Genomic DNA, 60,810 nt, shown 5'->3' with positions numbered 1-60,810 from the left:
CAGGCCCAGACCCTTGGGAATTATTTCCAACAAGATAGTCATTAGCACATTCCATTCAAAAACCACAGAGCAATGGGCCTCATTCGCCAAGTTTTTTTAAAATTTATTTGAAAGAAAAAAGTTCCTAAGAAAACTCTTCTTCAGATTCATGATGTGTTCTTAAACTGCAAAACTGTTAGCACCAGTATTCTTACATTGATAATTCTTGTTATTTTAGTAAATTAATAAACATCTGCAATTTATTCCTAATTAGCATAGGTAAACACCCATAAAAGGTCATAAGATAGCAAGGCCTTGTGCACACACAGAAATCACAGAGATGGAGAAGAAAATTAAGAATGATAATCAAGACACTGGGGTACCACAATAAAACTTTAGTAGTTTTGAAGTTGAGGGGCTGCTGCAGGAGGTCCAGCAAAGTTGTATTTAGTAGTGTCAGCAGTGGATGTATATAACATTAAAAATAAAAAGGTACATGAGATGCAGTTACACGTTCAGTGAATGTCATATCAGGAGAAAGTTGCAAAGTTGATAAAGTAAAAATATAGGGGTTTTATCTCAAATCTGAAGCCAAAGGAAATATTGCCAAACATCAGAGAAAGAAGCAGACCACTGGAAGGGGAAAGGTTTGCCTAACTGGACCAAGACATAGGGACCATCGTTGGAAACAGCACTCTCAGGTGTACCCTCAGGTGAGTATCTGGACTCAGACCTGGGCACTGTGTCAGCCGTTGCATCTCCTGGGCACATCTTCCCTCTCAGAACCAGAAAGTAAGATCATTTTTCAGAATTAATAGGCTACAATTGGATTGAACATTCTATCTAAAATCTGTAGCTGTAAAACAAGGGAACATGTGAAACAGTTTATATGTAAACAGCAGTGTGTAAAACCTAAAGATGGGTGACTATTTTTGTGATTAAGTGTCCTCCTCTTCAACATGTGCACGCGCACAAAAAATGTTTTCATGATAAGTTTGCATGCAAAATGTTATTTGCTTTTGCAGTATGGACCAAACATTATATAATTTAAACAACCCAAAATAAAAAGGACCCTATCATGGTTTTATTATTGTCATTTATGTACAGATGAACTCATGTTGAGACAAACACACTTGGAACCTGGTGGAACCTGGCACTTGCCTGCCCATAACTTCCATCAGGAGTACCTCCACGCACACCCCCAGGTCCCGCTAAACCACCCCACGCCTCATCTAGGATGCTGTCCTCGACAACCAAGAGAGAATAGCCAAAACCATCACCATCAGAAATTATGTTTTGTGTGATTGTTTCACAGCTTTGTGTTCACTATCAGTGCTCACCCACTTAAAAAAAAAAAAACTATAAGCCTTTCTACCACTGCTCTCTCTCCTCCTTGAGCCAGGGAAGTCATAACAGCCAGTAAAACTGTAGAAACACTTTACATTAACATTGTCACACAAAACATGTGCAAAGTTGATTTCACATGACACAGCAACACAATATCACTACGGGATGGAACTTTAAACTGTTTACAATCCACCAGTAAACTAAGAGAAGAAGAAGAAGAATGGCTCCAACATGTTGTCTCATGTTCATACCACAGTGGTATGTTGCTGTTTCCATGAGAAATTAGCTTTGTGCATTTCGCAGCTAATGATCTTTCTAGAAGGCTTTAATTTAAAGTGTCCCCACACTTTTGACGACTTCTCTCCGCTGTATCATTTGCGGTGTTTGCCAACATTTACTCCAGAGAGGAGACGCCATTGTCACGTAAGCTATACAAGGCACTGTATTGCCTGGGTGACTACCCTCACCTCAGGAGACATTACAGAGTGAACTTTATATTATAACAAATCCAACTGATCAATTATGAATTTAAAAGCCAACTTTTTTATAATCCATTTTTTATCAATAACCATAACTCTATGAAATAAGTTGTTGCAGCCTTCAATAGAAGGTTGAACATCATACCCTACAGTATACAACTGTTTCAAGCAGCAAGGAAACATGCTGTAGATGAATTTACTGAAATCTCATATATCTTCTTTATGGTTTGTGCCTAAGCTCTGCAGAGAAAAAGCTGTTGGCTTAAGTTAGGCTTGGTTCAGGTTTGTCAGCATTCCCAGGGGCTTTTTGACTTCTGATTTTATTTGAACATTAACACAGAGTTCCAGTGTCAACACTAACATATCAAAAAAAAAGTCTAGAGAAAATATTATTGAATCTGTTGAAACATATAACACTTCTGGGGAAGATTTCACACACAAAACATTTGATTAGCATACAAATGGGATTTATTGTTATAGATTAATTGAACAAATACGTTAAACTAACGTGACACAGAATTATTTTTCTGCACAAGTAGTACTGAGGCTTTTACTAATAATACTTTAAATTCCGTCTTGCCTGTAATTATTATGTAGTTTAAGATTTTTTTGTAGGACCTTAACTTCAAATATATACATACACTGGTATTTCTACCTTCACGAGTAAATTGCCCACCACTGTCACAAACTACTACTCATACTACTGTCATACTACTCATACTACTGTTAATCTTAACATGTGTAGTGTGTGTATGTATATGTATATATATATACGTATATATGTATGAATGTATGTACAAGAATTCTTGCACAAACTGTTACGTCAAGTTAAAAGTAGTTACCTGTCCACATGAGCACACTTCGGCTGCGGAACTTCGTCCATACTTCCAAACTGGGGAAGTTATTTGCTTTCCTCTGCACGAGGGTTGTGATGGTTGGATGTAAAACTCAGCCGTGGCAACAGACTAAACCCGGAAGAAGACATCAAGCAGGAAGTAATTCCTCCGTCTTTTTTTTTTTTAACTCCAAACTTTTTAAAACAGCTTTATTAACATCACTAAGATGTTACTGCTACACCGGACGTTGTAGTTTCAGGAGCGCATTTCTCGGACCCTGGGTTTTTGTGACACTGCCACCTAATGTTACCACTGGGGAACACGTACCCCTGACGGCCAGGGGTCCAGACAGCAGCTGTTCGTGTCTCCTCGGTCAAACTAATGAAACACCCACTAACCTGAAAAGTTCATCAGATTAGAGACATTTGCACTTAGATTTCCCACCGCTGTAACTGTAATCTACTCGGATCCCTTTCTTACATAAGTAGTTTATGAGCCTTATATTTTTGATATTCATACATCTTAAACTACTTATGTTATGAAGTTTTTTGATTGTGCTGTTTTTGAGAAATCAACTGCCAAAGTCACTCCTATCGAACAAAATTCTGCCTATTATTTTAATTAATTATTTTATGAGCCTTATATATATTTTTACATGAGTACATCTGAAGCTACTTTTCCAAATAGTATAAAGAACCTTTACTGTGTAGTTTTGAAGTAACCCACTGCCATAATCCCTTCTACCTAACACAATTCAGTTTGTTTACATTTTTCAGTGTGTACAGTCACCTAATGTCTGTAAATGTCACCTACTACTACTACTGCTTTGAGCTGCAGTTCTTTGAGTTAAATGTCTCCTCTCCCATGCTGTGTGCGGTGGTATACCGTCCACCCAAATTCAATATGGATTTTATGCAAGAGTTTGCTGACTTCATAGCGGGTATTATGATGGAATAAAGTCCGTTTTTTAGGCGCTGTTTTCATGTAAAATCAATATACTGTGCGGGTTTGTGTACATGTGGATATTTTTGATGTGTAATTGTTTTTGAGTGTTTTCTTTGCCTGTGTATTTCAGAGCAGGCTCCTGTCTCTGTACAGAGTATATCATATAGCAACTACAGACATGTTCCACAATAGCGGACCCTCTACAAACCATCTAAGTGGGTACACAGGCTGCCACATCTGCAATGATGTTATCACGGCACACAGCTGTCCTGGGGTACAAGCATGTGAGAAGCAAAGGTACTATGCACAGACATATTATGTGTATTTAAATTCGACATACAGTACTGTAGATATTCTACAGCACCAGCACTCATCTGTGTACTATATATACCAAATAATGCATTTGACATTTTCGTAAAAACAGCTCACACTATGAATGTGTGATGAAATAAAAGCCTGTAAAATCGTCTCTGTATCTATAAAAGTAAAAATGTATAGAATTTTGTAACAGCTTTGTTGTGTGCTGCTCAAAAGTTAAATTATTGACAAACAAGAGGCCAAGGTTCTTTGCAGCAGGTTTGATGTGATCCAATAACAGACCAGCAGATGGCAGTATTTGTCATGTGCTCAGGTCCAATTAAATGATCTCAGTTTTGTCTGAGTTCAGCTACAGAAAGTTTCTGGACATCCAGCTCTTAATCTCAGACAGACAGTTGTTTAAAGAACTCAGCATACCAGGGTCTGTGGGTCTAACAGGCAGGTACAATTGGGTTTCATCAGCATGAAAATGAAATGAAACACCATGCTTGTTATTGATGTGACCGAGGGGCAGAATGTATAAGGAAAACCAAATTTGACCCAAAACCGACCCCTAGAGCACACCATACTTTACATCAGAAAAAGCAGAGACATCATTATTTACAGAGACGAGGTACCTTCTGTTTGTCAGTTAAGATTTAAACCAATCTAAAACCATACTAGAAACCCCTACCCAGTGCCTCAGTCTGTCCAATAACATGTTGTGGTCAATGGTGTCAAAGGCTACACTCAGGTCCAGCAGTACAAGGACTGAGCACATGTCTTGATCAGCAGCCATTAAAAGGTCACTGGGTACTTTAAGCAACGTTGTCTCTGTGCTGTGAAATTTCCTGAAACCAGATTGGAATTGTTAAAAAATATGAAGATTTTCCAGCACAGCAAGAAATCCATTGGACACACATTTTCTTAATTTGGAAATAAACGGTAACTTTGAAATTGGCCAAACATTCTGAGGGAGGGAGGGATCTACTCCAGGCTCGAAAATATGCAGTTTTAAAATAGTCAGGGACACAACCATTGGACAGAGTAAAAAAAGGAAAGCAACCAGGGCCCAGCAGATTCCAGTACTTTAAGTAACAACATTGTAGGTATCACATCAAAAGTGCTGGAAGACACTTGTATGTGATACTGTATCTAAAAGTTCAACTAAAGTATTTGGATAAAACTGGTAAATAATAATAGATAATGATATATTTGTAAGCGCTTTTCACAGCACTCAAGGTCAACTTAAAAGGCAGAGATAAAAACAGAAGAAAAATAAGGCAGAGGTGTTTTATGTTACGTAGATCGTTCCAAGCAATGTACCCCTTTAGTATGCATTATACATGTATATAATCCTAGACACTGAATAAGTCACCACAAAGTTTATTATTTATCTCATTCAATTATTTTTCTCTCATAAGCCCATTTAATTTTTGTGGAGCCAAGTGTAAAATTATAATTAGGGCTGTCAAACGATTAAAATTTTTAATCAGATTAATCACAGGGTGGCTGTGATTAATCTGATTAATCACCATTTCTAAATGCCCGAAAAATCCCCATTTTCTATGTATATTGTTGTGGGAACGGAAACATAAATGACGGAAGGCAGATATATACATTTACCATTTGTATTTTTATTGACGACAAGTCCAAATGATAGTTATTAAGATTGGAAAATCATTAAAACTAAAACATACCACATCATAATTAAATGTGGCTGTCTCTTTGCTATGCCTCTGAGCAAACACAGGATGCGGTTATTTAGAACTTTTTTTTATCAAACTCAAAGAACCTTTATCCTAAACAATTGGGGGTTCTTAGCCTTTGCTCTTTTTTTTTTGTGACTACAAAGTCACTGACCGGCTGCTTCACGTGAACCAGCTCTGATCTCACTGCGTGTGTCACTCTGAGCGAGTATGTACATCTGTAATATATTAAAATAAAAATAATAAAACAGATGTATTTCCTAACTCATGCTGTATGTGTCCACAAGTAGTTCTTAACCCTCTTTTGAACAGGAAAATACTGTTTCCCCCACACCTCTTCCTTATCCCATCACAACAACCTCTTGCCTTTGGTATCTGTACATTCTTTTCTAGTTTCTGTTGAGTTTGTTTTTTTCCTTAATCAAGTCTAATAGCACACATATAAGTAGAGACTCACTAGCCGTAATACCATAAAGGTTTTACAATAATAGAGACAGTTAATGCCACAAATGAATTTACATGCACTTTCTGACAGTCAAAACCAAAAAGGATTGCCATGTACTTTCTAAGTGTTATGGAAGTTTTCTGGAAGCTGGTGAAAGGAGAACTCAGGCAGCAGCTGTTGTCTTATGCAGAAGATTTTAATGTAGACTTGATGCATCAAGGAGACCAGAAGGTGGAACAATAAACAAACGCCAACAGAGTAATATGAACAATTGTCACCCCCAAGTCTGAAGATATCTACCCCAGTATATCTTCCTCTACTTGCGTCACCCATTCCAACAGCACATCCATGAATGGCTAGAATTGCTAAATCACATTGTGTCCTTACGTCTTGCCACTGGTGAAATACGCAAAAAAGTTGAAGTTGGTGCGTCTCTGTCTGGAGCATCTGAGTTAGATATGAAAGTCCATAAGCGTATACACTACAATGTAGTGTTGTTTGGCCCTTTATCTATAACCTGACCTTGGGTACTGCTTGGAGAGAGAAGGGAGAATGTGTGGAATTTAGACAGGCACTATTCTCCTGTACACATATAATATAACATACAATAAACAGAATATATATTGACATATTCAGTAATGTGTGAGGATGGTCAAAAATTCCTTAACACCAAGTAGGTTTCAAACATTCTAGAGCAAATAATTCTGAACACCGTAGTCCTACCACCTGCACCTGACCTCAGGCGGGATCCTGTCCTCCATTTGTCCAGAGTTAACCTTTCTAGACACAAGCATCAGTCAATGGAGCTTTTATCCCATCCTCGTTACCAAATATGTAGGAAAAAAAAAAATCTTGAATGTTGAGTTGCTAATTCTCTGAATACATATATCTGGTTGTATTTCAACTGTTTTGTCCATCACCTTGTAGTGCAACTTAGCATGAAAGGCACTATATACATTATTATCATTATCATCATTAAATAAGAATATTTACAAGTGTTTAAAAGTTAAATCTAACCCTCCCTGAAAGACTACTGAAGGAAAAGAAGAAATATGACACAGTTTTAAGGATTTATCATTTTATTGTGGAGTAATAGTGTACAAATCGTCTACTTAAATCTTATCAGCTGAGGCCTACATCCCTGAATACATTTTTATGGTGACAGCATCTTTCTTTAAATAACATTACATACAGGACTTTCTCATCTTGTCTAAAAAGTCCAGGTAGCTTTTTAAAAAAGCAACAAAGCAAGCTGTGTGTGTGTGTGTGTGTGTGTGTGTGTGTGTGTGTGTGTGTGTGTGTGTGTGTGTGTGTGTGTGTGTGTGTGTGTGTGTGTGTGTGTGTGTGTGTGTGCATCATTTATCATTTATTAGCAAGATGTTGTGAAGGGTTCAGTGTTCTTCAACAAATTGGAGGTGGTCTTTAGCCTTCAGATTTCAGTCGAGAGAGAGAGAGAGAGAGAGAGAGAGAGACAGACAGATATGACTGGATGTAGCAATAACATCGATAAATAAAACTGCCTTATTGAAAAGGGATAAGTACTAGTATCTGCAGTTTTGTTTAGACTTGGAACAGACAACAAGTTTAGCAAGATTTTGTGCCTGAATTGAAATAGAGAAAGCTAAGAAACAAATCAGAATCAGGGAGCACACCTATCTCATGATCTTGATGTGGTAAATAGTGAGCTGTTGGCAGAGGAAGAAGTTTTGTTTTGTGTTGAAAAATAAAAAACTTACATGTTGGTGATGCTCTCTAGCCTGTCTGTGAGGACCTCCTGGACAAAGAGACAGGAGAGACAAGAAATTATGTTTCTACTATTAGGCAGTTTGATTTCTACTGCACCATTCAGTGGCCTGACAGTATAAGATATGCTTTCAGATCAGTGCTTTCCAATTACTAGGCAGCACAGAACAGACAAGCTATTTGTAGCTCAAAGTGCTTCACACAATTCCCCCCACCGCCCCTTGTCCCTGTCCCACCCCACCATCTACCCACCCACACCCAGAGCCAAAACTCTTCGATAAAATGAAGAAACTAAAAAAGAACATCGCAGGAACTGTACTGAGGAAACGCTATCAGAATTGAGGAAACACCAGGGGCAGGATAATAACTTAAAACTAAGAAGATAGGATAATCACAGAGAAATAACTAACCTCAAACTATCCCCTGAACAATACATTGAATAATGCTATGAACATTTATAATCTCATAAAAGCACAAACTCATAAGATGTATCGATTTGAGCAGGAAATGCAAGCCAAGCACAAATGCTTCTTGTTATACATAGAAATCAAATGGCTATGCAGGGCAAGATCACTGGTTTTCTTTCAGCATAAAATTCACCACTAGCAGCATATTTCATTGACAAGGTTAGTGTCTGTGTTTATCTTTTAAGTGTAAACTGAGCGCAGGTCAGCGGGAGAGTAGAGAGAGGACACTCACACAGGAGACTCTGACACGGTAAAAGGCGACCAGACCTATAATGTGCATCTTTCCTGATATCATTAAACCACTTTAAAATAAAATGCAATGAAGTGACAGCGGCTACAATAAACTTATAGGCTTAAACAATACGTCTATGTGTCAAGTGCATTGTGCAACCCCTCCCAGTCAGTGAAAATGATCTATATGGGACCTGTCCGTTAGTAGAGTGCTTGTGCTTATATAGCGCTTTTCTAGTCTTGATAACTTGATAGTACAGTTTTGCCATTCACCCATTCGCACACACATTGCTCAAGGACAATTTGACACTCTGGATAGGATGACCCGCCGTACCTCCTGATCCACAGCCGCCCAACTGGTTTTGATGACTAGGTCTTGTAGATGTGCTATAGTAAGACACCTCACTCCAGTTCAGAAAGATATACTAGGGAAGCACGATATATCGGCCCAATACATTATCGGCTCGATAATGGGAATTTTATATTATTAATTATTGATCGGTTAATTAAATAATAGCCAATAAAACATCCGATAAACACAGCGCGTGGTCGCTCTCATGATGTCTTAAATTCGCGCCTGTGAAGTGGAAATTTTAACACTACCAATCTCATAAGTCACCTTTGAGTCTGTCATTGCGACGACAATGTATGGCGAGAATACGAGGCGCTTGCAGCCAGCGTTAGTGAGGAAAAAGGGAAAAACGCCAAAGCAAGTATCAGTGCAGCAGTGCCTATCAGCAGGCATTTGTGAACTGCAGGAAGTTTGCTAGATACAGTCCACAGGCTCAAGCATTTAATGACAGAATCACAGAATTTAACGCTCTTGATGACCAGCCGTTTTCCGTGGTACAAGACAAAGGATTTCGCCAGCTAATGGCACATTTCGAGCCCCACTACACTCTGCCAAGTCGCCGCTTCTTTTCAGATGTGTCCCTGCCCTATATGATGTGGTCGCCGCACACATTCATAGTCTGATAGATGCCAACGTACTTTAAGTTTTACCACAGACATATGGACCTCAGACGTCAGTCCAGTTAGTTTGCTTGGTTTGACAGCTCAGTGGCTGGATGATAATTTTCAATATGAAACGGACATTGTTGCATGCGCTGGAGTGTTCCAGATCGTATACAGCAGCCTGTCAGTTCTATAAGAGCCTTACATTTTTAATGAAAGATACACTTTATATTTTGTTTCAACTAAATTTGTTTAACAATTGACATTTATGTTCAGAGATATGTCAGTGCATTTAATTTATTTCGAATTTTTATGCAAAACATTTGATAAGCTTTATGATACATGGAGTCCTAAGTATAGAGAAACCTATCTTCCTCTCATGCACTAAAAGTACATAAGCTATGCTCAACCTTTTTCCTTTTCTTTATTGAGCATAATATTCCATTTGCTTTTGTCAGTTTTTAATCAGGCTTTCAGTTCTATAACAGCCTTATTTTTTAATCCACATAATTTTATCTGAATTACTATTTTAATAGATTGACATGTCTTATTTGAGATGTCAAAATATTTTATTTAAATTCTTTTGAAGGAGAAATTTTCCTCCTCCACCCTAAAGTTTCTGATTTACTTCACTAAAAAACTAAACGAACTCTCAGAACTGAGTCAGAACTGTTTTTGCTGTGTTAACAATGGAATATGAAATCATCCATATTTGCTAACAATATCTTTGCCATTTTACCCACAGTTGTGCATAAACTACAGGCTATGAACCTCTTTTTAAGAAACGTGAAGTTATTATCGGTGTCGGCCATGCGAAACAGGTAATTATCGGCCGTAAAAATCCATATTGTGCATCCCAAAAAAATACATAAATCATATTTGTCAACAAGGGTAATGTTTTCTACCATGAAAAATCTGCTGTTGGTGGAAGATTAACTCCCCCCAACACCTAACTTACAAAGTTATGTTGAACTTAGAGGCAACCTATATTGGGTGGACAAAATTAGGTGTTTTCAAAACTAAAAGTCCAAACAGTCCTTTGGTCTGTCTCACCTTTGAAGAATCAGGCGTGGAGTTGGAGGTGCTGGAGGATGGACATGGTTGGGCAGCATTTAACTAAAGAAGAGAGGTGAAATAGCAAAGGGAAATGCATAATGGGCAGTATAAATAAAATGCATTCATTTTATGTGCAAATATGCTTGTTGAGGATTCATTTAAAAACTGGCGTAGTGTTAGTTTCCATCAAGTGACATTTTACCACCTATCAATAAGCTGTGCTTATTTTTTCACGATAGTGTATCGATAGTCTCCACTTCCTTGTACTGGAAACAATTGGCGGTGCCGCTGTAGTAAATGCACACCAGAAGGAGGAGGTGATTCCTGCTATACCAGAGGCTGCAGTTTAAGGATTGCATATCTAGAACCCAAGGTGAATGAAGTGAGTGAATTTCGTTTTAAAGTTTGTTGGCATTAAAAACAGGATCACAATTTTGAGCCAACTATCAGTCATCATCGTCCATCAGCCCAACACTAATCACGCACATTCAAATTAAACAACATCAAAATGTCACTGCACTTGTCCTACCTGTGGATTGCTCAGTTCCAGTTTAGTTTCCAATAATAGGACTCTGCTCATCAGATTTTCCCAGCTTGTGCTACTTATGGTGAGGAATTCTTCTCCCGTCTGGAATAGAGAATGGTAAATAAAAAAAGTGGCGTTCATCAAAGTTATTTTTTTAGATGCAATATCATGTTTAATTAAATTGTCTTAGCTTTCTGTATAATAAAAGATAAAAGAAATAAAATGGGGAAGAAATTAAAGATTGAAAGAAAAAGAGATTGTCTTATCAACCTTTTCTGTCTTTCTCCCTCTCTCAAGTTCCTCCAGGCGTTTCTCCAGGACATTGAGCCTGTCTAGTCCAGACAGAGTATTTTTTAGCTGAGTTTCCATTGCTAAGAGCCGTCTATCCACTTCAGACAACTAAAAGACAGAAAAGACCAGTGTTTTCTCTTGACATTTTTGAAGGCTAGGTAGTAATAACCAAAAACAAAAACCCAAATTAGGAGAATGGAAAAAAATGCAGTGTTCAGAAATGAAAAGCAGCAAGCAAAAAGCTTAACTCTTAGTAAAAACAATTATAGAAATATTGTATTGTCGAATAATACTGTGTTACCAAAAACAGCGTATCGTGGACAAAGTAGGCGAAATTCATGACACACACACACACACACACACACACACACACACACACACACACACACACACACACACACACACACACACACACACACACACACACACACACACACACACACACACACACACACACACACACACACAGTATATACTTTCATTTAGTTTGAATAATTATAATATAATATAATATATAAAAGTATGCCTTTACGTGCAACATGATATCCTTGTCATCTTTCCCTTCTGTCAGCTCTGGGATTCCATTTTCAGGAGAAGTGGTGGAGTAGACTTCATTATGATTAGAGGTGGAGGTTACTTTATGGGAGGAGTTTGTGGGAAAAGTGGAAGGATTTTCTATGAGAGTCATACCAAATGACCTGGACACCTGAAACACATACAAACACAATGGCATATTATTGTTTTTATATATTATTGGATTACTTTTATTTTATCAATTAATGTTTCCAATTGTTCACCTGTCTGAATCAACAGCCCCTTGCTGTAAGTTAAGGCAGTTTTGTTTCTGTGAATACCCAAGAGTTCACTAAGGTACGCATGAGGTAAATACTTTTGCCTTGTTCTCTCAAGGACTCTTTGGGGTCCCCAGACTCCACTTTGAGATATCCTGCTGGGACTGTCTATGTGTCTCCATCCACCAGCATGGCAGAAAGGAGGATAGCACAGACCACTGCCTTCAACCTCAGAAGACCCTGATGCAAACAAAGCAGCCAGATACAACCTTCGCAACTCCATCAGGGATACCAAGAGAGACTAGAGGGACAAATTGAAGTCTAACTACCACAGCTCTGACTCAAGTCGCATATGCTCTGGATTACGCTGCTTCACGGAATACAAAGGGAAGACCATGGACATAGTTCAGCCCACTGCATTACTCCCAGACAAACTCAACACCTTCTACGCCCGGTTAAACATAAACAACTGAGCGGACGGACAGGCTGCCAGATTGACCCAAAAAACTGCTTAAAATGGTCCTATACAAGGGTCAACCCCCGCAAAGCTCCCAGACCAGATGTTAACCCAGGCCGCGCTCTTAGGGAGTGTGCTGAATAACTGGCAGAGGTGTTCACCGACATATTCAACCCCTTCCTTAGTCAGTCCGTGGTCCCCGCCTCTTTAAGACATCCATCATAGTGCCAGTCCCCAAGAAACCAGTGGCCTCCTGTTTAAATGTCTACTGCAGTCGTCAGGAAACGCTTTGAATGACAAGTCAAAACACACATCTTCCCTGCCCTCTTCCGACACCTTGGACCCTCTATAGCAATGGTCACCAACCCTTTTAAGCCCAAGGTCACTTTTTAATTCCAAACGTAAGCCGAGATCTACCACCTTGATATCTTGCAAAAAACCTACATGGGTCACACGGTCAAATTTATTATTTTTGCAATTTCTTTTAAAGGATCAATTTACAAGCTTAAATATACAAAAAGAAAGGCAGTTATGCAACTTTATCTATTCAATGCACAATTTTCACATTAATATCAATTCATATTTACAGGATCTGTTCAATGCACAACATTGAGCGTCTCAGTTTAACAATATGTTCTGCAGAGGAGCTGCTACTGCAGCACAATGTTTTCTGCATAGGCATCGAGGTGTTTGTTAGAGAGGTGGAGGTGAATTGCGATTCTATGGGACAGTGATATCATCATTAAAGGAATTACACTGATACACTGCTGCTGCGGATAATACAGTGAGTGAGAGTGAATATGAAAGAAAGAACGGAGCCTGAAATTAAAAAACAGAAATCTAATTCAAAGGTGGAGGCAAAAAAAATAATCGTCAGAATTTGAGGGTACGTATTTTAATCATCCAAAACTGCAGGATTATTAAATTCAGAGACAGCTGTGATGTCCCCAATCTATACAATTTAAAAGAATTGTATTTTTTTGATGATGAAGTAGATCTTTTAAATGATAAGAGGCTCTACACAGAAAGGTCAATATTGTACAGTGTTAATCATACCACACACAGACCTGTTGGTCCGTCTCTGTAATACTGGACTCAATTCATCAGAAAGATCAGAGATCTGTAGAATCTTTATCAGTGTGATTGTGATCTTTGTGAAACACTCGTTTCCTCCTCAGCCTTCCGTCCATCATGCAGCATTACGCGTGTCACAGCAGTATTTATATATTAAAAGCAATGGAACCGATTACTTCACATATTAGTGGATCCTAACCTCCACTCTGGGATATTATTTGGAAATAGAAGGTTGAAAGTGAATAGTTTCTCTTTATTTTTTGTGAGTGATCTCCAGTGCGTCCTGTGTGCCTGATGGCACACACTGCAGCGATATTACACACACTCATGCTTGATGATACACGCACAGTGTTAGAGGATATTATTAAAAAACTATTACTGACTGGGCTCTGTAACTCTGCTGTTTAATATTATTGTTTGTTCGTATGCATGGGTTAGAGTTAGTGTGGAAGTGTGCACATTCTCCTGTCAAGTTTGTTTTTATAAATCCCCACGTGAGAAGTGGCGTACGCATATTTCAGGCCCCATTTTGTGCTTACGCAACGGTTATAAATGAAGCCCCTGGTCTGCGGAACAACCGCAGCCAGTGAGTCCAGAGTGGGGTCTGACAGTGAAGAATGGTGAGAACGACCACTCAATCGCGATCGACAGGTCGGCAACCACTGCCCTATAGTTTGTCTACAGACCTAACAGGTCCAAAAACGATGCCGTTCCTTTGGTGACCCACACAGCGCTAACCCACTTAGACAAAGGACATTACGGCTACTTTGGAAGTAGAGCGGGTTGTCCTCTCACCAGAAGGTTGGGGGTTTGATCCCCAATCTCACCCTGAAACATTTGCAATAGCATATACATACATAGTCCTATACAGTTTACAATTGTCACTACATTTGCATCCTCTAATGTTACACTTCATCTTTGAATGTATGTAGTTTATGTATATTTTTTACTCTTCTTTTTTCCGTATGTGGGCATGGAGGTGGCTCAGAGAGAACTTCCAGTTGAACCAGGGGGAGGTGATTGGCACAGCTGAGACTAGGTGGCCAATCAACTCTCCCTGGATTCAAAAGGCCAGAGGAGACGCAGCAGAGACTGGAGAGAGCTGAGCTGAGCAAGCAACCTGAAAAGGTGATGTGTGGGACAATTTATGTTTGTTTTGAATTTATGTAGCTCCAGTCAAGAAATAAAGCAAGATAAAATGTTGAGGAGTGAGTGGTTCGTCTCTGAGTGCCTTGGGGAGACCACGGTGGCAACGTCTATTGCCCCATCGAACAATAGGCTGATTCACATATTCTACCATTATTGGCAATAACTCCTCCAGTTCAATTGTCATTGCTGCTCCCTTTATTTCATTTGTGCAAATACTTTAAACATTAACACACCTTTCCATTATGTTAAAAACTGTTTCTTCCAATCAATGTTGTAAATATTGTAATTTTGTTGATGTGTTTAGCTACATGTAGTATCTATTGCACTTTCTGAGGTTTCTTTTCCCTGTTAATAGAGTTTTTTTTGGTAGTTTTTCCTTACTCTTGTTGAGGGTTGAGGACAGCGGATGTTGCACCTTATTAAGCCCTATGAGACAAATTGTGATTTGTGAATATGGGCTATACAGATACAATTTGAATGATTGGATATATAGTGCTCTTTCTACTTAGCTTTTTTTAAGTTTGATTTAATTATTGCTGTACTACTTAGCTGATCTGTTGCTTCTCATCCAACACTTTCCTTTGTACTGTTGGCCCTGGCTATCCTTTGTGTGAGGAGCCACAGAGTGAAGATATTTTTCCATATTACTATGTGACCTTGAGACATCTTCAGCAGAGGTGTGAAAATTTCTGGATTCTTAGCTGCATTGCAATGCAGACGTAGACAACTCTGCATCGATGCAGTGACAGAACAAATTCAATTCATGTTTTCCGCTACGTTCATTGTTTTAGTGGTTTTCTACTGCTGCAGTATTATAACCACCGCCGCTTCAGGATCAGGACAGATGCACATTAAAGGTCCGGTCGTCCTGAACTGTGTCGGAGTCTGCTTCCTCCTCACTCCCCCGCTGACCTGCGCTCACTTTACACTTTAACAATAAACACCTTGTACTTGATGTAACGTGACACGCACAGCAAGGGCATCAAGGTTAAAGTGACCGCAACAATCCCAATAGTATAGTACTTAATACTTACACTGCCTACATCAGTCAGCGTTGGATGAGCCTCTCCTCTACCATCCTTGTGTGAGCCTGGACATCTGCCTCTGGCCTTGAACATACAAACACATAGAATTAGTAACAATCTATTCCTTGCTTGTTGGTCAACAAGACAAGGGTGCAGCCCCTACCTGAAAATTCGGCTCGCCTGGATCCCTGCAGTGTCGTCCACTTGTATGTTTGGCTGGGCCAGCCTCGCTCTGGTCCTGTTTTAACAACCATGCACTGAGCTTGTGTTGGTTTCAGTTTATTTAGATTAATTGATAAATGAAGACAGAAACATCTTTTTTTCCCTTTCTAACTTCATCTTTCTCAAATGTTTTTGTTCTGCTGACATCTTTGACCTATAAACACCAAGTACTTCATGCTTGCTGCGTTCTTTCTGCTGTTTATTACACTTTCAACCATGACGGGAGATCCTGTGTGGGGCCATAGCCCTATTGTTTACAGTAGGGATCAGCTGTTGGCACTCTACAACACGGCGGTGCTGCCTGAGGAGAGACCCGATGTCCCCCACAAGCTGAGGAGGAGGCCGGGGAACTGTGCAGGGGCCACGCGTCGTGCGAGGAGGAGATGCTACAGACCTGTCCTCCCGTTCATCTTCATAAGGAATGGAAGATCTCTACTCAATATGATGGACGGATTCCAGATGATCCGTCGGACAGGACAGTGGAGAGCAGTAAGAGGAAAGGAGGACAGCTGGCAGTGTTTGTGAATGATAGATGGTGAAACTCTGGGCACATCACTATTAAAGAACAGCCCTGCTGTAGGGACAGATACCACACTGCCTAACTCAGGAAGTTTCCATGTTATCGCAATAGCTGCAAATGTTCCTCCCTCTGCTAACGCTGATGCAGCCTGTGATGTCCTCCACTCTGTGGTGAGCAGGCTGCAGAAACAGCTCTCACCTCTGAGGACTTCAATCATGCCTCTCGATCCTCCACTCTGCCCACTTTCTTTTTTTAATTCAACTGTGTGGGATGAACCCTGCGAAGGCCATGGGGAGGACATTGACAGCCTCACACACTGTATCATGGACTACATCAACTTCTGTGTGGATTAGCCTCCGGTTTCTAGCTCTGACCAGCTCTTTGTTGTAGTAGCAGGGGTGAAAGTAAGGCGATACCGACCAGGACTAGTCTGTACCACTAAATGCTTTAGTGCCGGTACGCAGTACAGGGAAGAGCTCCTCTTCTGCTCCTTGCACATTGGAACAATGCATGTAAGAACCACTGCTACTAAAAAGGTTTGACAAGGAGATGTTTGACAGACCCCTTGTTTGTCACCAAACACGAGGTGATTGTCATATTGTTCTACAATAAAATGGTAGGTTGGTAGAAATGGTAGAACTTGTACAGGTTATGCAATCAAGAGACACAACATATACAGATATTAATGTAAAGGAAAATGAACCACTTAAAGATACTGTACCTTTTTCAGTTGGTTATGTTTCTGTAGGACCAAGTTAATGACGTCACAGATGACAGAGATTTTCCTTTGAGAGAAACCCCACTGGAGGAACTGCTGCTTGGTTAGTATGGGCTTATAGTGGAATATATCTCTTAGTACCTAAACACACAAAACACACAATCTCAAATGAACAGACCACTAAAGGCTAGCAGATTAGTCAATGTTAATGCAAACAAACATTTTGCACATTTCTATGTTAATAGTAATATATAATAGTAATATAATAAAAGATTCATTGAGGAAGATTGTGAATGTGGAATAAGAAAATGGACAGTATATTGCAACGTGGCAGAGACCAGTCTTAAAGCAAAATAATGTAGTTTTTTTTAACATGAAGAAATAATGGTTTTAAAATAATTTTGATGGTGAACAAATATTATGGGAGAATGACATATCTGCGACTGTCACAACCAGAACTCCTGGAATTGCAATATGTAATAGTGAAACTAAATGCAACTAAATTCTGGTGTGTTGTATTTGCAACATGCTTTACAGCATACATCACACACCAACAACCAAACCCACATCTATGAGCAAAAGCTATCAGATAACTAAAAGAAAAACAAGCTCTGTATTTAAGGTAATCATGGCAGAACCAATCAGAAAGTGAGGATGGCCTTGTTGAAGGAATCGAAGAAGTGAAAAACAGAAAGCTCAAAGAGGCAAAGGGATGCGGGCTAGATGCCGACCTGGTTTATCATGTCATGGCTCAGTGCAGAGGTAGAGAGAGAGAGAGAGAAAAAAAACAGTTGTGCTAACTGTTGGGTTTCTCTACAATGTTGTGAGGACTAATTTTTCTGCATCTTTTTGAGACAGGACATAACTGAGTCCACATCAAAGATAACCCCCAGTTTCCGGGTGGTTTCACTAGAGGATAGGGCAATGCCATCCAGAGTTGCTATGTCAATATATAATGCATCACTGAGGTGTTTAGGGCCAAGTATTAGAACTTTTGTTTAGTCTGAGTTTAATTAGAAAAAATTGCAGGTCATCCAGGTTTTTATGTCCTTAAAATATGCTTGGAATTTAGTTAGCCGATTACTTTCTTCTGATTTTATACACATTGTATTACTGTTATTGTCTGCATAGCATGAAATTAATTAAGTACATTGAGCGGGGGCCGACACAGTCTCCATGGGGTTTGGGCTGTGTGATGTGTGTAGGACTACCTTGCCTCCTAGTTCCAAATCTGGTTGTCATTTTGGTTATATTTTTGGGATAAGACCAGGTTTCCTCCAGAGATTTTTCTAATGTCCCTTAGAATATCATCTTTGACAGTCTTTAACGTCATGGGTAACTTGTACGAAGCTCAGCTAGGGCTTTTGGAACTTTAGTCAGCTCTAGTTCCAGTTCAATAATACTTGTTGTTATTAACAGGAGATTTTTTTGACAAAAAAATAAAAAATAATCCAAGAATGACTTCCTCAAACCATTATTTGATAAAACACCATACATACTAAATTAAACCATTTCCCAAATTTCCTTAAAGTGTTGTTACTCAGATAACACTTCCTTGGTCTAGAGCACCTTGCAAAGAGGATGAATTGCTTGCGTTATGCACGTTGTAACAAATGTTCTTCTGAACTTGATACAACTCAGTCTATAGTTGTCCTATAGGAGTCCCAATTCCTTCTGGCAACTTATCACAGCTAAACACACCTCACAACAAATAAAACGATGCAGTCATATCTCTGTAAAATCCTGTAACATTACTTTAAAGGGGACATAGCATGCAAATTCCACTTTGTTAGTGCTTCTACAGGTTAATGTGGGTATCTGGCATGTCTACCAACCCAAAAACTCTGGGGAAAAAACACTTGCGCGTTTTGTTATAGTTCCTCTAAGTCAGAAACGTCATGCTTGAGCGACTCGATTGCGCTTCCTGGGTATTGTGTCGTAACAAGGAACTGGAAGTCTCCCTACATGGTCTTGGCCCACCCCCCGTCCCCCCACACTCGTTACTTCCGGGTTTACACCGGAGGCTGCGAGGCAGCGCAGCGCCGTTCCCAAGCACGCAGCCGGGCTGTTCACACGGGGCGAGCATTTCTCCGCTGGTCAGCTCGCGATTCACTCACATGTGGCATTTGTCTGGATCGTTGGGACCGGGAGGCTGCAGCAGCTGCTCGGGAGCGACCGCTCGCTCTCCCGTGCGTGAGCTGGAATTTGTCCAGCGCCACACAGCCAGCAGTGTGGAGGACTTCCGCAGTGTTCAGCGCTACTGTAACCCCGACCCGACATTCAACGGGTACAACAACAAGCGGAGAAAGCAGAATCGCGGGCTGACCTTATATATACAGTCTATGATGGGGCTGACCAGCGCGGAGAAATGCTCGTCCCGTGTGAACAGCCAGGCGGCTGGCGGCAGGCTGAGCTGCGCTGCTTCGCACGGTCTTCCACACTGCCAGCTGTGTGGAAGACTTCCGCAGTGTTCAGCTCTACTGTACGCCGGGTTACAGTAGTTACGCCGGGTTACAGTAGTTACGCCGGGGTACAGTAGTTACGCCAGGTTACAGTAGTTCCACCGGGTTACAGTAGTTACGCCGGGGTACACCGGACGCGGAAGCGCAGCTGCGAGGCAGCGCAGCGCCGTTCTCCAGCACGCAGCCGCCTGGCTGTTCACCGGGGCGAGCATTTCTCCGCTGGTCAGCCCCATAGACTGTATATATAAGGTCAGCCCGCGATTCTGCTTTCTCCGCTTGTTGTTGTACCCGTTGAATGTCGGGGTTCGGGGTAAATGATAGTCTTCATAGCCCCCACCTCTCTTTCTCTCTCTGTCTGTCTGCTTGTGTGCTTGTAGTGGATGGGCAGAGGGGGACATTTAATTATGTGATTGGGAAAATTAAAACTCCAGTACAACAGAAGGGGAATACAAAGTATGGGATGCATATTTGATGATTTATATCATATAAAATATGTAATTTATATCGTTTAAAATCATGGGGGAGGGGAGCTGGCTCATTAGCATTTAAAGGAACAGGCACTCAAAACAGGTCACTCTGTGGAGGGCTGTTTTATACAGGGTAAAAAGGGTGCTGTTTTAAATGATCCTTGTGGTATTTTGACCAAAGTATGTTACAGACATTTCATTAAGACCCCAAGGAACCATATCAACTTGTGGTAAAATGGGCATGCTATGTCCCCTTTAACTTGTCAGACAACATGGTTCTTTGGCTTCTAAGATTGCCGTTTCCTTTCCAGCCTTGTAAATAAATGCATGTGTGTAACACTTTGTCTGGTGGAGCTCAAACCTCAACTCGCCTTTACTACACGGATAATTGCACCGAACTATAATAAGTTTCAGCCACATTTTATAGATTAAAAGAATTGCACTTAGACTTACAAAAAAGTATTATATTTAATATTCCAGTAAATGACTGAAGCATGTTGTTTATTATTCTCCCCTAATCTATTGTTGTTTACACGGAAGGAGCATATATCAGTTTAGAGTGATGTGTGATGTCATCAGTATGCGCGCATATATACGACAGAGTAATGTTGCTGTTGATATGTGTGTATGGATGTTGTGAGTAGCAGCTGCTTCCATAGAAAACTTTCAAAAAAAGATATGCTGCATCGGGGATAATTTAGTTCTCAAACAGAAGACAGAGTCTTGTCTGCTTTATGAGTGCAACAATAACAATGTGAAGTACACATCCCACCTGTAGGGGGACCCAGAGTGTACCCGGGTGCAAATTCTACATTGTTTTGCTTTAATCCACTTGTGAAAACACAGTGCTCAAAACGTGTGTATATGTTGTTGTACCTTGTAAAGCTTGTCCGTGAATCGGAGGTCCGTTTTGCCAGTGAGCTCCAGTCCAGCTGACATTAGTTGCTCAGCAAGAGGTGGAGAGAAGGATGTCAGGGTAAAGCTCACTATTGGAAGAAAAGCTGAGGGATCTCCTTTTGACAGACTGGTGGAGAAACAAATAATGTTATTGATTAGATTAATAATAATTAAATGAAAGCCTGCAAAGAAGACTGTTAGCTGCAAAAGGTGCAAAGCTGATCTCGCATCACCACAAGTTTACTGTGGTATGCTCCTTAAAGTTGTTTACGATCCGCTATTAATGAAGTAGTCGTCCCCTTTGCTCAAAGCTCCAACATGCTTTTTCTTCAGGTGCATATTACAGTGATGTTTTCTTTGAAGGCTTAAATGTTATCTATCCCCACTTTTGTAATTATTGTTGCTGCAACGAGGAGAGAAAGTAATGAAACAAAGACACAACATTTTCTGATGGTTTTTTAGTTTCACCGCAGTTACATTCTAAAGCACAAAAACAACCTGCAGGAAGATGTAGAATTGCCAGGTTACACAGACATGAATGCAGCCCAGTGCAGCTTTTCTGCTGTGGCCATAATTTAATGGAAACAAGCAGGATCAGCTTCCTGCTTAGGGCAACCTATGACGTCCTTCCCTCACCCAAAAACCTACAACAGTGGCTGAACGTAGATCCATCCTGCCCACTATGCTCAACTCCAGCTACCCTCAGGCACATCCTCACTGGTTGTAAAATAAGTCTCTCCCAAGGTAGGCATACGCGGATACACAACTAGGTACTCGAATGCCTTGCAGCAAGAATAGATACAAAATGAACTGCTACCAATGCCTTGACATCAAAAACATCAAACGCAGTCCAAAAGGACAACTTTTGTCTGTGAGGGGGAACAGGGACAGAAAGGGCCTCCTCCACTGACCAGGAATGGTCAGGTGGAGAAAGCCTGAGACTTGGAGATGTTGGTGGACGTGGGCCAGCGGCTGCCGCCAATGGCTCTGAATCAGGAGGAAAGATCCCAAATGGGCCCCAAGATGCTAGGGACATGCACCCAGGTCTGATCAACCTGCGGTGGGCCTGCCTTAGAAGAGGTTGTCTTGTGATAAAAAGCTGAAACACCTGATGACACTAAGGTACACAACTGAAGACATGTCCCTAACATCCACTGGTGGTCACTAACATCAGATTACATCAACTGGCGGTAGGCAATAATTAGTGCAGCAGAACGTACATTACGTATTCTCCATCTTGTCCCATGTTCAAAAAGGGAAAGTGTTTAGTTTAAAAAGGCATATAGGTAATGATGTCTGATCTACTGAGCGGGCCACATGGCTTTCATAGTAGTGCCATACAAGGCAGTCAGATTTACCTTTAGCCTCAGCGTACCCTCAAGTTCAGCCTGTAGGGGCAACGCATCATCGTAATCGATGATACGTCGACTCGCGGAACGTGCATTGACGCGTCGTAAGGAAGGTGGCTGCGCACAGTCAAAGCACGGACTCAGCCAGAAGCTGCTCTATACGGACTCAGACACTGTTATTAGATTGTGAAGGAGCATTTCTATTTTAACCTGCGCATTTACGGTCGTCTTATTTTAACCTGCGCAGCTTTTTCCGTCTTTACGGTACTAAAGCCTGCAGGCACACAGTGGTGTTTCCTTCTCTCACTGAACCAGAGAAAGTGGGAACAAAGAGGAAAGTTAAAGCTGTTTACTTGTTACTGTTTGTTGAGATTGTTTATGTGTAATGTAGTTATATATTAAGAAAAAAGAAGAAAAGGGGAAACTCAAATGATATTATTTTTTCAAAAATAGAGAATTTTATTTTAAGATGACTTTTTCAAAAGCTCTTTATTTTGTTATTAAATGCAAACCTTATTTAAGTTGAACCGAGAAAAGAACGTTTATTTTATTATTTGAGTACCCTCCAGTTCATTGTGAAAATTATTATTAAACATTGTTGAAATACTAACTTACTTTATTTTATTTGTTAGTTTGTCTGACTTAATACAGACATTAATACAACTACTAGGCTACTTCAAGATTATTTTTTTGATAGACTGCTGAACTTGAATTTACACAGTGTTTTGATATTCCTCCTGAAAGTTACTTGAATTTTACTTTGGTTATCATTTATTTTGTTGTTGGACAGCTTAATGTAGATTGATATATTCCTTTTACTTGAATGGAACAAGCTCTTGCACAAATTTTATTTTGGAGAGATATGGGAGTGTAAAAGGCAGATTAGCAGTTCAGACTGGGCTTTTTTTGTTTTTTGTTGGAAAAATGCCCTTGCAATCCATACTTTGTTTGTTGTCAGATTTGTTTGTATGTAAGAGAAGATTATTAGTTAAATATAAATGACACAAGTTTGATCCCAGTCTTCCTCATCTGCTTGCCGAAGTGTCCTTGGGCAAGATGCTGAACCCTGAATGGCCCCTCATAGAAAACACAAGTGCTGCTAATAGATGCACTGTATGAATGTGGTTGTGAATGGATGAATGGCAAACTGTAATGTAAAGCGTTTTGGGTGGTCATCAAGACTAGAAAAGCTCTATATTAAAACCCATTTACCATTTAATCAATTATCAAAGTAGTTATTTGTTGCCGCCCTTATTTATAACATTACTTTTCTGGTCTTAATGACCATTCGAAATTGCTTTACAGTACAGTTTTGCCATTCATGCATTTCACACACACATTCATACAGTGCATCTTTGGCTCATGCATCATTGCTGAGGTATCATTACTTGCCTGAAGTGGCGTCAAATTGCTTACAAATTTGTTGACCAGCAGTTAGTGATGAGTGGATGGTCACGCACATGCAATGTAATAATGCTTTTTTTTTTTTTGCAAAACTACATTATTTCTTGGTGGTTATGAATTTCTAAGAGGCAGTGGTCATTCTTTATGTCTACTCATTCTGAGCCCTTGATGCTCTAATTGTGTCTGCTGCAATAGTGGCTTTGCTAGACATTGTCTATGTCTGTCCTGTCACAGGTTCAGCTACTACGAGCATATCCTGCTGGTCCATCACAAGTGATCGGTGATGACTTGACATAGAATTACAGAGACGGAAAATATAATGTTTATTGTTTTTGGTGTAAAAAAAAAAAAAATGAACCCTCTAAACGTACACTGACATGTCTACAGAGGTCACATTACTTCTGCTTATTCATCTAACTTCTTTATTAACATTATGCTAGGCTAGTTCAGCTGACTCAGTGAACTCTTTTAAGTCCCTTCTTAAAAACACAATTTTATCGGTGAGCCTTTCCTGATTTTACCTGAGTCTTAACTTTCTTTATAACTGACTTCTTTATAACTTTTACTGAGCATCTTACACGGCACTTGTATTTATACACTAATGTATTTTACCTGTTTCTTCTAAACCTGATGCTTTATGACCTGTCTTTTTATGCTGTCTTTGTAAAGCACTTTGTAACATATGTTTTGAAAAGTGCTCTATAAATAAAGATTATTATATTATTATAGTTGAAAATAAATTCGTGGTGTTAGAGCCTCTAGCACTGTCGATCGTTATTGGTAGATGTAAATGGGACTTTTAACAAGATACAGCTGAGTAGAGAAGTGGCATTACAGTTAGTTTAATGGCTTACCCATTGTAGTCCACATATCCTGGATACCTTATCACCCGCAGGAGACTTTCCAGTTTACGAAGACAACCTTGGACATCTCCAGTAGACAGCATCTTTAACTCGGATCTGAGATAGAGGCAGCAGCCTCATTAACCGCTTGTTTCACAGTAATATTAACACACAGTACGCGTCGGTTGCCTCTGACACGGATACTTTTCGTGGCTCCTTTTCTTTCTGCCGGGGGATCAACGACAACGAGTGGGATTGGCTGGTGAGTTCTTCTTCTGCTGTTGCTACTTCTTCGTCTTTGTAGTTGAGAGCGTTTAGACTGCCCCCTAAAGGATGAAAAATGTACCTATCAGTATATACTGTTGAGTGCGTGTGTGTGCGTGTGTGTGTGTGTGTGTGTGTGTGTGTGTGTGTGTGTGTGTGTGTGTGTGTGTGTGTGTGTGTGTGTGTGTGTGTGTGTGTGTGTGTGTGTATGTGTGTCTGTGTGTGTGTGTGTGTGTGTGTGTGTGCGCGCGCGTGAGAATCTTTATCAGAGAAGACAAACGTATTTGAGGGGTTTGAAGACCCTTGCCCTCCTCAGAGACCCTCTAACAATCCGCACAGAGCTCCACGGGATCCTCCAAGAACAGTGATGTCACGTTTCAAAGGAATCGATTGTTCAGTGGGCCGTGCTTTTATACTGCTTGATTTCTTATCTCCAACTTGGCCTGCTCTGGAGCAGGTTAGCATTACTAACCATGGTGATAAGACGTGAACAAGCTTCATCGGATCGGAATACCCGTTCGTACAATGAAGTTACCCCAATAAGCACAAATCTGGTTTCATAGTACAGGGCCCTGGAATCTAAGCCCTGCCTAGCCTCATGCTCCTCTCCGCCTTCCTCATAATGGAGCTTGGTCATGAGTGATGGAAAAATCATCTAGAAATACGAAGAACAATCCAATTATATACAACACGGTCACAGTGTGGCAGGTAAACATCAATCTCTGTAAACATCAGGGTAGAGGAGGTTACGCCTCATTTCTGACCCCTATCACAAGGAGCCAGGAGTGCCCTCCAGGTCTCCTTCACAATATTTTTGATGTGTGGCAAGACAATGGGGCACGAGTGATTGGAGAATGGTAGCTTGATAACACACTAATGACCATCCAACAGCTATACCGTATCCCTAAAGAACACTTTTTTGGTTTCACTTTTAGTTTATTCGCTATTTTGTTAAATCTAAGAATCCTAGCTCCCCCAGTTACAGATATGTATAATGTTGTAGAGAGGTTCCTTATTGATCGAAAAGGTATTACCCATTAAATTTCCGCTTTTTATGCAATGCTCTACTCTGTCAGCCCAGGTGATGTCACAAGCATTGCACAGAAGTGGAAGAGAGACCTTGACACTGTGTTTCTTGAGGATGATTGGCAGGAAGCTGTTAAAGTGTTTAGATCCACCTTTGCATGTAATAGGCGAGACACTGTACAAAATACAACACCGCCTGCATTTAACCCCTTACATCAGGGGTCTTCAATGTTTTTCAGGCCAAGGACCCCCAAACTGATGGAGAGATGGAGCAGGGACCCTCTACTATATACAGTATATTGTATAAAATTGTGTTTTATATTAAACTGGGCCTAGTGCCATGTATAAACATAGCTACCCTGTTATTGTGCATTCAATACTAAGCTATTCAAATAATACACAGGTTCATATGTTCATGTTTTTGTGCAAGGTATAGGAGCTGCAGTGTGTGCATTGCTGACTGAAAGATTTTCTGCCTCCATTTATCCGTTCGCTACAATATGTTGGATTCATGTTAATGTGTATTTAAAGACATTTAAATTTGTGGGAAAAAAATTGGTTGGAAAAAAATTGTCTAATCAACCAAAAATGTTGCGAACCCCCCCTGCAGTACCTCCGCGGACCCCCTAGGGATCGCGGACCCCCTGTTGAAGACCTCTGCCTTACATAATAAACAAGATGGACCATAAGGTTGTGTTATAAGTGTCAAAGAGAGATCGGATCCTATTATCATTACTTTTGGCAATGTAAATTGACTAAAAGATTCTATAGTACATTCCCTCAAGAACTGAAATAAGGGTTAAAAAAGACCCAGGCCTTTTCATTCTTGGCCTTCCCTCAGAGGAGGTGGCTCTGACCCATTTACGATTCAATCTATGCGACAAATTACTATTTTTGACAAGAAAATGTAATTTTATTAATTGGACCAAGGATAAGCCACCTAGTGCCACATTGTGGCACAGGGAGATATTCAGGGTCCTCCCTCATGAAAGAATCAGTGCAGTTCTGAAGGGTAATGAGAGTCTTTTAGTGAATGGTCTCACCAATTTGACTACCTACCTTGGGAATTGACATGTTTGTGTTGGAAGGCCAACACCCCCTGCGATTGCCACACTCATCTGGAATAGATTCATGAGTGTTTTTCTCCTCTATTTCAATGGTTAAAATGACCTTGTTGCAATGTTTTAACTCAACTTAATTTGATTCTCTGTATCATTCTATACTATTGTGAAATGTCAAATGTGATGTGACTGCCATTCATGGCTATGAAATAGACAATATGAAGGGGAGCTTTTGTTTGTAATATCACGGTGAGGAAGGGGGACGGACAGCTGGATTTTTCTTTGTTGTGAAAAAATGGATGGCATTGTTTTTCTTTTTTAAATGTATTTGCCTATTTTTTTACTTGCTTTTTTCCTCATCTGCCTGTGTATTGTATTGTTATGATGGCATAATGTAAAACCTTTGTTTAAAATTATATAATTTGATCTAGATATGTGTTAAGAAAGTGAAATTAGAAAAGCACAGATATTAAAAATATATAATAAAGAAGGTATAACAGCTTTGTTCTTTGATGTTGAGAAGGTATATGACATGATTGAATGAACTAACGAAATTTATTCAGTGTATAGTGTAGACTTAAAAACGTACTGATCCACACTCCAGTTCACAAGGTGGCGGTAATGCACCTAAAAGTTGTTTGCCAACCGCCATAAAAAAAAAAAAGCAGCAGCAGCAGAAGAAGAAGAAGTGGTGATACAGGTCTGACACAGGCACATGTGACAATTGTTATCAGCAGGAAACAGTGGCGCATGTATTTTTAGTCTGTCCACAATACCATCGACAAAGACAAAACACTTTAAAAGTCACTCCAAAGAAACCGTTTAACATAAAGTCTAAGAGAAATCCCACAGAGGGACTCAGGTGATGCAGGGTATACAGGTCGATATTCAGGTTTCTAAAAAACACAGGACTCTATAACAGAATTTAGGTAAATATCCATTTTGACTCACACTCCTTTCCAGATGGTGGCGGTAATGCACCGATAAGTTGTTTGCCAACCTCCAATAAACATCAGAAAAAGAGGAAGAAGAAGAAGAGAAAACAACAACAACATGTGATAACCTAGCAGCACTGTAGTACAGTATGGAGAAAAGTAATAACTTCTCTATCTTTATTTGGACTAGGCTCAGTGAAATGACACCTGGGTACGCCTGGTAGCAGGGAATCATATTTCCTGCCGTCCTTGTGTGCAGGTCGGGGTGTCACAGGAACCACTGTACTCAGGTAGGTGGCTGTATCGTCCTACCATGCATGCAAACATGCTAGTAACAGAAACATACATTGTGTCGTTTAAAGCGCAGCACAGCAACAGAGCGTGGGTCGCCTGACTTCGTCAAGTTAAACTAGCGCAGACAGCTAACTAAGCGACTTGTGAAAACATGGTGAGTGAAAACCAATTCAACCAGCGAAGTGCCATTTTGAACGCTGTCGTGTTGTGTGCGACCAACAGTATTTCAGGGAAGGCGGGACTACAGGTCGCACTACCTTGCTGGCTGGAAGTTCCAACAGTGTAATGTGACAGTGTGATGAACTTGTTTATGAAACACACTTGACGATAGTCGGCCTGAGAGAAACAGCCAGAGAGTTACCGCAGGTTTCTGTTGGTTCTATTGCGTTGACTGGACACACACACACGTGGATTTAACCTGCGAAGATGATTTAAAGCCCTGACCATGCTGTAAGAAGATGCTGTCACTTTTGTATCAGCAGGGGTAGGTTGTGTGCAAGTACTTCAGTTGTCTGTATTAAATGTCGAACAAAGTCCCATTTTAGTGCTGTCTGTCATATAACCGCAAACACCGGGATAGGAAACTAGACTTCAGAATACTGAATCAATAAGTGTAAGCATTTAAAGCCAGCCTGTCTTCTCATTCTAAATCAAGTCCACTTGATCCCACTGACTTCTTGACTACTGAAAATCGTTCAGGTAAATGTAAGAGGACCGTGGTGGACATTAGTGGGCCAAATGTAATCCGAGTTTTATAACGTCTTCATTTCATTAATGTCTTAGTGAGTCTCATCTCTAGCACAAGAACCCAATTAGTAGGCAAAGTTTGTATAAAACCTGTGGTGAATTGGTGAGTTCACAATTGCAGTGTGAACAATATGATGCAAAACAATTCCTTTATTTTCATCCCGGTGGTTAGTCTGTGTTGTTTAAAGCACAGTGGGCATATAATATGATTACGCACATGTCAATATACAAGACTTATTTGTGATTGTTTTCAGATACAGTGGTACTTCTTTTATGAACTGACGTTTCACTCTGTGTTATAGATTTGCATTCTTTATCAGGTTGCTTGTAATGAAAGATCATAGCTACTAGTATCCTGTGCATTCTTGTATAATGTGATCGTATTACTTGTTTTCCTGTCCTATTACTAACTCACAGATACACTGAGGAGATGTTTTCTTATGGGAAATCTTTAATAGTTTATTCAGGGTAGTAAAGTATTTTACATGTACAAGCATGTAAATATCATAGACGGCTGCTTATAAACCATGACTACTACAGTACTGCTGTACCAGCATTTGCCTCATAGCATACCCTTTCATCACGAGCAGTACATTGCTGTGAGATATAAAGGAGAACAAGTTAAAGCACTAATTACTACCACTAATTACCATGATGGTCAGACTTGGTAGTAATAAGGCATTTTATATTATTATTATTATATAGTGTATCTCATCATCTAAGTTCATTGTGTGCACTGTGTTGCTGTTCTGCCATTAAGATGGGTCAGGCATTGTGGAGGCTGCCTCCCAGACAACAGCAGCAGCTTCAAGAAGAGCTAGCTGACCGACTGGCTGAACAAGGAGGAGGAAGACGAGAGCAAGGTAATCCTTACAATTTTTCAACATCAGATTTAGTTTAGGATTCTATAGTTTTTAGGTGACCGCTGTTATCAGAAATATTTGATTTTAATGCTTTTAGTTTCAGACAAAATATGATTCTTGTTAGAGAGAAGGAAAAAGCAGGTTTGGAATTTCAGTCCTTAATAAACATTCAACTTATTGTCATTATAGGAAGTGATGCCTTAAATCAGATGGCAAATTTGCGATTGACTTATAAATGCCAAAGATCATTTTACTCAGTTATGACAGATCTAAGGATGTTCAAATTCATACATTTGAGAAGTGTAATTTTTTTATAAGGTTCATTATAAAACTGTGGCATGACAAATAAGAATATGTCGGGCCACCACAATCTAGATATTTTATTGGAAACACTGCAAAGGTCAAAAGCTAAATTTACTGCCAATATTAAGAGTAATCAGATTAGCAATGTAGATGGAAACACATTTTTATTTATCAATGTTGTGTTGATAAGAAGAAGTTTACACCCACTTCTATTACAAGTTATGCTGATGATCTCTATGTGATTTCAATGCATGGATAACATGTAGCTATATTTCATCAGAACTTTATTTCTTACTTATAAAGTATGAGTTATTAATAGGGTTAGGGTTTCAGATTTTTCCTGAGAAGTCTACAAATTAACTTTTAAATTCATAATATATATATATATACACACAATACTGTAGCCATAAATAAGAACCAAAGAATAAGTGAATGAACTGCATTAACAGGATATAGCACTTTTATAGTCCAAACAACTAATCAAATACATAATATTCTCTGCTACCGGATTCTGGAAAAAAATGAGAATCACAATTTTCCTTCTTAGAATTGAGACCACAATTATTACCCAATATTTTTTTAATAGAAATGTTAGAGGTTGACCGAATAATCATAGTTTTGAGCAGGAAAAAGCAGAAAGCCATTTAATCAGCTGATACCCCCACCAACCTATAAGCTAAGTTTGGAGAAAATTCTATCAATCCTAAAAACTGATACAATCCCTCATAATACTGTTATTTTCTATATCGGGGATAGCATATTTATATACTTATGGAATTGGAAAACAGCTTTAAAATGATATGAGAAATATTTCTCTGTGACCTATATTAGAGGAGATATGACCCCAAAAGTTAAAAGATATTACTATATATATTACAAGGAGTTCCATAACATAATAATAGCTATGTAAATCATGGTTTGGAGAATCTAGTAGGACAACAAAATACTGTTTCTAGAGCAGGAGACACGAGTCAGTATCTCCTCTCTGCTGCTGTGACACTGTCTGAAGGAACCACTGGTAGAGAGGGAAAGGGGAGGGGTTGATTTGCCTCAGACAGTAGATAACCTTATGGAGTTTAACCAGATTCATGACAAACTAAGACAATCATTGAGACTACATACAGACAGCTTTCCTTTTAGTGTCTTATAATAATTCGCTATTAGCTGAACCGCCAAGGCGGTGCTTGTGAAAAACATTTCTCCTGCAGACTGTGTACCAAACAGATGAAACTACCACATTGCCACAATTGGTTTGATCAAGCTCTTAATTGGCCTTTTACTTTTTATTGCAGAAAAACAAGCAAGCATATTTTTTAAAGGAAGTTAATGCATCTCCTGTTCGCTCCACGTGTGAGTGCACAAGCGTGAGTCAAGTCGCGTGTCAGCTTGTGCACACGCGTGTACATATGCAGGCTCGTCACAATCGTACAGAGAGTCAGAGCAAACAAAAATCTGTCAGGAAATAATAAATAATAAACGTAATATAACAGATATGTGTTACTTTTCTATTGTAGTTTTGTTATATTGTTAACATGTCATCTTGATGAATGTCACTTTTATCTTTTGCTGTAATTGAAATTTCTAGCAGTTATTGGAGTTTCTTCTCACATCATATTAAATACTTTACTCATGGTTCTGATGATGTTGCTTTTTTATGACTCTGCCTCGACATGAATGATTGTGGCTGGACTTGTGAACTGAGCCAGTCTTTTTTTAATACCCAGGTTAATAACCAGGTTATGAGGATGGCCAATGTTAGGCTTTGTGAAGCCAGATAACTAAAAGATATCCTGGGTGTGTTGAACTTGCTTCATGCTACAGGCCCCTAGTCAGTAGCCACAATGTCAGCTGGGATAACAAGAAAATGATTATTCTTATTTTCTTTTAAGGAGAGGATGGAGGTCCCCAGAGGAGAGCTCCTCCACACTGTTACGGCCCTGACATCTACCATCTGCTGAGGACATGCAGGGGAGGTATGAGCACACAAATGCACGCTAAGGGCATAGCTACTGTCTGTATCTGCACTCCACTCTCTTTAATTATCAAGTTTGTCTAAATGTACATTAATCTGACATCATTATTATTATTATTTTTATTAGCCAATCCCAGCTGACATTGGGCACCCAGACAGGTCGCCAGTCCATCATAGGGCTAACATACAGAGACACACAATCACTCACTCTCGCATTCACACTGACAGTCAATTTAGAGTCTCCAATAAACCTAACCTCAATCTGAGTGTTTTTGGACTGTGGGAAGAAGCCAGATTACCTGGCAAACAGGAGAAGAACATAAAGACTCCACACAGAAAGACGAACTGGGAACCTTCTTGCTGTGAGGTTTTAGTGCTACTGCTAAATACCACAATTCAATTCTTTGTGTTTCTGGAAACACAAAAATTCTAGAACGAATCAAACAAACACAAAATAATCCATTCAGAACTGGTTGGGTCCTAATAACACCTGAAAAGTGTTGGAGTGTATTGTTAGAGTGCAGGCCAGCGGGGGAGTAGGGAGGGAGGATAACCAAGGCAAACAAGAGTAATGTGCACCTGTCCTTATCCACCGCTGTGAAATTGTTGAACACTCAGTTGGGAGAATGTAACAAAATGCTTATATTAAGGCATATTCCAATTAACAATATTTAAAGGGTTAGTTCACCGAAAAATGAAAATTCACTCATCTACTCACCACTATGCCGATGGAGGGGTGGGTGAAGTGTTTGAGTCCACAAAACACTTTAGGAGTCTAAGGGGTAAACAGTGTTGTAGCCAAATTAAATTACAATATACATTATGGGAAAAAAAATCTAAATGTATGTTTTTGTCTCCTCTTTTTTGGGGTTCCGCAGCTCATGAGCAGCGTGGTTTTATAGATTTGGAGATGCTGCCACCTGAATTAGGCATCACCATACTGTCATATTTGAATGCTACTGATCTGTGCCTGGCTGGCTGTGTGTGGCAGGGCCTGGGAAAAGACGAGTATCTATGGCAGGGGTAAGGAGCATCATCTCTAGTTTCTGTCATCTCTTTTGGTGATTAAAGTTATGATGTAGTGATTTCAGTCCAATTCTCAGCAGTGACAACAGTTGTTTGTGTGATTGTCTATGATCTGTCATACTAAATGAATGCTGAAAGATACTTAGACTTAGAAGTGACAAAGTTCAAGGCATTGAAAACAAATGACATGTTTTAGCCATGTGCTTACTATACAATTGTTTCTGACAGCTACTGTCCTTGTCAGTTTTCTCAGAACTTTCCAGACAAACCATATTTCCCCAAATGTGTAAAATAAAGCTCTACTGTTTACTTTCATCTGTTCCATAATGCATGTCTTGATCCATTAGACTTTGTAAGTCCACATGGGGACACTGCTCCATATACAACAGAAGACTACCTGCTGGTTACTCTTACAGAAGACTATACCTACAACTAGATGAAGGCAGCCTAACATTCAATGCCAACCCACAGGAGGTAACGCATGCTTGAGTGTTTGTGTGTGTAACAACAATCATGATAGTGTTTAATCATATTATAAGTTATTTATCTGTTGTGTCACTAACCTGTTAGTTTAAGATAAATATCTACACTAAGAAGGTGTGTGTGTGTGTGTGTGTGTGTGTGTGTGTGTGTGTGTGTGTGTGTGTGTGTGTGTGTGTGTGTGGTGGTGTGGTGTGGCGTGTGGCGTGGTGTGGTGTGTAGGGTATCAGTTATTTTATGTCTAAAGGTATACTACGTGACCATCCAACCGAGCTGGCTAAGTTCATCTTCTACACCAGACGGCTCAACTGGAAGATGCTAAGAAATTATCTGGATGAGAGGTTAAAACATGCACACACAGACCAGGGGCCTCACCATTAGACCCCAACTGTTATAATAAGTAGTTTTGTTAGTGTATCTGCCATGACATTAAAGATACATTTATTGGTGCCCTTTTCTAGACAAAATTGAAAATGGTTGCCTCTATTTTTCCATTGGGAATTAATTTGTGTTTATGTGCAGGCGGGATGTCCTGGACGAGTTGGTGACCCTCCATAATTTCAGTAACCAGTTCCTCCCCAATGCTCTGCGGGATTTCTTCAGACACATCCATGCACCAGAGGAAAGAGGAGAATATCTGGAAACTCTCATCACGAAGTTCAGCCACAGATTTTGTACCTGTAATCCAGTTCTTGTCCGAGAACTGGGCCTCAGCCCTGGTTAGTACTTCAACACAGTACATACAGTACTGAAAACACATTGAATATTATTACACATTTTTGTAGTTGTTGTGAGCATAATGAAACACTTATCCAGTAGGTCTAACTATCTACCTTTTGATGAAACATCGAGAAAGTTCTGACGTTTTCCTTAGATGGTTGACTTGGCTAAGAAAGAACTCAAACATGCATATTCTCCTGTATAAAAATAACTGAGGAAAAAAAATTACAGAATGGGAAATCAGGATGACAAGATTTTAGGTGGATTGGAAACATAATTGAAGAATATGATCCAGCTTGTTGCGAGCAACTTTGAGGTGTCAACTAAATAATTCGGCCATAACAACCTCCCCATCATGATGACACGCACAGAGAATATTTGAAACTGAAGCACATCATTTACATAGAAAATAGGAAGAGACCAAAACCCTACACATAAACGGACAGATACAGGAACATAATCCACATTCACACAAAAACAAAATGCGTTATTTTAAGAACGCCAGTAGAGAATCTCGTCAAAGTTGGCACAAATGTATACTTAGACTCACAGACAAACTGATTAGATTTGGGTAGTCAAAGGTCAAGGTCACAGTGATCTCACAGGCATATTTGATAACACAGAAATCTCTGGAGCACTCCAGTTGAGAGGCAGGACTTAACTTATTAATTCCACTGCTGAGATCATGTATTTTTGTTAACAGCACATCGACAACAGTCTTGGTCCTTATTACCAAAAGCTCTATTGACATCTTCTTCGATGACTCAACTTTTTCATCCTGAGATGTTTTTGTTTTTTTTCCGAAGGATCTCCGGAGTTCAGTGCATGTCTGAATGCAGCTTTGGACTCAAAGATTAGATTTCAGTGGTCACCTCATATGAGTCCGGGAACAAATGTATGCATCTCAGACCTGCAATAAAACTGCAGGGCGATAATTTTAGTTTGAAAATTATTTGCATGCCCATTATTGCTTCTAGGTTGGTATTGTAGAGGCCTTTGTCCGCAGTGAAACGCCTGAACAAGCAAACATGTACCTTTTTCTTTCCTTCCCCTAATATGTAAACAGCAAAATTGCAAATTTTAGACAACATCTGGGAGACAGTCCATCTTATTTCACTGTGGGGATGTTATGTGACAAAACCAGCAAGTTAATGAACAGCTCCATGATAGGCTGTATCAACACCTACAATGCATGATTATAGGAAAAGCGACACAGTGTGTAACTTTCACATTCCTATCCTACAATTTCTTGCTTCTCATCTGCCAAAATACATGAAGAAACAAGATATATATGCAATAAGCTAAAATCATCCTATAGTTTACAACTCTGGGCACAATTTGTATAAAGTGACAGTTTGCCCTGAAGGTGGTGCTAGAGGAATACTGTTGATGTTTTGTCTAAAATAAAAGAGTCTTTATCTTCTGGACAACAAACACATTCAGTCAGTTTAAGACAGTTTGGTTGGATTTTAATAAATCTGGTGTAATCTTTGAAAGTTTGGCTGGAGGGTGATGCTTCTTTTAGGGGATCATGTCCTCTTTGGAAAATATATATGCAATTCATCCTGACCTTAACCAGTAATCACCATTCTTAAACCCTGCAGCTTGAAGACCAGTAGGTGATGTGACAGTAGAAGGGTTTTAAAGTTACCACACTTCAAATCCATTTTCCCAACCACAGAATGAGGGAAACCATCAAGGTTTTATTTCCCAAGTAATCCTGGGCTTCAGTATTGTCAATGGACCATCCATTTATCAACTGAGGGCTTTGCCAGTGTCAGCAGACCATAAAGAAACAATCTCTAACTCTGTTGCTCTTCAGTCCTAGAACCTACTTCTACGATTAGTAGCACTAGTAGGATTAGAGTAATTGTTCCAGGCCCATGGCTACAGATGTATGGATAGCTGCTTTCCAAAGGCAGATAATTTACTGTTACTCTGCCTCTCCATAGTAGCACTATACACATTTGTCTGTTTAATTTATCATATTTTAGGTTTACTTTACACATAAGATTTACAAGTCGTATTGAGAGAGTGCTAATGTTTTCTTTACTGACCTTTTTCTCTCTTTACAGTGGTTCCTTTTCAGTAATATTTTGGTTAAAAGAGGATTAGAGGTTAGAGATTCCAAGCATTGTCCTGTAGTGTTAACATCCCCGCTCACATTAGACTCTTTACTTGTTCTCCTTAGTGCCACATATAGCTTCGGTTTTTTAAAAGCTTTTGGGAAACAATGACAGCTCCATTTAATCACCATATCCTGTCATCTCTCTGCAGATGCTGTCTATGTACTGTGCTACAGTCTGATCCTGCTGTCCATCGACCTGACCAGCCCCCATGTCAAAAACAAAATGTCGAAGAGGGAGTTTATCAGGAACACTCGCCGAGCAGCACATAATGTCTCAGATGACTTTGTTGGCCACCTCTATGACAATATATATCTGATTGGCCATGTGGCTGCATAGCTGCACCAACCAGCGGCCCAGTATACATCCTCATACTGCACTGAATCACAGGAAGTGGTGATTGGGACCCTATACATGTCTGGAAAGTATGGAACACTGTGGAACTGGAATTTTCATGTCCTTTGAAGAATGTAACAATAAATAAATCTTATTTAAATATTAGTAAAACAAAGAAAATTCTCTGCTACACTGTGAGACTATGACTGTGCTACCAAATATTAGTGATGTTATTAGCGTAAAATTACAGGTCTAACATCATCTAAATGTCTTTAAAAGTGAAGAATGAGGCCGTATCAAGAGGACGAACTCTGCTACTGCACTGACACATGGGGACTAATGATTGGTGAAGGGTCTAGGAGGAAGGGGAGAACTTCCCTTCGGCTGGTCACAGATGCTGGAGGAGTTGTGCTGATTTCCAATTGGACAGGAGTAGTTTCTCATTCACTGGTAGGATAAAGACTGGTCCACCTATTCTTGTGGGAAGTGAAACAAAGGACCCAGGCTAGCATAAGATCAGTCACTAGTAAAGTATTTACCAGTGTAACCTCTGACAAAGTGTGACTGTGGTCATAACCAGAATGTCCATGTATCAAGATTCAACTAGAACATTTTTTCATTTTCATCCTACATCTCATACTTTTTCCTTGTGTTTTAAATTGCTTGTCTAATGAGTGTCACAAATTCATAAGGGGGTGTATGCATAGGAAATCTGATCACTTGTGGACAGGCTGCATTCATAAAAATGTTTTGAAAAAGAATGAAAAGAAGACTTTCTAGTTCTGCTGTTGAACTAGAACATCTTCTAGAAATGAACAAACCAGAAATCAGCAGAGGCAGTAGTGGTGTTTGCAGACTCCAAAGCATTACAAATTAGATGTTATCAAAGCAGAGATCTACTGTGAGACAAAAGCAGAGGAACTAATTTGACATGAAGTGAGTTAATGAATTAGAAAGCAGACCATGCCTATTATGAGAGGCCGAACTGTACAAGTTCCCTTGACAGAAATACAAAATCTATGACTCCATTTACACCTGGCATTAAAATGTTCATGATATGGTTTTAACCTGATTACATTTACAAGTCAAATCCTTTGGTTTGTGCTGGTCAAAAAAACAATTTCAAAAATGAAGAATAGAAGAAGATGATTGCACTCAATTTAGGTGTCATTGTATTTTCCTGCTTTTCGATTGGTCTTGGCTACACTCCATTCATGGGTGTCTTGAATAATGTGATTTGGAACAGTCTCATATGGTCATTATTTTAACCCATGTTGTTAGACTGATAACACATTTACACTCATGTTTAATGTGGTCACAATACAACCCTAAGCACCTCCTCAGGTGGTTTGACTGATCACGGTCAAGATCTATCTGACGGCAATCTGATCACCCAAAACACATTTTAACACCAGGTGTCAATTGGACATTAAACACCTCAGTGGCAAGCCATGATGGTAAAATGGTAAATGGAGAAACTAACTTTGCATCACATGTTTTAGTTGTTTATTTTATAATATTTAAGTTTATATATAATATATATGGGTATAATATTAATGCTTCAAATTTATTCAGATTGTGTTTCAGTTCAGTTAATTTTTTTTTCAGCAAGCCATTCCATGAGATTGGCTCTAGAGTTGGATAAAAATGTTGGCTGAAGTCAAATGTGCAGTATTTGTGATTCATTAATTTACTGTGTCAAAAAAAAAGAAGCTATAATTTCATATTTTTGCCAAATGTTCAAGTGCCAAAGTCAAAAGCTTCATTTCATAAAAACCCAGTCACTGCTTCCCTGACATAATAGAATAATCCATCATTTTGACTTAGACAATCAGTTTTATAATGACTTCACAACACCACTTCAGATGTGATAGGGACATTCTTCAAGGAATGATGAGGACTGCATGTTTAATTTAGCAATTATAACTAACAGTCCTTGATAAAATAGTTAAATTTAACACCAAACTGAAATGAAAAGTAATAGAACAAAAGGGTGTTATTTAAATGCTGATTATATTTGTTATTGGATGTTGAAATTGTGCAGGACAACACTACAGTTGAGAAGATGTGGTGTAAATCAGCCTAATAATGATTTCCATAAGATCCCGATATAGTATTGTCCCTCTGCCAGCAGCTAGCATGTCACAATGGCAACTAAATGTATATAGCAGAGACAGGATGGCATTGAGGCGGTTTTATAATTAAACCTAATTACCAGGGTATATATCATCACCTAGATTGCAAGTTGCAAGACCAAAATGTACAACTTTTTTATTTGTCCTTTTGTAAGTAAATAGATTCTAAACTTTTCCCAGTTTGGGATTAATGACATTTTTCTTATCTTAGTTTATCTTACCATGGCTTAACTTCTAATTCATTAAAATGTATTTCATTGAAGATTAATCATTGCTGACACTGATTTCAAATTGAAACTTTAGTGTTCGCTTTCAATTTTGAAGGAAGCCCACATCCTGTAAATATTTGACGTATTAAATCTGGGCTTGACAGTATTGACAAATTGTAATCAGTCACCTTTTCTATTGATTAATTAATTGATGATGGTAGAGCTATAGCTTATCACTAATGCTAAAATAACATTATTTAATGATATTAATTTGTACACTTTTTATATAGTAATTAAAATAATAATATAATAGTTAAACTTTATGGATGTAAATAACTATTTGTAAAGAATCAGATGAAAAATATGAATTTAAAATCAGATAAAATGTTTCAATGAAAGCACACTGACAGAATGTGTTTATCTGATCCAAGTCATTAATCAGTAGTGTTAATGACTTCAACTTTGATGATTTCAAGTCCTGCAACCTAAGTAACCATAGAGTAGCTTGTTATCACGCTCCATCCAAACCATAGGATTGTTTTCTTAATTTATTTCCTTAACAATGGCAGGCGATATGACACATAAAATCCTTTTATATGTGCGATTAATTTGCATGCTGTTAATGTTTTTCGAACTTGTATCCAGTCAATGCTTATAAATCAGTAATGGGATTTTGCTGAGCGATGTTAAGTAGCAAATTAATTGCACATAAAATATTGGTTCTAGAACATATATTGGGCCTCCAAAGACCCTAAGGTTCAGGGAGTGAATCATGGTTGGGGCTAAAATTAGTACTCTGAAAGGTGAGGGGACCCTTGTCGTCATGGTAACAATAATAACTGCAGCTACTCTGTTGTTTTGTCACTTGAACACAAATCTATCTATTGCTGAAACAACTGATGCTGTCCTACACAACACCACTAGAGGTCAGTCAGTCAGTCATATTTAGCTGTTCCATGAACTATCAAATGTAGGTTGTATTAAATGTCTTATACAAATGACTTGTGGAGTCATTTTGATGATGAAATGTTATGCAGACCATACCAATGTTCTTTTTAGAGTGTAAGGTTTGGGTTAGGTTGGGGTAAGGTTAGGTGTTTAATTATGATGATTAAGATTAAGGTTATGGGGATAGTAAGTCAATGAATGTGTCCAAAGTTATAAGGAAACAAAAATGTGTGTGTATGTGTGAGAGTGAGAGCATATGCATATTTGAGATCAAACAGGCAAAAGAGTAAATCATCTCCAGACACAATATGACCTTTGACATCTGCGTTTTTGTGAATATAGCCTATCCCGGGGAAGTGTTTACGTTCTGCAAATTAAAGGAGTGCAGGGGGGAGAGATACATGACCTATATCTACACATACACAGAGACGTACATTTCATTTGTATTCTGTAAATATCTGACTATATTTGTGAATTTTGATATATGCATTTTCATACTGACTTTTCAAGCAGAAAGTAGTGCAAAGTGCTTTTAGTGTCGAGCAACCCCAAATTCCAAAAGTATTTACGGTGACATGAAATGAAAAAGTCTTACATTTTGTCAACACGGAAACATGTTATGAAAAGGTTTTAATGTGGCACATGTTACAAAATAAGGAATAAAATGTATTTCCACTTTCAGTATTAAATAAGGTACTGAAGGTGCCTGAGTAAAAATCAACTGGCACTCGCATTTATTCAGTCCAGCTCAGACCGGCGGGCCCAGCTCGTTGTCTGGTGGTAGACAGGCCCATTTAAGCTTGATAGAGATGATGGATGGCCTCCTGAGCCCAGGAGCCTGCACTTCATCAGCACAAGCAGCCACTGCAACAGCCACTGCAACACAGACATGCACTTCAGACTGGATTACAAAAGACTCCTGGTAAAACACCGCACTGACGCTTCCACAGGTACTGCTGCTACTGTAACTATGGTTACTACCAAACTCATTCATCATTTACAATTGCTGCTGCTGCTATAGTAATGCTACAAACTGTACACACACATATAATTATTATTATGACTAGACATGATAAATGTTTTTATTCAAATACTTTGCTAATGACTGTTATTGTGATGCAATAAAATGTGATAGCCTTACTTAATAAATGACAAAACATTTTAACAGTAATGTAAATTAACATATTACTGTAAATTGAATTTTACATACTAAAAATATAAGAATACGTTATTTAAATAAACAATAATAATTACATACATATGTATATATACTGATATATTATGAAAATAGCCAGTTTTGCCTGAAACTATTTTCACAATATTTCAGTGTTGAGTCATTGGCAACCAGGGACACAGTATGTGGATACAATTAAAGACATAATGTTTATATTTAAATGAACGATGCAAGACCTTGGGTTTAATTATTTCATTTTAATGAGTAGCTGGCACAAACAAAGAAATAAAAGACAATATGGGGTATAAAACATCAAACATCGATTAAATCTTATTTGTATGGCGCCAAATCTTAACATGCATCATCTCAAGGCACTTTACATATTAAAGGTCCAGTTTGTAAGATTTAGGTGAAAGGGATCTATTGAGAGAAATTTTATATAAAATAATCCTAGTGATGTTTTCACGAGTGTGTTTCATCTTAATTATACAAATTGTTGTTCTTTACCCTAGAATGGGCCCTTTATATTGAAATACTTTATATCAGGGTGGTCCTCTCTATGGAGGCCGCCATGTTTCTTGTTGTAGCCCAGACTGAACAAACTAAAAACCCTTTGAGTTTTTTTGAAAACTGAAGGTTACCACAGGTTCTCTTTCATTTTTGGAAGGGGAGGATGAGGTGAGGGGTGTTCAGCTGCAACATGACACTTCACCACTTTATGTCACTAAATTCTACACACTGCAACTTTAAAGTCAAAACCTAAAAAATTATAGAGAAACACAACAGTTCCCGCAATGAACAAGCACTTTGGCGACTGTGGAGGAAAAAAAAACTAATTAACTGGAAGAAACCTCTGGCAGAACCAGACTGAATTTGGGCGGCCATCTGCTTCGACCGGTTGGGGTGAGTGGAAATAAAAATATATGGGGGTGTACTGCACTGTGGCATACTGCAGTGTGTAGCCCTTGCAGATCAGCCTGTGCATCCACCTGTCGAGTGAACATACGTGCTGCGACTCTGAATAGCACTCAGAAATTGGGCGAGCATTTGTCTGAAATGCCGCTAATGTCATGGAGACGAGGCAAGCTAGAGCCCTATACTGCCGTTGCTCGTGTCGGATTTTCCTGGGAGGCTCAATCGAAAGGGCGTGTCACACATCCGCTTGCCACCTGAGGAGATGTGAGACATGACTCAAAAAGCCGTTGTATATGAGAAGGCTCATTATCATGACATTGAGCGTTAACACACCGAAAGATGAGGAGAGAGGACGCTGCACATAGAGGCATGAACGCATGTTTAGGAGAAACGTGTGATTGTGTGACAGGAGAACATTGTTGTTGTCGTGACATGAAACCATGCTGCTTGTTAGCCGGAGGCTTAAATCTGCATATTACATTGTGTGGGAGTTGTGTGTTTAACAGCCATGGATGCACCAGCAGGCTTGGCCACAGACTGATTTACAGCAGGGAGGATGCTCTTTAGAGGAATTTGGTGTGTGGCTATTAAAAGAGCTGTTGTGCATTGACTCACATAGAACAAATGTTCAACAAATCAATCAATCAAATTTTATTTGTGTAGCCCATATTCACAAATCACGAGAAGACTCGCTGTAAGGGGCGGAGTTGTTGTTGAAGAGTATGGCGCCATTCGGAGGATAAGTGTCGCGACCGTCCACACCTCGTCAGCGGCAGCAGCAAAGGCATCTGCCCTGTGCTGCTTTTTTGCCTGAGGAAGGAGCTTGTATGGGCACGATGACTGGGGAGTCATGGCCACCGGTCTGCTCCAGCCCAAGTCAAGACTCACAGCGTCAAAGCTCATGTTGTAGCCCATCTGACATACTGGGCACAAGTGGACAGTCTTGGTGGAGGACATTTTTTAGTTCTCTCCAATACTACTCAAAGTCAGCCTATTTCAAAATGGAATGAAAGTTATATTATATGGATGCTGGCGTCATTTATACAGTAGGACATTATTAATTCACAGGACAAGGTCATAAACATGAGATCTTGTCTTGGAAAATCAATGTTGTGATGGAATTAGCATCCAACAACATTTAAATGGTGCAAATGCACCCTTCCTTACCACATTGCACTACTTTCTTAGGTGTATATATATATTTTTTAATACTTTTTAATTTTAATTAAAAAGAAATTTGATATTCTATTCTATATTTATTTGTATTCTTTGCTTGTGTAATAATTTGAGCATTGCTAGAAGAGAGCCTGTGACCCAAGAATTCAATTGCTAGCGACTGCTAAATGTAATTGGTGTGCACATGACAATAAACTCTTGAATCTTTAAATGAAAACCGCAGCAACATGAAGCAGACATGAAGAATTAGTAAAATGTGGGATTGAAACAGTGAACTAAAGAGAGAATATTAATTTGATGGCACAACACAGCATGCCTAAGGGAGATTGTTTACACACTCAAGCAGTTTTCAGACTTGAACTTGGGAAAATGGGGTCCGGACTTACTGCAGTCAAGCTATCCATCATTTGTTTCCCTGTGGTCGAATCAGCCAACCCAAAGGTTGACCACAGTATCTCATGCAAGAGGTGCTCACTGCAGAGCCAAATTAGTGGGGCTGGATGTACTCCTGTTCCTCCCCCTCTGTAAACAAAGTCAAGCCCCACCCCTCTGAAGTTTGTCTGATGCCAACAACATGAAACCGGGGCTATTACACGGGAAAGCAGGGCTCAATTCTTCACTGAAAACATTTTATTTTTTTATTTGCTTCTCTTTATTGCTTTATTAATACATATTCCAAGACTGTCACAGGACACAAATCCATATATACAATACCATATATACAATCTATCACAATGCGTAAACATGAGGCTTGCATGGAAGTATATCTCATGTTTTAATGATACCACCAATATGTTCAGCATAATTTCTGTAACACACCGCAAGACTAGCCGTACTAATTTACGTAACATTTTAAAAATCAGGTTGTCCTGTAACAAAAAGATGCAGAAAAATGAGTCCACGCCTTTATTACCTCAAGACTTGATTGTAGGAATTTCTTATTATCAGGCTCCAGCAGTAAGTCTTTTAAGACTCTGCAGCTTGTCCAAAATACTGCAACACGTGTCCTGGCAAGAACCAGAAAAAGAGATCACATTTCACATTTCTTCTGTATTAGCTCCACTACACTTGCTTCTTTTTAGATTTAGAATATCATTTAAAATTGTCCTCCTCATCTACATACCCTCAATGATATGGCACCATCATACTTTAAACAGCTCATAATACCACATCATTCCACTGGAGCACTGCTCTCCCAGACTTCAGGCTTACTTGTTGTCCCTAAAGTCTCTAAAAGTAGAACAAGAGTCAGTGCTTTCAGCTATCAAACTCCTATCCTGTGGAGTCATCTCACAGTTTCAACTCAGGAGGTAGATACCCTTTTAAGAGTCGGCTTAAAATCCACCTTTTTGTTAAATTATGTTGTTAGAGCTGGTTCAGGTCTGTCTTTGACCAGCTTTTGACATGCTGTTATAGTCCGAGATTGTCAGGGGGTACATGACGCATGGAGCTTCTCTTTCCTCTTCTCCTCATTATCACATTAAGGTCTCATCAGTACAAGTTACTGACTTGACTTCCCCCCGGAGTCCTTGTGCTTTATCGTTTGCAGATCCAGGGTCGCTGCTGCGGCCACATCGTGGATCATGATGGTGGATCGCGAATCACAGATTGTGATGGCGGATAATAGATCTTGATCGTGTTGGCAGCTGATCATGGATAGTGGTGGTGGATCATGATAGTGTTGATGGATAATGATGATGGATTGTGGATCGTGGTGCCATCTGATTGTGGAGGTGGATCCTGATCATGGGGGCAGCTGATTGTGGTTGCAGCCGATCATGGACTATGATTACAACAAGACTGCTTGACATACAATACACCTACTCACAGGTTTAAAAAGAAAGGCATAGAGTTAATGATGTCCGATTTCATAGTACTGCCATACAAGCCAGTAGCCAGTCAGATTTAACTTTAGCCTCAGTGTACCCTCAAGTTCGGCCTGTATCATTGATGACAAGGCCAAAAGACTGGATGACGCTGAGGTGCACAACTGAAGTTATGTCCCAACATACGCTGGTGGCCACTAACACCGGCTAACACCTAATGGTAGTTGGTACTTAAATTGTGCAGAACTTCAAACATACAAGAGATATTCACCATCTCATCCTGTATTCTAGAATGATTGTAGCTGGATGCATCCAGTGAACAGGATGGCTGACAACAAGGGAAAGACCTTGTGACAGCGAGGAAAAACAGCTGACTTGAGGGAATAGATCCCACTGAGGCTGGCATGGGTTAACTACTCATGCTGGCAGGATCCAATACGAATTGGTATTTGGAGGCACCCACTAATGACTACGAAAGCAATTAAAGGAAAAATACCCCCAGAGTCGGCGAGAGTGGGGGCGGGAGACGACTAACTAATGGGCCATGCGGCTAATAACCCTGGACTGGAAACGACAAAAAGGAAGGCAAGCACAATACAAGAAGCTAATTGCGTCAAGTCAGTTGAGTGAAGTCCAGCGACCAGACTCAACCCAAAGTTCGCAGGACATCAGCCCCCCTGTATCTGAGGAAGTTAACTCTAGCACAGAGGCAGTTGCAGAAGAGGGTACAGCCAGGAAAACCAACAAGGGAAAAGAAACCTTTACAAACCAAACCAAAGGTAAACTGGCCTGGAGCTTCAGAAAAAGCTAAATGGGAGGCCATCAATGCAGACGTAAGCTGTATCCTTGAAAAGATAAAGGGCACAATTGAGACAAAGCTTGGTAACATCATCTACAACTACAGAGGGGAACATTTTGGAGTGATACAGAGTTTGAATTTGGTTAAAGCCTATTTCAAAGATCTGTAATTCTGCTTTACCACACCAGATTTTACCACCATATGTCAGCGTCTCAAAATGGGCATCATGGCTGGCTGCACTATCTCCCCACTAACATTCACCATGGCGATGGAGGTGATTATTAGAGCTTCAAAATGGGTAGTAGGTGGTGAGCGACAGAAGTCGCTGGTCCGATTAACACCAGTAAGGGCCTACATGGACGACATGACAACCCTGACCACAACAGCACCATGCACCAGACAGTTGCTAGGGAAACTTCAAGAAAACATCACATGGGCCAGAATGAGGATCAATCCATCAAAATCAAGAAATATCTCAATCAGTAAAGGTAAGAAATCAAACCATAGGTTCTACATTAATGGAGAACCCATTCCAACAGTGTCTGAGAAGCAGGATGTCAGCAGTGGCCGAGGAGGGATATAAAAAAAAAAAAATCACTCATTATCTACTCACCAATAAGCCATTGGATGGGTGGGCGAAGTGTTTGAGTGCACAAAACACTTTTGGAGTTTCAGGGGTAAACAGCGTTGCAGGCAATACAATGTAAGTAAATGGTGGCCGATTCTTCAAATGCAAAAAAAACACAGAAAAAAACATAACATGCCTCCATACTGCTTGTGTGGTGTCATCCAAGTGTCCGCAAGCCCCGACATTCATATTCGACTGGAAACGGCGTCATTTAGGCCCAATCCCATTTCACCCCTTCTCCCTACCCCTTTTCAAGGGTTATCTTGCCCCTTGAAACAGAGTCACAAGGGGTAGTGGTTAAAATCTTCCCCTATGAATGTGGACAGCCCTTCAAGAAGCCGTTACATCATCAGTAGTCGTCGTGAAAACCCGACGTGTCATCAGTAGTCGTCGATGTAAACAAACGAGACAAAAGTTTTGCTGGGGATGTCATTGTAATAACATTGTTGAGATCTTAAATCAACCAATGCTATTGTTTGCAGTTACTAAAGGGACAAACCTATAATATCCAAATAACATCTATGAAATTGAAAAGCTTGCATTATTATTTAACGTATGAATCAAAAGCACATAGCTTCAGGCTGCTAGCAGTGGTCTGTAAATGGTAAATGTTTTGTATTTATATAGCGCTTTTCTAGTCTTGATGACCACTCAAAGCTCTTTACAGTACAGTTTTACATTCACCCATTCACACGCACATTCATACAGTGCATCTATTAGCAGCACTTTTTTGTTTTATGACGGGCAATTCGGGGTTCAGCATCTTGCCCAAGGACACTTCGGCATGCAGATGGAGAAGACTGGGGATCGAACTGCCGACCTTCAGGTTGGAGGACGACTGCTCTACCCCTCAGCCACAGCCGCCGTCTGTAGGCAACCCTGCCAGGATGCTTTCTTATAAGGGGAGCAGTTAAGTTCAGTAACAGCGCTGTTGTACGCGGGTTCAATCAAGTATATCGTGTATGAGGGGGGATGCGACATGAAATTATGTGAAAATATCATGCAAAGCAATCTTTAAATAATGATCGCTAGCGATCTTTTTTAAAGGTTGTTGTGAAAAAAATGACCATAATACATTTAAATGATATTAAACTAAGAAATTACAATACTTTTTGTAACCCTAATTCCTAAATCCTTATCAATGGAGAAAATACTACATTTGTGGGTCTCTCTCCCGGCTTGCTGGTGATTACAACAAGACATCTTGATATACAATATGTCTACTCAGATACTTTACCATTACTTACAATAATTCATCGATTAATTTACCTTCCATTATGCTACAAACTGTTTCTTGTAATCAATGCTGTAAATACCCTTATCTTTCTGATGTTCTCCTTTACACTTGGCATCTATTGCACTTCTGTCCGTCCTGGGAGAGGGATCCCTCACATGTGGCTCTCTCTGAGGTTTCTACCTTCTTTTTACCCTGTTAAAAGGGTTTTTTAGTAGTTTTTCCTTACTCTTGTTGAGGGTTAAGGGCAGAGGATGTCACACCTTGTTAAAGCCCTATGAGACAAATTGTGATTTGTGAATATGGGCTATACAAATAAAATTGTATTGATTGATTAATTGATTCGCATGGCATTCTGGGTACTCCTAGGTTTGAAGTGAGGGTCGGAAAAATCTCCATTTCATTTCTGTTGTTTTATGACTTCAATTGTATTGGATTCAGCTACAACACTGTTTACCCCTGAAACTCCAGAAGTTTTCTATGTTATATAGATACATAAAGGTGACATGAGCTTTGCTAAGATGGATGCGTATTTCTCTCAAATGCATTAGAATAAAGAATATTTAATGGAGTTTGAAATGGAAATGGAAATGAATGGAAGTTTAAAAAATAAATTGAAAGATGGAAAATTTGCTTTAATTCATCATGTAATTTACAAAAGTAATGACTTGCTTGTTTATCCCTTTAAAATAATCTGATAATATTTAATCTAGCCAACAATACTTTGTAATTCTATTTTCAGATTAATGCACTAACCCCAGTATGACTGAAACAACATACAATTTGCAAAAGACGTGTAAGAGACAAAACATTGGCAGTTTTTCATGTTATATTTCAGACTCCTCAAAGCAGCTGTTTAAAGGACACTGCCTGTGTCCCAGCTCTTGTCAGGTGATGTGCAACACTCAGCAGCAGCTTGCAGACCATTGAAGCCCAAGCAGACACTCAATGACGATTTATTAGTTCAAAAGAAACAAAAAGGCATGATCACATTTTCTCTCTGTTCCCCAGTGTCTGTCTGGTGGTAGATTTATTGCTGCTAGTGCAGCTCCAGGACAGCAGAGAACTGCTAGCTTGTGTTTTCATTACAGACAGGAAGGAAGGAGGAAATTGAACGAGGTGAGCAGTGAGCATTATGTGAATGGATAAAATCTTTCCATGAAGCTGAGAAGTAGAATAAACACCAGAAGGAGGCAGCAGCTGGCCCTCTCCTATAAAGGATTTGTGTATGAAAATATATGAATAATGTTCTTTTTAATAGAAAATGCCCCAACTTTATATTTTATCAAAATTCTAAAATCTAAATTAAATACCCTAGTAGAAAAATACTGCAAAGAAATAATCATCCTGGTGGAAGGCATGCTGAAAATTGTAAAGTAATACAAAGTCAAAAATAAAGACCAATAAACCAACACAGCAGACACAAATAACTGCAGCATAAAAACTTTGAGTTAATGCAAAACAGGGGCTCCGGGCCAGAGGAAGTGCTTAAGGGGATAAGCTCATAAACTGCTTGTTCAACTTGGGAGAAGCTTTTCCAGCAGATCAGTTTTGTCCAGTTCTTTTTCCATCAAACAGCTACTGAGGTGTGCTATCAGTGCACTTAAAGGCCAGATGTGTGTTTGCATCATTTGTGCCTGTGTCTGACTGTTTTTTGTGTGAGAGTGGCTGCTTGGTCTGCTGGTTAGGACCTTTGCATGAACCTCTAGGTTACCTCCTGTAAGGCCTTGATCAATTGGCTTGGCCTAGGGAGCTGTTGGCTGCTGAATGGTTCACCTATAAAATGTGGTGCATTTAACACCCTCTTGTTCTACAATCAGCTGTGAAGGCCATTGTTGACATTCTCATGTCAGAAATCTTGGAGGTTGATGACATGGGTTTTCTATAGGGATGCTTACGGAATGGTGAGCTCACATTTTATCAGCTAACTTACACGAACAAGTATTCCTACATTAAAATAACGTCAGAAAGTGTAACTATTGGCTATCAACCATTAATTGCTATTAGCTTATTGTATTTAATAACTAAATAACTATAATATATATAATACTATAATTATAAAATACTTTTCAATCGTCTTCAATTGATGCAGACGCCAAGCAGCAGTTTTCGCATTTGTAACTTTAATATCCATCGTGTGCATTGCCTTTTTAATATGATGGGTTGGAGTTCCTGATTGAGCAACACCTCAAACACATTTACAAAATAATAGAAAACATAAGTCGAAGCCTGTTGCACACCATTTCAAGCAAACATATCATTCAACCAAAACGGTGCCAAACCTTTTGAGATTGAGCAGGCCCCTGTTTCTGTTTTTTTCAATCTCCAAACATTGATTTGTTTGTGATATTCTTAGGCATTGGGCGTTGGACACGGTAGCTGCACCACTCGTCTATGTCTGATTTATACAATTCTGAGGCCTTACTTATAACCACTGCATACACATCTTTCAGACCTCATTTTGTGAGTACACCATTTCTTACACAAATGTTAGGATCTATAAAAACAAACTTAATGGGAAAAAGTGTGCTTTTGTACGTTTACTCTGACCCATGTGTACAGACATTCTGGAGACGGCCAAGTGAAGATGCAGACGTGATGTGGTGAATTAAAGCCAGATTATAGTTCCACTTTATCATAAACATTAAACCAGCAGTGTTATTTGTGATAAGAAATAACTTTTCCATAAAGTCATTCAATTGTATAGACTTAAATCATGTGTGTGTGTGTGTGTGTGTGTGTGTGTGTGTGTGTGTGTGTGTGTGTGTGTGTGTGTGTGTGTGTGTGTGTGTGTGTGTGTGTGTGTGTGTGTGTGTGTGTGTGTGTGTAAAATGGCTGTAGGGAGCGTGACTGTGCAGTCAAGTGCACAGAGTGCACTGGAGACCACTTACAAAATATAAATAAACTGTCTCTGTAAGTGACCTCAGATTGTGGGATGTGATTAGTAATTAGTGCCTTCTGGAGGCACCTGAAAACGGTGCTCCCACATTATATATCTCGGCCTTGTCATTCAATCTCTCTCCCTCCCTCTCTTCTCTGACAGACGTTATAAAGGGAACATTACCTTCAGGTGTGCATGCGCATGGTTTTATGAATCTGAATCTTTTTTTGCGTATATGCTTTTTCGGCCTTTGTGTACACATAAAGTTTTAGTGTGAATCCTACGCACTGCTAGTTCCTAGATGTGTGGGCTTTTTAATTCTGAACCCAGCGCTCAAAATGTCACATCCACAGACGGCATGCAGACCAGCAAGGGCAACACATTTTATACACCAAGATGACCAAGGATGTTAATAGTTTTCAATAATATCATCTTACACTTACAACTTTTGTTTTCATTAGTTTTTGTGTATAAAATTGTTGTAGTGAACATGACTGTTCTGTCAGCTGCACAGAGCACACAGAGACCGCTTAAATAAATAAGAGGCTTTCACTTGTCAAACTTCCATTTCCAAATGATATCCCAGGGTTGAGGTCAAGAGACCACTGATTGTCGTGATCAATTTGGTAAGGTGTGATGTATCCAATTGCTTTTAACATATAAATGCGGCATTTTTTAAAATAAGTGATACCACTGCTGTGGCCACCACACAAAACAAACAAAAGCCCATCGATCACTAGGGCCATTTTTATGCATCAACATTCATGAAATTCTTTGCATTGATCATTTGTTGTTTAATGTGGGCTTGTAGACGGTGGTATATGATCCACGTTTGCAGGTTTTTGTTCGATTTTGATTTATAAAGGGAAAATGACCTGCAGGTGTGTATGTGCACTGTTTCATGAATCTGGTTATTTTTTGCCTTATGCCATTTTTGGCTTTTGGGGGCACAAACTCTTTTATGAATCCCATGTCCCAGCATTACAATACATTAGAAAAAACAACTAATGAAGTTGCATGTATCTGGAAAACATTGTCCATCAACTGTGACTACGTTCAAGCATCGGCTTCTGTAGAGATGTGGACACATCGGTCTCTGAACCCCCATTGCTTTGCCAGCCTGTGTGGGTAGCATGAAGGGACTGCAACTTGTCTTCAAAAAGAAGAAGCACATAGTTCCAATCTGGCTTTTTTCTATGTTAAGCCTGCCTAACTAATTGACATATGGACATAGAAATAAATAAATAAATAAATGTATAAATAAATAATGTGACGGCCCCGCTAGTATGGTGTTTTTAAGGTAAACAGTTGATTGGTGGCTCCGCCCAAATGTGGGCACCTGGGCCCCGTGCTCCACCAGGATATAAGGCTTCCAGCCTGGTGCTCTCTTCCCTTCTCCACTCTACCTGCCAGCACCGTCTGTTTTGTTATCCTTATTTTACTTTTACTCCACAACACTGCACCTTACATCATTCACAATTTCTGATGCCACTAACCAACCCATCCAGTTGCTATTGTAATTCAGTTTTTAAATTATTTATTTATACTTGTGTCATTTTTGGTCCTTCATATCACACCTGACGTCACATGTTACTCTAATTGCAACTACTACAGCATTTAGAGGTCACTTTAAAACAAAACATTATTATGGTCCTCCCCCTAAAATGAGACCATAGGTCATCTGTTCAAGCAGCTCCAGAACAAACTGCTCCAGCTTCAGAATGAGCAGCTCAAACAGATGACCTACGCTCTCATTTTAGGGGGAGGATAGTCGCAGGAAGGATAAATGCTTCCAAATACTGAGATCCTTAAGGAAAACTTGCTCCAAAGCACATGAGACTTAAAGCAAGACTGACCCAAAGCATACAGCCAAGACAAGTCTGTAATGTCTTCAGGACAAGTCTCTGATTGTATTTGAGTGGTCCAGACAAAGTCCAGACTTAAGGCCCAAAGAACATCTGTGGAGAGACCTGATGATGGCAGTCCACAGGCACTTCCCATTCTTTCTGACGGAACTTGAGAGGATGTGCAAGGAAGAATGGGATAAACTGCCCACATCCATGTGTGCATAGCTCTTAGAGACTTAATCAATAAGTCAATAAGACTTAATCAATAAGTCAATAAGCTGTTTAAGGGACCAACAAGGCAGACATGTGTGTCATGGAGTTGAGACTAAAACTCAGAAAACAAGTCAATCCGACTGAACTTGTGATCTAAACAACCTCAATTGAGTTGATGTCATTTATTCTATAAAGATTGAACTGTGGCCACCATTCAACTGCAGTTGCTCATCTTTTGTAGACTTCACTGTCAACTGTTTATGAACAAGTAGCAGACAAAGAAATAATAAATTCACCAGGATGGTCAATTTTGACACTTTAGTGGCGTCTTGTCCAACCAGTAACGTTTGTACTGTAAGAGCAATTTCTTTCTGTATAGAGTGCAGTGTGACACTGTGATTCAATAAAGCTCCTAAATATATTCTGCTCCTGCTTTAAGTGTTTGTCCTGTTGGATAGTGATGTACACTAGGATCAGTAGTTGTGTATTAGCTGTAAAAACTTAATTATAGTCACATGGCATTCCTTGAGCCTTTGGACTCTAGTTTAAAGCCCATCCGATTTTCTTCTCCGTGTCTATTTGCAACAGCTCCTTAAATCAAACAGCAGGCAGCTCACCAATGTGCTGACCTCGTCACTACACACCAAACAGCAGGACAAGAAACGTAGTGTGTAAATGCTGCACAAGGACACATGCATTGCAGTGTCGATCACATATGCTGATCTGCTTTTACACACATTTTCTGTACAATTTGCCTGTACAACCGCACTTTGGCATGCAAGTGTGTCTCTATGTGTATTTTCACACACACACACTAGAGGTCAGCTTCTTAACTCACTCTAATCACAGGCGCTATTATCATCATCATAGTGTTATGTGGAAATTAAACACTGAGCCGAAACACTCAAATGAAAATGCTCTAATTACCATTCAGCCTTACATCCTCATGGTATCAACATGTAAAGGGAACTTAAAGGCATATTAACAATACATTTCTGTGAGCTTTATATGTAGCCTACCAGATTTTCTTTTGACCTCTCCCCCCCCTACACTTCATTAAAAACAATTTTTGGTGTAGTTTCTACAGTGATGGGAAATGTTATGGTTCTTTTTTCACATCTTATATTTTGTTTGTTTTATTATTAAGATATCATCCCATAAAAAATAATGTAAGAATGTTAACTGTTAGCTTTAAATGAATTTTAACATAATATCACGAGGAAACAATGACAATGATACCTATTAAGCAGAAAAGTTATATTGGATGTTCTTTGATAAATAGCTCAACGACTACAACTTCTACTACTGCTACTAGTCAACTACTACTACTACTACTACTACTACTACTACTACTACTAATAATAATAATAATAATAATAATAATAATAATAAGATTAAGCATAAAAATTGCGAAAAGTTTGCTTGAACATTTTTACTTATTTATTATTTTAGCCAATTTGATGTTGTTGGTTTACTTGAATAATAAGCAGAGTTGGTATCTCACAACAGCCTATAAACACTGAGAGAAAAACTGTGATGTGTCTGCGCATTTCTGTCAGAAGAAAAATGTGTCTGATTCACATTAAGTTAGATTTATTGTTATTTCAGATAAAATCATCTTAACTTCTATAGTTCTGGTTTTCGCGGCAGACGATATCCTTGCGGAACCTTAAACGGCGACGTAATTACAAGAGCATCTCATCTCACATCAAGAATAGTTTCTCATGGAGGTTGTAAAATTATATAAACAATTATGTAGAAGGCTATACAATTGAATGTGACGTCCATCAACGATATAATATGCCATGGATCAACATAGCCTATGGCTTTTTGTGCATATGAAACATTAGATTTACTTTTGTACCTTTTTCTTTTACAATTTTAAAATGTTTCCAAAGGATTTGTCAGAGAGAAACCAGGTTTGCGCCGGAGGAGGACAATGGTTCTAACACATTATTGACCATCGAACGATGTAGCCCACAGTCAGTGTGGAGCTCGGTTTGATTCATAAACCAGCCTGTCGCGTATCCGCGGCGCAGCGCGCTCTCAAGCCCCGTTTAATGGCATAATCGGTCCTATTAGTATGTAAGTCATTTAAAGCTGCTACTCATCACGCCGCCTCCTCCGCACTAAGAAGTTTGTTGGAATTAATGAATCATCGTGTTTTAGTCATTAGAGAACATTAAGTGACAGGAGCAGAAAGTGTGAAGTCAGCTGGCAGGGATCAACAGCACTTCTCCATTAGAATTCGCAATTCATCCTCCACATGTATACTATGTATTATTGAAATTAAAATGTGGAACGTTTCTATGTATTTCTTGCACCAAATGAATTAACAGTTCGGTTAATTCGAAACCCTACCTTCAGTCCTGTCCTGAGAGTCAGACTGGAGCCAGTGCAGAGCTGCAGAGAAAAGGGCTTGGAATGAGACTGACATAACACGGGTACACTCATAGCCTTTTAAGTAAAACCACTTTTCTTTCTTGTCACCCCAGACTGACTGTAGCAGACATTCTGGTCTTGTGTTTATAGTAGTTGCTCCTCCTTAAGTCTGTGTTATTTTTTCTATTCTCCCCACATACAAAGTTTCACACGACACACTTACAGTTATTTTTTGCATGAACCCATTGATGACGACCATCTGACATCTCACAAAAGCAATGTTAAGCACTTCTTCTTTAGATGCATTACTAAATACGGCTAAAGATTCAATTTTTTTACCTGTTTAATTGAATGTTCTCCAACACGCCAGCTCAGACATAATTTCTACAATTATAAAGATAATAAACAATAAACCCACTAAGTACAACCTTGATTGTAGACATAACTGATTTCAAAGCTCTTTAATATTTGGTTAAACACAAGCCTCATAATTTATTGTTGACTTTTATTATCAACATGAATTATGGGTGTGTGTAAAGATTTTCGCCTGTACATAGTTGTTATCTGGTCTGACTCTTTCCCTCACTTTTTCTCTCGTTTCAGTGTTCATGATTGTCTTTAAGTGGGTGGAAGGGATATCCTCTCGGCCTTGGAAAGAAAATCAGAGTGCTACCGACTGACATAAAGCAGACTGCAGCACAGATCTTCCTCTCTCTGAATTCCTGGTCACATTTACACACACCCATATTCACACAATATATTCTACAAACTACAACTTTACTACAAATATTGACAGAGTAGCTATCATGAGAAACCGACTTTCCCTGTGGGTCACCACAAAATGCCTCAGAGTAAAAAAAAAAATCAAAGAGCAAGTGAGAGACAGCAAGAACCAAAGCGAAAGGCCTGGTGCTTTTTGGTGTTGATCAGAAGAGTGGAGCGCACTGTGCTACTCACTGTGTGTGTCGTGTGGCCATCTGTCTCCCTGCTCAATTTACTTCTCAATCCCACTTGCCGTTTCTGTGTTTACATTTAAATCAATATGCAAATGTATGTCTGGAAACAACAGGAAAGGGTGTTAGAGTTGTTTTCATCAGGATAATGTTATTTATAATTCTTTGCTTGGGTTTCCTTATTAATTCCAAAAGTAGTCCCATTCTGTGTGATCAGCTTTGACCTACATATTTGCATTACACAGATACAAAGATCCATTGAAGGACACCACTATTAAAATATCTCTGCTATTTATGTTGTACTGTTTGAATTCTAAACACACACTCTCTACAGCTACAAAACATGGTTTGTTGTAGAGTACAAGTAAAAAATAAGAAATGTATTAAAGTTAACTTTTTGTTAGTATGTTATTGATCATATAAATCAGTAATTTGTAGTTGTAGAGTGTGATATGAACTTCAATAAAAGTATAGAATCTGTAAGTGGATTTTGTGAAAATAATTTGATTGTAACATGACAAATTATATAAATTTATTTGATGTGTCAGTGATTCTATTTCAATAATATTTGTATTTATAAAGGCTAATTCTACCTTCATGTGAAGAGGCCATCAGATGCTGTTGTTGGCCGGGATGCTGTGTCCTCTCTGAGCAGTAGGGGGCACAACCAACTCAACTAGATGATGTTAGAAAACATGAAGGCAAGGACACTGCTGCTACTCTTACTGAGCTGCTTACTGCTCCTACATCAACATCACTGGCCTTAAGATCTGATTTGGCGCTATACAAATAAAAGTGAATTGACTTATACCTTGACTGGTACCAAAACAATAACAAGTACATATGCCACTACTGCCACTGCTCTTATACAACTAAGAACCTAACACTATTAAAGCTAGTGTAAATGTAGCCACTGCTTCCACTTGAAATGTTATTGCTATCATGATTGCTCAAATAAAAATATTAAAAAAGTAATTGAAAAACAACTGAAGGAAAACTAGATGTATTGAATGATACTCTTAGGAAGTGAGAGTCACAGCAATCCTGTATCCTGTTTGTAATGATGTCAGTGATTTAGATACAGTACGAAACACGCTCCAATTAATGATGTGACTGTGTATTTATAATTGGAAACTTTTTTTTTATGCCCGAGCCACACTACCTGTGTGAGAAGTGCGTGACGGCTTGTTGTACAGCCAGCAATCAGTTCATGACAAAAACCGACAGTAAATGCAACGTAAATAAATACAATAGACTCATTTAAAAGGCCAATGGCAGCAGGGACAAATTAGTTTTTAAATCTGTTTGTCCTGCAACTAGACCGAATGAATCTGTAGCCAGAGGGAGGACAATTTCAACAGATAGAATTCAAAACTGTGGTGAAAGATAATTTTCACTGTCTATTTTGCAGTGGACCATGCGTGGTACGCAGAGAAAATAGCGACTCACTAGAAGAGCAGCATGGTTCATGTGCCTGAAGTGCTCATGCAGCCAGTGTGGCCCGGGCATATAGGTTGTCTTAATAAGGAAAAGTCCTTAGTAAACATTCTGTGAAATTAAATATCCAGCAGAACTGCAAGCAACTCTGTGATTCTTGTGTAAAAGCTTAGGGAACTTCCAAATGTCTATACAACAATATTAAAAAGACATTGGATTACAATACAAAAACATTTGTTGATTCTACCACTACTTCTACTATTATAGAAATATATAGAAATATTATTATATCACTGCTGCTTCTACAGTTTTGGCTTGTCAGTCTGTCTTCATTGTTATAGGGTTATTACTTATTATCCTACTGTGCTGCTATGTCATAAATGGTAATGACTGTATTTATTTAGCGCTTTTCTAGTCTTTTTGAAATTTCAAAGCATTTTACAGTACAAGTCACGTTTACATTCGTACAGCAGTTTCTATCACACAACAATCACACACTGGCAGGAAGAGCAATTCAGTGTCTCGCTCAAGGATACATTTTTTTCCTTAAACACCACACAAAAACAAAAGAGCACAGGCTTACTATCCACCAACAAAAATCATTCCCTGTCTAAGTATAAAGAAATTTGAATAGCTAAATTTGTTCTTTTGACCCCCCTTGTTTTGGTCTGCTACCATGGCCACCTCATTATTATCTCCCTATGTTTCTGGATTGTTGCTACTGTAAATTATCTAATGATAGCAGAATGATATCAAAATGCCAACATAAAATGTTCTGGCATATTAATGGCACATTAGCCCTTTTTTGCTATGTTTGAGGAAGGTTTGATGGAGGTTAGCAGCAGAGATCTGGTTTAATAACCACACATCCTACCTTAATCACACAATATATAAACCTTTGGGACACAAGACATCAAAATCTGTTTCCAATCAAGAAAGACAAAGTCAAGTTTCAACTAGTGTTAATTTCGTCAGGTATTTTTACAATTAGTCTTAGTTGTATTCCTGTGATTTAGATGACTAAAAATCTGGATGTATTCAACATAATTTGTAATATGAGTAAATCACAAAATTACCAGCTTTCACATTCAAAAAGAACCTTGTACAACATCCTGGAAATAAATCCTCCCATTACATTGTTCAGTTTTCTCAGGACTGTGGCAGACAGGTTTGACATTATTTTAGCTTGTATTGTATTATAAAGTAATAAATTGTACCCTACCATTTAAAACATTTGTAAATAACATATGTGGGACCTCTTTGCACAGAGAGCAAGATAAGTATATTATACAGTCAGTAACTATTGGCCAACAGTCTTTATTCAAGTCCAGTCTTCTGCATTACTGTGCATTTTATAACTATTAGATGATGCATACACATACACACATACACACATACACACATATATATATATATATATATATATATATATATATATATAATATATATATATATATGTATCTATCTCATATATTGTCCACATCTCCCTGACTATTTTCCAGTCAGTAAAAATGTTTATACACCAATTTGAATAGCTTTCTGTTATTAGTGTGTCTCAATGAGCTTATGGAGCAGCAGCTAAGCTTCTTTCACTTTCTTGTCACATGCCAATATACCGGCAGACACTACTTGGGCTGCGGTGGCTTTGGAGATAGAGCGGGTCGCCTACTAACCAGAAGATCAACAGTTTGATCTCAGTCTTCCCCATTCTGTTATTATTCTAAGTTAAGTTATTGTACCCCAAATTGCCCCTCACAGCAGTGTGTGATTGATGTGTAATACAGAAAGTGCTACTCATAGATGCACTGTGTAAGTGGTGAATAACACTGTACTGTAAAACTTTGAGAGGTTATCAAGACTAGAAAAGTGCTATATACACCTGTTGATGCTACGATAAACAAATGAAGATATTGCCCTACATCCGCTAGTGGTTGCTCACATCCACTAACATCAACTGGTGGTTGGCATCATAACTAGTGCAGAAGACCTTCAAACGTACAAGGAATATTCTCTATCCGATCCAATTTTCTAAAAACAAAACATTTATTAGAGTTGAAAAAGGTACACATAACTAAGTTCATCTGATTAAAAAATCATTTCATCAATATATTTATTGAAGGATAGCAGTCTCGTGAGGAGAGCCATGAACCAAACATTATGTGACAACTGACCTAGACTGCAGATGGAACTCCCATGATGTACTAAGCACTCTCTCTCCAATGTGTTTATATCACATTTTTACATGTCACCAACTTTGTGTTTTACCTCTCCTGTGGTTCATTTCAGGAATGTTCAACTGATTATTTATTCTGCAGCTCACAACGTTCATTTACACATTGTCCTTGTGTTTTGTTCTAATCTGATGATGACCTTTCATTCCTACAATATCATGCAGTAGATGCTCCTACAAATATAATGATGAGCACTTGATTTTGTTGCTTTGTATTTAATGTTTGAACAGCCACTACCCTCAGAATATAAACCTCAGAGACAAAGATACAGAGAGAAAATGACTCAAGAGCTTAACATCTGTTTGTGTACATCTGTGGTTTGGAGGTGTGCTTTGTGAACCACAGCACATACACACATACATGAACACATACAGAGAGAGGGAATCCATCAATTAAATATTGACCAAATTCAGTTAACCTTTGTTTCAAGGGTCAGAAACGCAGGGCCAGGCCCAGGGGCCAAAGAGAACACAATAAACACACACACACACACACACACACACACACACACACACACACACACACACACACACACACACACACACACACACACACACACACACACACACAAAGACATTCAGACAGGCCTGTAGTACACATTAATTGGATTAACGATGTCCAGAACCTAGTCTGGACATCGTCACTGACCCATCTGCTCAGCACTACTCCTCTCTGCTGATGTCTCTATGTCTCTCTATAATTTTAATGAGTTTTTTAACTTGTTTAACGAGAACTTTATGTCATGTTAATGAATGCTACATATATCCAAACGAGCCGGGGAAATGAAGCTCAAACTAATTTCGTGCACTAAACATATTTGTATCAAAATAATTTTGAGATAGCAGTATATTTTTACATACAAACACAACATATTTGGATATTAGGTAAACAACAATTTCTTATTAAGATATTGCTATATTTTGTATTAAATCGTCATATGTCCTATGTAGAAATAATCAATATCTTGGGACTTTGGTGGTTATGTTC

The 60,810-nt window shown here is 39.1% G+C and overlaps 3 protein-coding genes across 6 annotated transcripts in view; 1 reads left to right on the top strand and 2 right to left on the bottom strand.

Moving 5' to 3' along the window:
* Positions 1–2,888, bottom strand: part of dctd (dCMP deaminase) — a 7,668-nt gene extending 4,780 nt beyond the window's left edge. Inside the window, exon 1 of one of the 3 annotated variants that reach the window (XM_047342868.1) lies at positions 2,648–2,888. In XM_047342868.1, coding sequence (XP_047198824.1) covers positions 2,648–2,688 — 41 coding nt within the window. In that variant the 5' untranslated portion in view covers positions 2,689–2,888. Of the gene's footprint in view, positions 2,619–2,647 lie in introns of those variants that run through there. The other 2 variants (XM_035172673.2, XM_035172690.2) reach the window with 2 other exon arrangements.
* A 4,210-nt stretch (positions 2,889–7,098) lies between these two features.
* On the bottom strand, positions 7,099–24,932 carry cep44 (centrosomal protein 44). Its single transcript, XM_035172604.2, has 11 exons — positions 24,695–24,932; positions 21,067–21,214; positions 17,265–17,402; positions 15,965–16,039; positions 15,811–15,885; positions 11,838–12,011; positions 11,285–11,413; positions 11,018–11,116; positions 10,486–10,548; positions 7,774–7,811; positions 7,099–7,464 (listed from the first exon to the last, which is right to left on the bottom strand). Exons 1-11 carry the CDS (start codon positions 24,784–24,786, stop codon positions 7,407–7,409), a joined length of 1,089 nt encoding a protein of 362 aa, XP_035028495.2. The 5' UTR covers positions 24,787–24,932; the 3' UTR covers positions 7,099–7,406.
* Positions 24,933–28,031: 3,099 nt separating this feature from the next.
* fbxo8 (F-box protein 8) lies at positions 28,032–40,434 on the top strand. Of its 2 annotated transcripts, none has more exons than XM_035172627.2 (8): positions 28,032–28,258; positions 29,770–29,872; positions 32,065–32,148; positions 33,026–33,170; positions 33,521–33,647; positions 33,876–33,994; positions 34,176–34,372; positions 36,651–40,434. In XM_035172627.2, the coding sequence occupies exons 2-8, from the start codon at positions 29,770–29,772 to the stop codon at positions 36,836–36,838; spliced, it is 963 nt and encodes a 320-aa protein (XP_035028518.1). In that variant the 5' UTR covers positions 28,032–28,258; the 3' UTR covers positions 36,839–40,434. The 2 variants fall into 2 exon arrangements, with proteins under 2 accessions (XP_035028518.1, XP_035028526.1); XM_035172635.2 differs by lacking the exon at positions 28,032–28,258 and adding an exon at positions 28,270–28,746.
* Positions 40,435–60,810: the final 20,376 nt, after the last annotated feature.

Source organism: Hippoglossus stenolepis, chromosome 2 (assembly GCF_022539355.2).
Source record: "Hippoglossus stenolepis isolate QCI-W04-F060 chromosome 2, HSTE1.2, whole genome shotgun sequence".
NCBI classification, from domain to species: domain Eukaryota; kingdom Metazoa; phylum Chordata; class Actinopteri; order Pleuronectiformes; family Pleuronectidae; genus Hippoglossus; species Hippoglossus stenolepis.
This window is presented reverse-complemented; position numbering and strand designations above follow the sequence as displayed.

Excerpts from the sequence above, each read along its gene's own strand:
- cep44 (XM_035172604.2), bottom strand. The coding sequence starts at position 24,786 with ATGCTGTCTACTGGAGATGTCCAAGGTTGTCTTCGTAAACTGGAAAGT. Across the intron at positions 11,414-11,837 it reads ACAAGGATATCATGTTGCAC|TTGTCTGAAGTGGATAGACG; the intron begins GTAAAGGCATAC and ends TCTGTCTTTTAG. Across the intron at positions 7,812-10,485 it reads CCACGCCTGATTCTTCAAAG|GAGGTCCTCACAGACAGGCT; the intron begins GTGAGACAGACC and ends CTCTTTGTCCAG.
- fbxo8 (XM_035172627.2), top strand. The coding sequence starts at position 29,770 with ATGGGTCAGGCATTGTGGAGGCTGCCTCCCAGACAACAGCAGCAGCTT. Across the intron at positions 29,873-32,064 it reads AGGAGGAAGACGAGAGCAAG|GAGAGGATGGAGGTCCCCAG; the intron begins GTAATCCTTACA and ends TTTTCTTTTAAG. Across the intron at positions 32,149-33,025 it reads GCTGAGGACATGCAGGGGAG|CTCATGAGCAGCGTGGTTTT; the intron begins GTATGAGCACAC and ends GGGGTTCCGCAG.